Here is a 72089-nt window from a genome sequence, read left to right as displayed (position 1 = left end):
CATATTATATATTAAATTAGAAAAAAAGATAAGAAAAAACGAACAGGAGCTCTAGGTCAACCGATGTCCTTAACTCGCAGCATTCACCAAAGGTGATACGATAGGTTAGTAAACGACGGTAAGTTTAAGTTTTGGGAAAATGGACAGGACGAATACGCCGATGATCAGTTCCATCTCCCCAGTTTAAATTTGAAAGGAAATGGAAAAATTTAAATTGAAAGTCCGTGAGGTAGGGACTATAAAATTTAATTCAGTGTTCTGTTGTTTATGATTCATCTTATTTATTCCATGTATTTTGGCGTACTTTTTTTACCACTGGCTGGGGTTTTTTTTTTTTTTAAACTTATTGCGTTATTTATTGGATCTTCTCTTTTTGTGAGACTAACAATAATTATTCAAATCTTATTATATAACTTATATTAATTACAGTATGAAGTAATTGTATTAGTTGGAGACGGCCCTAGGATTTCTTTGCTGGGCTGGAGAATCTTTGCGCTTCAGTCGGCTCTGACTGTAGACTCGCGTAAGCGACTTCGCGAGAGGATTTTCGTGTGCGGCGAGCTTTGCTTGATGTTTACTTTTTTTCAACTGAATTTCCTCATTGACAAGGTTTATGTGGAGGTCTCTATGGATGCTTTCGCTGCGTAGGTACCATGGTGCCCCAGTGATAGTTCGCAGAATCGTGGACTGAGCTCGCTGTATGATTTCAATGTTGGTTTTTGAAGCGTTTCCCCATAGTTCACAGCCGTATGTCCAGATGGGTTTCAGCACGGTATTGTAGAGGAGTACTTTGTATTCCAGACTAAGGGGAGAGTTGTAGTTAATAAGCCAGTGAAGATTGGCTGCTTTAAGCTTCATATGAGTCCTCTTAGATTCTATATGTCGCCGCCAGGTGAGGCGTCTATCTAGGTGAACGCCGAGATATGTTACAACGTCTGCTTGTGGGATAAGTGTATTGTTCAGGGTACAGGGTGGGCAGGTTTGTCTGTTCAGTGTGAAGGTTACATGTCTGCTTTTGGTCTCGTTTATCTTAATGCGCCAGTCCGCAAACCATCTTTCCACTATTTTAAGATGGCAGGCAAGTTGCTCTGTTGCCTTTGCTGGGCATCTAGATCGGCTAAGTATTGCGGTATCGTCAGCAAACGTAGAGGTTGTGAGCTGATAGCTTGTAGGCATGTCTGCTGTGAATAGGGTGTAAAGAACGGGGCCCAGTACACTACCTTGGGGGACTCCAGCATTGATAACGCGGTCGTGTGAAGTCGAACTGTTACACCTGGTTGAGAACACTCTTTTGAAGAGATAAGATTCGAACACTTTGTGCGTGTTCTGGGGAAGCAGTTTTATTATCTTGTACATTAGTCCTTCCAGCCAGACTGGGGGCTGGGGGTTTACAAAGAACTATTGCTAGACTTGTTGGTCGGTTTATATTCCATGCAGCAGCTCGACTCACGCCTGAAAAAAGCAATGCCGGATCGGCAATTGGGTTATTAAAAAGGCTTGAGAGACGGAATAGTACGATACGTATACGCAATGGAGGTGTTCACCGTTGATGAGCTTTGTAGGGAATGCGTTGAGGTAAAACGGAGTTTCAGAATGCGGGTGAATGAGGTGGTCCACTTCCAGGTGGAAGAGATCCGCACCAGACCCCGAGCCGCAAGGTGAGCAGGTTGCTGGAACTGATTTTTCTATTGCTGTTTTGCTATTGCTGTTGACCACCGAACACGGTGTCACCGAAGTCTCTGAGTGCGCGGAAAACGGCCGGCTGTGCAATCCGAGAGCTGGAGGGATTCGCCCAGGCACGAGTAATGCAAAGTAATCGTAGAGAAAGAATTAAGTAATTCTAAGTCAAGGCTAAGATTCTAACCAGCGAAGGAAGGGTTGCGACTGAGAGGTCAGCAATCGGATCTTCACGGAACACCAAGTGATAGGCATGTGGCTAGATTCGAGGAAAGTGTAAAAGGCGAGGGATCGCTTCAAGATCAGGAAATCTAAGCGTCGCAAGTTGCGTCCGTAAAGCGCATCGAATCTGGAGATCCTAGACCCTTTGCAAACGCGACCTCAAAGGATTGTTGGACACGGGGGCCAGTGCCAGCGTGCTCGGCAAGGACTGCAGGGAGCTCGTGGAGCTCCGGTTCTCGTAGGTGAGAACGGCGTCTGGCAAAGATCGGCCCATTATTGGACGCTTGAATTTGCCGGTGGATTATGGAAGGATATGTAGGACAATATAATTCTACCTTTGCAATTACTTGGTGCAAGCTGCCTTATTTTGGTATCGATTTCTGGCGAGCGTTCTGGCTAGCGTGGGTCGTGGGTGGAATGCCGAAGCCGGTGAAGGAAACAGCGGAAATCCATGTCAGGTAAATGGAGCACTAAGCCGACCAAGAGGAGATGGGCGAAGCGAAGGAGGAGACGGAATCCTGCTGCCTGTCGGCGGAGGAAAGGGAAGCATTAGAAAAGGTCAAGAATGAGTTTCTAACCTTGGAAGGGGATGGCCTAGGAGTGTCTAGCGTGGAAAGGCATTACCCTCCACACAGTGTTGATGGTATCCTATCCAGAATCGACCAGACGCACTATATCTCCAGTAGGGATCTCAAGTTTGCGTTCTGGCAGATCGCATTGAATGACAAGAGCAAGGAGTACACGGCGTTCACAATTCCTGGGAGACCGTTGTATCAGTTCCGGATGATGCCATTCGGACTGTGCAACGCAGCGCAACGCTTGGTAAGTCTAATGGACCGGGTGATACCAGCGGACCTGAGATCGAACGTTTTTGTGTATCTGGTTGACCTTCCAATCTTGGCTTCCAATTACCAGACCCACTTAAAGTACCTGCTTGGAGTGGCCCAGGGCCTGAAATCAGCTTGTTTAACAATCGGCCTACAAAAATCATAATTTTGCCTTAAAGCATTGACTTACCTCGTGTATATAGTTGGAGGGGGGCTGTGCGCATGAACCCAGGGCTAGTTTCGGCGATTCAGAGGATACTATACCCGATATCCATGAAGTTTCCTTCACCAGCCTTCCAAGTCACAGTGGGATAGTATCGCCGCTTCGTCAAGAACTTGGCTACACTGGCAGCACAATTTTCCGAAGCTTCGAAGAAAAGCAAGCACAGGCAGTGGACCATCTGAAGTTGGCCCTGACGAGCGCACCGGTCCTGGTTCATGCGGATTTTAAGAAACATTTCTTTATCCAGTGCGACGCAACTTACGTTGGCGTTAAGGCGGTACTGTTTCAGCGGAGCCAGGACGACGAAGAGCTGCCGATCACGTTCTTCTCGGCCAAGATGAATAAACACTAGGTCAATTGATTGACTCTGCAAACGGAGCAATTCACGTGGGAGTTCCGCGTTATAAGCATTTTATTCCCTAAGACATAAGCTAGCTGTTAAGAACGAACTGCAATAAAAAAAGCGAATGGGAAACAAAATTTGAAACGAAAACATACAACTAAACATATACCACGCCAAGTGATAAGTGCACACAGATGGGTATCAATCGCCGTTCACCATCATCACCATTACCATGGGTTCAGTTGGTGCAACCATCACACCTTACATTTCAAAACCGTGCATTACCTAAGATGTCGGCGCAGAATCAAACGTGATAACTGCAGCAGACTATACACTAAATTGTATCATACGTTATACATTTATACAAAACCACTCGCACACACAAAAGCATTATGTCAGTATAAACAAGCTGCCGCCGCGACCGAGTCTGGCCAGGCGTCATATCTCATGAAATGCGTAACAGATCCCAGATACACAGCGTCTTACGCAAAAAATAATGACATGCACAACGTAAAGACAACAACATTGTTGCAGAAATCTGAACACACAGAAAGGCTTTTGTTCCACCGTTTTCAACTCAGGGAAAATATACACCACAGAAACCTCCGCGAAACAAACAAACATGGACTCAGGTAACATTTCTGGCCCATCTAGGTCTATAACCCCCACGGTTAGCAACACCAATAGCAACTTATCAACACCTTCAAACCGAAAGACATTATGACCTTTGTCAGCCACCTACCCCCATTTGACGGTTCACCCAGATATCTTGATAGGTTTATAACATGCATATTAGGGGTGCTGATCAGACACCATACGGACTACTTACGCTAAGTGAGGGTGGTGGCTCGCTCCTCAGCCTTGGCATTGATGACAACTCATGCGCCAAGATTATCTCTAGTGACCACAAGCTGAGCTTCAGGTTTGCAGACATCTCAGTTTGTGGTTTAAAGAAGGCCAAAGCGATCAAATCCGGCACGAGACAAGTCGAGACTCCTCGAAATCTACCAGTCTCCGCGGAGAAGGAGAAGCCCAATAAGCTATCCGAATCCAGCGAGAATCTGGCGGATGATGAGGATCTTGATGCGACTATCATCGAGATGGGGGATCAGACCCCGATATCCTCTCAGGAGCTAGGCATGGAACTAGACCTGCTGAGTAAGGAAGAAGCGGTACCGGCGGATGGTGATCTGGGCATCTCCAGATCAGTAACGCCGACGATGGAGCCGATCATTTAATGGTCGGGAGTAAAAGGATAGCTCAGGTGAACATCCATCGCGGCAAGGCAGCCTCGGCCGTGCTGGCAAGGATGTTCACCAAGCAACATCTTGGGCTAGCCCTGGTACAGGAACCCTGGTATAACCAGGGAATAAAAGGACTGTACGTAAATAACGCCAAGGTAATTTGCAAAGCAAAATCAATAGTAACAACGGAGAGATTACGATGGGCAATGGGGTCATTCCAGACCTACAAATCTCCTGGTCCAGATGGCATTCAGCCAATCCTGCTTCAGATCGCAGTACCGATCAGGAAAATACTGGTCAGCAGCCTAGATTTAGGACACATACCTACTGTCTAGAGTATAGCAAATGTGGTCTTCATTCCAAAAGCTGGAAAGAAAGACATCACTGATCCGAAGTCGTTCAGACCCATCAGCTTGACATCGTTTTTGCTAAAAAAGTTGGAAAAGCTAGTGGATGTCAGCATTAGAAGCACTCTGCTTGTAGAGCATCCGCTCCGCTCCATCCGCTCCTATAGGAGGACAGTCGTCCACAGTATCTACCACAAGGGGATGCTCCCAAGGGGGTGTCCTCTCGCCTCTCTTGTGGAGCTTGCTGGTAGACGAGTTGCTGGACAGATTGACCCGCAGAGGTATACTTTGCCAGGGCTATGCTGACGATATTGTCATTATAGCCAGAGGTAAATATGAGGAAACACTCTGCGATATCATTAAACTGGGCCTCAATATGACCAGCGAATGGCGCAAGGAAGTAGGCCTGAGCCTAAATCCTAGCAAAACTGTTATTGTTCCTTTCACAAATAGGTACAAGCTACAGAGAATGACAATAACCCTGTCAGAATGTCGCATAGAGGCCAGCAAAGAAGTTAAGTATCTTGGGATAACCCTCGACTCCAAACTTAGCTTCAAAACTCATATCGATAACACAATTGATAAGTGCACCAGAGCACTTTTCACGTGTAGGAAAATTGCTGGAAAATCGTGGGGAACCTCACCATAAGATGCCTGTACCTCATGGTAGTCAGACCCATACTAACCTATGGAGTAATAGCCTGGGGTGATAGAGCACGCCTTAGCACCACTTAGGTGAAACTTCATAAGCTGCTAAGAATGGCCTGCATATGCATGACAGGAGCAATGTGTACCTGTCCCACTGCAGCCCTAGAAGTACTAAAGCCACCCTTATAAGAATTGAGGGAGCAGGAAATGACTGCAACCTTACAAGAAAGGATGCTGAAAGCCTAAAAAGGGATATCCCTTTGCTGATGCAACCAAGGGATGAGATGCCATCTGAGCACAGGTTCGCTCAGAACTTCAGCACTCATCTCAGTAATAAAAACAGTTGGACAACCCTGGGGAAAGTACACGCTATGAAACCACAAACAATAAAGTGGTATACAGACGGACGAGGGAAGTGGGCTGGGGGTTGTAGGCCCCAGGTTAAAATACCGCGAATCAATGGGCAGATACACCAGCATTTTTCAAGCTGATGTCTGCGCTATTGGACGCTGTGCGGAGTTTAATCTGCAAAGGAACTATCATGGCAAGGACATTGCTATACTGTCTGATAGTCAAGCAGCCATAAAGGCGCTCAGCAAAGCTAAGATAACATCTAAGCTAGTAAATGAAGTTAGGACAGCCCTAGACAAACTAGGAGCTGTCAACAAACTCACAATAAGGCGGGTCCCGGGACACAACAACATCCCGGGAAATGAGCTAGCGGACTTCCTAGTCAGGAAAGGGGCAGAGAACACTCTAATTGGGCCGAACCATTCTGTGGTGTTGGTCACCACAGAGTTCTGGGCTTACTTAAGTCAATAGAGGAAGAAAAACTTCTGTCCGTCTGGGCTAGCGGACTACCTAGTCAGGAAAGGGGCAGAGAACACTCTAATTGGGCCCGAACCATTCTGTGGTGTTGGTCACCACAGAGTTCTGGGCTTACTTAAGTCAATAGAGGAAGAAAAACTTCTGTCCGTCTGGGAACACCTACCAGGACTTAGGCAGTCTAAGATTCTCCTTCGTGAATACAACCATAAAAGTTTCAAGACACACGGGAAAAACACCGTGCGCATTTTGACTGGCCTTCTTACGGGGCTCTGCCGACTTCGCAGTCATTTGCATAATATTGGCATTGCAGACAGTGAACTCTGTATCTTCTGCTGCATGGAGGAGGAGAGCTCTGCACATATTATATGTATCTGTATGGCGCTTTCCATGAGGAGGAACAGACTCCTGGGCATGTATGTAGTCCCACGGGAAACAATTGCAGCCCTGAACCCCAATAAAATTCTGGCATTTATCTTTGAGTCATGAAGGGGTAGTACAATAGATCAGAATGGGTCGCAGTAAACATAGAAACCCACTTAATAATAATAATAATATTAACTAGATCAGAAAGGGGAATAAATGAGTTAGGCACTGTTTAGAAATGGTTAGCTGTAGTTCACGATACAGAATAACAATACAGAATAAAATTAACGACTTAATTGAAAACAATAACCAACACTTTATTATCAATTCCAAATTGTTTAATGAGATACAATAACGTTCCGATCAATTTAAAAACATTTTTATTGATCAATAATTGCCGTTAAGAAAACATCAGTTACGATTTTTAACATTCGACCTGCACAACATTATTACACTGGCAAAAATAGATGTATTTAAGACAAATACAAATACACAAATATAATACAAATGTTAAAAAAAGAAGACATTAAAGAAATATTAAATCACCAACAAAAGCCTTTAATTATTGCAGATCTAATGAATATCTGCGTATTCAAAATTTTACTACATAACAAACTCTTAATAATTTATATCAAGCACCCTGCAATAACTAATAGATGCGAAATTTATTTTGACAGATCCATTTCACATATTTAGAGAAAATTAATAATAAGCAATCAGGTCGCAAAATTCGAAAATACTTTCTATGAAATATCTAATTTTAAGAAAGAACTTTTTAATAACTATGGTATTTTGAGTAAAGACAAAACTTGTTTTAAAATCTAAATACTGAAAAAGATTTTTTAACAGAATTAAGAGAACGTTTAAGCGAAATTTATAATGAAGCGTGTCATTTTAGAATATACAAATCTGCCCCAGTTAATAACCAAATTTCAAACTCCAATATCAGCAGCATTGACTTTGCACTTGTATTTGTTGCCAACACTTAGCCACCCGATAAATAACCAAACTTAAAGTAAACACAACCTCCGCTTGGAGGCAAAGCCATGATCAACTTATTGCGCTTCAATCAAACTGCATCAGTCGCCATATTTCGATTACACAATTCTGTGAAATAACTTCTGCATAAAGCGTTTATCCTAAACATAACTGAAAGTTCAAAAAGCTCGAATAAAAAGCTTCTTGCCGAGGTTGATTGGATCAGGATTAAGAATTAGAAGATCAATCTGAATCGGGACGAGATCGTTAACAGATTCAATCCAAAGACAAGCTAGTAATAAATTGTCTTGTAAAAGTATAAGTGAAAAAGTCGATCAGATAATAATGGTTAAATAATAAAAAATAAAATCTATTTTAAATAAATAAATAGTAACAATTTTAATTTGCACACATACTACCTGCTATCACTGTATGCGCAGAAAAGAGCTGTTCACTGTAGCGCTCTCCGCTCTCTCGCTCTTGAACAAAAATTCGAGAGAGCCTGGAGCCACGCCTCTAGAGCCACGCCGTGTGCCAAAAAATCGTATGGCGATACGCATCTTGTTATTCTAGTGTCTTTGGTTCAACTTTCTAAAGTCGATAAGCAACCGTTTCTTTTTTACCCCGTTTTGGTCAAATCCCGTTTTGTCTACAACCCAAGTCGGGTTTTTGTAGGGCGATCGGGATACGACATTCGCTAGAAGTTGTTGCTTAACCTCCGCGTTTACAAATTCCGTTACGCCCATGGGGTGCGGGTATGATTTAGAGTATACCGGTTCTCCGTCTGTTTTTATGGTTGCCATTGTATTTATGTTGTATGGTAGGGCTTCATCTGTGTCGGCGAAGGCCCTAAAATTTTTTGCTATCATATTGTCAAAAGCGGCTTTTATTGCCGGTGGGACGTCTTTGTCTTCTATTTGGATTTTTTAATATTTTGAAGTTAACGTTTTCGGTTTTGGGGAATTGGATTTTTTCACCCCATTACTAGTCTCTAGTATATTTTTGGTCTTGCATTCACTTGTTTAAGTAAGTCAAGCCCAACTATTCCATCAAAGTCCTTAAGAACTTTAAGTATAAACAAAATGTGACTGTACATGAAACAGAGAAATTAGGCACTTTTTTCTATTTTTGTATGGCTATGAATTGACCTAACGCTAAATGGTTTTTCTACTTCCGCAATGGTTTAAGCCCTGGGCATGGTGCTATGTAATTTTTTGAAGTGCCAGTATCGATAAACAATTTGATTTCCCTCCCTACTAACGTACGAGTGATAGACGGGAGCAGGGACTTACCCTAAAAAATTTCAGACGTCGTCTGTGTCTAAGTCGTCTTTTATTTGTTCAACCATCTTATGTGCCACCTGGTTATATTCTTTCTCTTCTGACCTCTGTTCTGGCATATAGTTAATGTTTTTGTAGTAGGCTGCCCGGACAGAGATGAGCTATCAACCTCCATTGATTCGGGTGGGGGCGGCTGCCTAAGCGAGCCGGCTTAATGGTTTCCTTCCCTTTGGGTTGTTCTATGTCGGCTGCTGCCATTAAAAGGCTCAAATACCTTATAGGCCACCTTTGCAGCCTGCCTCCAAGAAACGTAATTTTCCTTTTTCTCTTCGAATTCCGGGACAGATTTTATTATATCTAGGGGCTCACGACAGTCCACTCCTGGTAGGATGGTAATTTCTTTGAATGCTTCCCCCCTGATTGTTTCCAATTTTTCGTCAAACTTTTTGTGCATTTTTTGTCGATCTAAGGCGGCGCTGATGGCTGCCTCCATTCTAACGATTTGGTCGTGTTCCATTTTTTGTTTTTGTTGAGTACTCTTGTTGCTAGTAGATTTTTATACTCCCGAATTATGTCTTGTCATTCTCTTCCCTGTGTAGCAAGGTAAAAATGGCCTGTTGTAAAAATGGTAATTGTAAGAAAATTCGACTGGTTACTAGAAAAATGAGAGCGGAAAAAAACTTCCAGTGTACTACTAACAGAACAGTGTAAGCAAATAATTCCGAATTATTATTATTTTTTTTTATTAACTTGTTTAGGCAATGAGTTTTTTATTGACTTTGAGAAATTGTGAGGCAATTTATAAACACGGTAGAGTTAATGTTTAAGTTTATATTTCAGTTTTATTTAAATATATTTTGCCACACACGGCTGTAGGGTATAACGAACCGGGTACCGAACCGATTAAAAGTTAATTTGTATCACAACAGTACCAGTGCGATCAACACTTAATTTGTAACTGAACTTGCTATGCAGAAGTCAAATCAGTAAGTTTTACAGAAAAAAAATTAAAACAGCTGTGCTCGCTCTCTATTGAGAGAGAGAGGAACATAGCATAAAGGGGAATGCAAAATCTATTGCTGCACAGAGCAATGTATAAGAGCGATAAATAAATAACTCAAATTTATGATGAGCTGCTGCTGGCTGCGGGCTGAATAACCAAACATCCTCCCCCCGTTGGAGGACACAGGCTGACAAAATCATCCTGTTTGGGTAGAACGCAAAGTTTTGCAACGGCTGTATTGAAGATTCCAGTGGCAATTTTTGGGAACAGCAACTCGTGCGACGCTATCGGGTAAAGGGATCAGATTGATTACTCGAGCTTGTGTCTATTTGAAAGGTGGCAGGTTTTCGTCTTTTACTAAAACGAAATCATCGAACGTTGCTGAAGAAGCGTTAGATATTCACGTCTCCACCGGAGAGGGGGACCGTGCCTAAGAAGTTCGCTGGCGTTAGTACTTCAAGGTGGTCAGGGTGTTCTGAAAGAGGAACTAAAGGTCTTGAATTAATTATTTCCGCAATGTATCAAATGAGCGTACGCAGGTCATCAGCAGGCAAAACGGCAGGGCCAACAGCTAGGTAAAAATGATGAGAATTCGTGTACTGCAGTTTGATGTGATGTGTTTAGGAACAAACGCTTAAGATCCTCCAGCTCATTCCGAGCGCCGACAAAATTGGCGGCGCTGTCCGACCATATTTATGCAGGCTTTCCACGAGTCAGTATAAATCGACGCAATGCATTAAGAAATGCAGAAGTGGAGAGATCCTGAACCAGCTCAAGGTGAACAGCCTTTGTAGAAAAGCAGATAAAGATGCAGGTATAGCACTTGATGGGTTCTTTATTCCGAACAGGATTTTTGTAATAAAATGGGCCGCAAAAGTCCAGACCAGTGACCTTGAAGGAATGTGAAGCTGTTACGCGGTCCTCAGGAAGATCACCCATAATGTACGAGCTATGTGTGGCTTGGCTCGAAAACATATGATGCATTTGCTGACTGCACTTGCAGTGGTCTTGCGACCGCCAATGGGCCAGAACTGCAGTCGAATGGAAGCGAGTAGTGCGCGAGGTCCAGAATGCAGATTGAGACCATGATAGTCGAGTATAATGGCACGAGTGACTGGGTGCTGACGTGGCAATATTAATGGATGCTGTGCGTCATAGTCCAAGGATGAGTGCTTCAGTCTACCACCAACTCTCATAAGTCCAGAGTTGTCAATGATGGGTACTTAAATTTTTGCCAGGAGTTGGCAAATTTACAACTGGTTGGGATGTCGATGTCGGCAGGGGTCTTGAGAGTGATGAGGGCCTTCTTCCATAGCTCAGGGATAACCTTTGGAGCGAGAGAGACCTTTGGAAACTGCAACTTCTGCGTGAGACAGATATCAGCAGATATCAACTTTAGCCAAGCAGAATGAAGCGTCGAAGGTAATCTTTCGTCACAGTCAAGTTTTTCTCTCCAGATTCGCTGCAGCAGGATTTTGGCCTTCGTTATGGCGGGGCAGATAAGACCAAGAGGGTCGTAAAAGCGAGCAATTGCAGACAGGACCGAGCGCTTGCTGGATTTTAGAACTGCTTTCATGGGCGATGTGGAGGAGAGCAGAATATCCGAAATTGAATCCCAGGCGATACCAAGAGTTTTGGTAATGTCGCTGCCATCATCAAATTTGAGAATGGAATCCTTTTCTGAATCGGGAATCTGCTTCAAAGTACCAGGATCATTTGATCACCATTTTCTTAATTTAAATCTCCAAGACTTCTTCGGTTGAGTTACCTCCTGCGATGAGGTCATCGAAATAAAAACTCGCAAAAGAAATTTAGCGCCAATTGGAAACGACGTTCTTTCTTCTTCTGCTAGCTGCTGCATGGCTCTGACAGACAGAAATGAAGATGAGTTTGTTCCGTAGGTGACGGTATCAAGCTTAAATACTTGTAATTTTTCCTGGGGTGTGTCACGCCACAAAATGCATTGTAAGTAGCTGTCAGATTCCTTGACCCGTACACATCGGTACATCTTGCAGATGTCACCAGTTAAAGCAACAGGGGAGGTTCGAAACTGTAACAAAGTGTGGAACAGTTTGGGCTGCAAAGTGGGGCCTGCTATTAGTATTTCGTTTAAAGAGTATCCAGAAGAAGTTTTTGCAGAGCCATCAAAGACAAAACGCAGCTTAGTTGTTATGCTGTCTTCCTTTAAAACGCAGTGATGCGGCAAATAAAATTTGCATAGTTTCTGGGAGTCAAATGGTACCAGAGACATATGATTTAAAGAAAGGTTCTCGTGAATACTTCTCTTTGAGATGGCGATGGCGTCCAAGTTTGTTTTCCAGATTTAAAACGAGTTTTTTGGAGAATGGGAAATCCATCGGCCAATTTTATGTGGCCTACATACAGCAGATCAAAGAAAAGACCAGCACCTATCAGGAAGTCAATTTTTTGGGCCTGAAGAATTGGGGATCGGCCAAGCGAAGATTAGCTGGTATTTTCCAGTCTTCAGAATTAGCAGTTAGGTTGGGCTGGTTGTCCATGATTGTAGGAGCTACCAAAGCTGCGATATTGGCAACGAACTCTGAAGTTTGAGATTTGATATACATTTATCTGAGCTAAATCTGGCTTCACCAATTCCAGAAACTGTAGCTGCAGACTTGTACTTGGGCAATTGCAAAGTGTGTGCCAGACGAGAGGTGACTATGTGTACTTGCGAGCCGGAGTCAAGCAAGGCGCGTCAAGGAACCCAAGATCCTGATTTATTTGGAATATTGATGAAGGCAGTGTCCAACAACACAAAATCCGCTCCGAGATTTTTAGCCACTAAGTAAGAAGATTGACCAAGGCATGATTCCTGCGCAACTTGCAATCCGTTGTAATGAGCATCAGAAGCTAGCTGAGGTGGAGCAGGCTGGGAGCGAGATGACGAAGGCCTTGAGACGGCGATAGGCATTCCAATATCGTCGGTGATGTCCACCTTTAAGGCAGTTTTGGCATAAAGTCAACCTGTTTGCCTCCTGTAAGCGATCTTGAGGCGACAGTTTTCTGAATTGTGGGCAATCAAAAATTATGTGATCTACAGCATTGCAGACAGGGCAGCAAGCGACAGGGGTAGTGGCGACAAATTAATTTCTAGAGTTGTGGATTTTAGGTTTTACAATCTGTGGCATGATTCCAAGTGCAAAATTGGTACGTTCGATGTTTTCTGGCACCTTGTCTCCAAAAACTTAACAAATTCAATTTATTTTGGAAGCCTTTCAGTGGGAGCAGCATCCTCCCATAATTGCTGGGTTTCACGGTCGATTATTTTGGGAAGACAATAAATGAGAATACACTCGAATATTTCACAGGGGTGCCCGTTGTGAAGTGCCCGTAAACGCAGATTAATTTGGTCGGACAGTTCATGCTGCTTTACAGAAGATTAACCCTCTACCTTTGGTAGGTTCATGATCGCCGAAATGTGAGACTCGAAAATAAACCGCTTATTGTTGTATGGCTTATCCAACAACTCTAGGGCAGTAGGGTAATTTGCATCAGTAACCTCTAAAGCACCAACGGCATCCAAAGCGGGACCTCTTTGGCAAGAATGGAGCTGTTGAAGCTTCTCCATGTCAGCCAGCATTGGGTTTTTGTCGATGACAGTGGAAAACATCGACATTAAATCTGTGTATTCTGTATAAATTTCACTAAAGGTTGGTAGCCTCAGGCACATTCGGTCTTCGAAATAGAGAACCAGAAGAAAACTCAGTTGCTGGATCTTGACGCATAGTTGAACAAGCAATCTCTCGCATTTGCGCATTTCAAAGACATGTCTTTGAACTGGTCACGCAATTCGCTTCCTATTTGACAGAGGTCGTTTCTTCAGGGAATCTTGAACCAAGTTAAACGAAGCCTCTGTCTGGTTTATTGAATCCAGATTCTTATTATTCTTCTTGCACAGCCAAAACGACACGAATTTGGCGGTAGGCAAATACTATAATAAATAATAAATACTCGAATTTATGATGAGCTGCAGCTGGCTGCGGACTGCATAACCAAACAATTGTTTTTCACTCATATTTACCAGTGTAACGCACGAACCAGAAATTAGATGGAATTTTTTTCTCACTGATTTGGGAAGAGTCGGCACTTTACACTTACTGTTAACAGTTTTTATTTTATTTTACCAATTACATAAGTGATTTTTTTAAATTTATTAATTTTTTTTACAAAAAGCCCACTACATATTTTTTTCCTTCGAATTATTTATTACTAAAATGGTCTGCTGCTGGCTGTATTCCCCCAGCGATCAACTTTCCTTTTCCTCGGTGGAGGGCGAGGGGAACTCCCTACAGCTCTCTTGCACCTTGCTCAGTTTCCTTCGAAGGGAGGCGGGGGCATTTATTGGTTCAAATTATTCTAAGTTCACAATTAATGCATCGATATTAATCGATAAAGTTATTCTCTAAAACTGAACCTAAATGTTTCGCTGTTCTTCGGCGGAGTTTCGGACTCTCGACTGCGCGGTCGATTAGGTGTCGTGTCAACTTTGTGTCCGCTTGACGACGGCCACTTGTTGTCGGCGTGATCCGACAGTATCGAGCACTGCACCACGGACTGCGTATTCAGCAGTTTCTGTCTTTCGCGTGCGAGCCTTTCCGTCCGGTCTGCAACTTGGCAGTTTCGCAATACCTTCGTTGCGCGTGTTAACTTAGATATTCTAGAGCAAAGACGCAGCGCATGTTTGTTGACCCATGTTGCCACCCACACACTCACAAACCGGACTAAGCTGCCACGCACACACTTTTGTCACATTTTTATTAGTCTTGTAAAATTCTATCGACTTGCAAAAAAAAAAATTTTTTAACGCCCCAAAACCGCACAAAAATACCACTCCCATATATTTGAAAAACTTTTCGATATTTATTCATATTCATCCGCCCACTGTAACGCCCCAAACTGTCCAAAAATGCCACGCCCAAGTTTTTAAACCATTTTTCGATTTTTTAATTTTTTTTAAATTTTACTAGTCTTGTAAATTTCTATCGAAGTCCGAACCAGTCACGCCTACACTTAAGATCAATTTTTAAATTTTTTCTCATTTTATTCCTCGATATCTATCAAAACCCCGAAAACTTACCAAATTTCACGATCGCATTTTCACTAGCTGAGTAAGGGGTATCTGATAGTTGGGGAACTCGACTACAGCATTCTCAAACAAACACACGTTATATTGTTTTGTTTTGTTCCATTCTGTGCTTGTTGTTAATTATGTTATTAATTATAATATATTTATAATAATTATATATATATTTTATAATAAATTATATTATTCGCTTCAAATATTTATTGTGACTGATCTTGAGTACAATATTACTGCACGCAGGCAGCCGAATTACATGCTAAAGGGAATCTCACAAGAAGAGAAAAAAGCTTTTGGTTACCGCGACCAAAAGAGGGAGACACAGTGCATTGACCTTATTATGTACATATTTTCAACACTCCCTCTCAATGCAATATGTCAATCCTTACAGATAATGTTTTTTATCTTAATTCCAAATTCAAAATACATTTTTCTGTTAGTTTAAACCCATCCCTTGGATACACTTTTCATGTTTAAATCTATTCAAATTTTTGGTTAGAACATCTGCTATAAGGTTTTCTGTGGGTACATAATTAACTTCTATTATATTGTTCTTATCCAGTTCCCTTATATAATGATATTTTATGTCTATATGCTTACTACGTGCATGGAAAGTGTCATTTTTCACCAAGCACTGGGCGCTCTGGTTGTCGCTATAAACCTTAGTTGCCTGGGTTTCACCAAATCCAATTTCGTTGACCAATTTCTGAACATACGCCACTTCCTTCGCTGCCATGGAAAGTGCCACATACTCTGACTCTGTGCTGCTTAGAGAAACCACTGATTGTTTCTTTGAGTCCCACGTAAAGGCAGCTCCTGCAGCAATACATGCCCATCCAGTAAAGGATTTTCGGTCCGTGGTGTCACCAGCCCAATCCGCGTCAACATAGCAATGAATAGGCACACCAGTACGCTCGTAATGTAACTGCAAATCAGTTGTGCCCCTCAAGCACAGTCAGAAAAAGACAAATGCCTAAAAAGGGATGAGTGACAAAAACACTTATGGGTTTACCATTAAACACATGGGTGTTTCCAAAAATACTCGGGTGTTTCTAAAAATACTCGGGTGGTCTTGTAGATAGTCGAGTCACAGACAAGATGCGTAACTCCATACGTTTTACACTCCATACGTTTACACACTATTCTTTCGGCGTGGCTCTAGACTTTGTCAAATACTTTGTAAAATATGCCTTTCATCTTATTATTATATATTATTATAATTATATATATTATATTATATTTTATTATATTATATATTATTAATATATATATATATATAATTTAATTATTATATTATATCTATGTATACATATATATATATATATTATATTATATATTATTATATATATTATATTATATATTATTATATATTATTAACGTTATTATTATTTAAATATAGATTATAGTAAAAATAATAGTAATAGTAATAATGCTAATAACCGAATCTATGTACATAATGTCACAAAATTCATTTCAAAAATGACATTATGTAAGAATATTTATTATTAGAGTATTCAGCTAGCGACGTGTGAAAAATTAATAAGGCAATGATTCGAAACGGGTGGCACCCATTGAGTCCATCAAAGAGCAAAGGCATGAGCACGAAATTTTTCTTGGGTATTGCCTTTTACTCTTCATTTCTTATACCCGTCACGCTTCCACCCATACAAATTTTAGGCGTACAAAAAATGACCTGCGGCCGATCGTTGACTGTGCGTCCACTCACCCAAACGGTTATTGCGCAGCAGGCCTCGGGTGTTTTTTTTTACTCGTAACAATAACACCACGTTGGTAAGACACTCGAATATTTTCTGTTGCCGCCAGTAGGGTGTCAAAAAACACATGGGTGCCTAGAGACCGAGTGTTTATAGGGTGGACGTAGAGTGCCAGTGGCGGGCTGCAGTTCTCTGCTTTATGTGGGTCAGCGTTCCGTTGTGATAGCTTAATGACCGAATGCATAATATCAGGTCGAGTTGTGATTGCCATTAATGAGCCAATCAGCTTCTAGTGGGATGAGATTCGGCTTACAATCCTGCATTGAGTAATCATTGAGAAGGCTCTCAATATATTGCTTGTGACAAATCCTAATGCCACCAGTTTCTCCGTCACGTTCAATTTCGATACCCAGGAAATGTCTTAGCTCGCCCCCGTCTACGACATCGAATTCTTTTGAAATTGATGCTTTAATATCGCACAGTTCCTCCTTGCTTGAACTGGCTATGATAAGGTCATCTACGTACACTACAACAAGGTTCTTACTTTTTCCAGAATTACGGGTGTAAACACAGGGCTCGCTAGGGCATGGAGAAAACCCAATCCTTTGCAGTACTTCATTCAGTAGTTTATTCCATTCTCGGCACCTTCTTTGGATATCGTTCATCGATGAATCCCTCTGGCTGCCTCATATATACCGTTTCGTGAAGATCACCATTCAAATATGCAGACGAGACGTCCATTTGGTGCATGTAGAGTCCGTTTTCCACCGCCAAAGCAATTAATAGTTTGATTGATGAGTAGCGTGCCACTGGTGAGAATGTATCCGTGAAGTTAACGCCGTATCGCTGAGCGCACCCTTTTGCGACAAGTCGAGACTTAAAGCGCTCGACCTTGCCCATCTTGTTACGCTTCACTGCAAAGACCCATTTCGACCCAATGGCCTTCTCACCTGCCGGCAAATCCACCAATGACCAGGTTTTATTCGCACGTAGGCTCTCCAACTCCTTCTGCATTGAGGTTCTCCATTCCTCAGAGTTTCGTATGGTTAAAGCCTCCTTGACGCTTGTTGGAATCGGAACCTCATCCGTACTCATGCCGTTGACCATGTTGTATTGTTTTCGCGGTCTTCCAGGTTTACCAGTGTAAATCTTCTTCGGCCGTCCAGGTCCTCTGACTTCGGTGGCTTTATTGTCTTCAGTGGATGACGCTTCTCCCTCTGAATCGTGTTGCTCGACAGACGCAACGTTGTCATCGTGTTTCTCTGACACCTGGAAAACATCATCTTGTTTCTTACCCTCAGCAACACAGATTGGAAGGTGCTGCATCTCCACAAGTTGAATATCGGGAGAAGGTACTGTTTGCCCTGCCGTCATACCATCATCCTGGTCGTTTTCAAATTACGTCACGAGCAACACAGACATTCTTCCTGGTAGGATTGAACAGGCGATATCCCTTAGAAGCATCAGAGTATCCAACCAAAATATTTTCTTCGCCCTTCGCAGTAAATTTCTTCTTAGTGGATTTGTACAGCACGATAGCCTTCGACCCAAATATCTTCAAATATCTTTCTTCCAATCCAAGACTCGAACGGTGTTACATCAGATAATGCTGACGTCTCAGCGCGATTCCGTAGATAAGCAACAGTGTTGATAGCTTCAGCCCATAGTGAGTCGCCGACGCCTGCATGAATCATCATAGTCCTTGCCATCTCGACTAGGGTTCGGTTAGCGCGCTCCGCTACACCGTTTTTTTGTGGGGTGGGCGGTACCGTCAATTGTCTCTTTATGCCGTTTTCTGTCAAGATAGATTGAAACGCTTTACTCAAATACTCACGCCCGTTGTCGCTTCTTAATGCTTTCAACTTCTTGCCGCTTTGGTTTTCGGCAAATGCTTTAAACTTCTTGAATTTGGCCAGTATTTCATCTCTCGTCTTTATGAAATACACAAACATGTATCTCGATTTGTCATCTATAAAGGTGACAAAATAGCGTGCACCTTTGAACATTTTGTTCAAGCTTGCAAAGTTTAAATGACCGAATCTCTGGTGCCACTTTCTCATCAAATTTGTCTGTGCAACGAAACATGCACTTTTAACTTTTCTTTCATTTTGGAACAAAAACAAATCACTTTGCTGTTCAGCAATCAAAACAACTTTATTCTTATCATTCTTTAAAATTCAGCGCCCGTTTTCGAACGACACACGAAATCCGTTTTTAATTGCCTTCGAGACCGACATAAAGTTGCATTGTAAATTCTTTACAAAGAGTACGTCAATCAATTCAAATGATGAGTTGCGCCAGGTTATTTTCGCGGTACCACGACCGTCAGCCATAATATACTAATCGCCAGCCAAAAGAATGCGCTCTTTATGCTCTCTGAAGTATTTAAACATCGATCTCTCACTGCACAAATGAATCAAGGCACCACATATTTTTTGGCAATTCGCCAAGCTGTACAGTTGAACAGAGCACAGAGAATGATTTCTCGGTATTTAAGTTTTTGCTCTCTCTATGTTCTCCTTTCCTTTGCCTACAGTTTACAGCTCTGTGGCCGCTGCGACCACAATTCCAACAATAATTCAGAATTCAGAATTCCTGTTCTGCACACTCTTCTTCATGTCACTTTTCGGTTGTTGTTTCGCAGACCGAATTCCAAATGCACTTTGTTCGCTTTTTTCAGAATGTTCTTCATTTGCCATACGTCTTTGCTCTTCCTCTTGTAATTTTATCTTTAACATTTTTAATGTGGGCAACTGATCGCGCGTTTCTATTGCAACTACGAAACTTTCAAACGATTCCGGCAAACTGGACAACAGGAGAATACTAAGGACCTCCAATTGGATCACCAATTGGATTTCTTTTAATTTTTCGACAACCGCACAAAAATTGTTCATATGACTTGAAACAACTTCTGTTTCAGACATTTTTATGTGCAAGAACTGCTTTAGCAAACATATACGTCGTGCCGGTCCTGAGGGAGTGTGGATTTCACTAAGCCTTTTCCATGCCTCTACAGCCGTCTCACAGTTTTTTATATGGTTAATTTGGGATGTCTTAATGCATAGCATTATACTTGCTAATGCCTTTTCGTCCTTCGCGTCAAACAAAGCCTTTAGCTCAGCACTATCATTTTCGTTTTTAACCACACGTCCACACACTACCCCCGCATAACTCCGCATGAATTAAGACACTCTTCATTCGTACAGCCCACGCACTGTAGTTTTCATCAAGTTTTTCTATTTGGTTTATCGATGAACTCATTTTTATTTCGATAATTTTTTCGTATTAAATCTCCGAATCACAATATTTAAAGATGCCGAATATTCTAATCCGTTTAGAAATATTCACTTTTATGTCCGCGTGAGCTGGGCCCATAACCTATTCGCTTCAAATATTTATTGTGACTGATCTTGAGTACAATATTACTGCACGCAGGCAGCCGAATTACATGCTAAAGGGAAACTCACAATAAGAGCAAAAAGCTTTTGGTTACCGCGACCAAAAGAGGGAGACACAGTGCATTGACCTTATTATATACATATTTTCAACAGATATAACTAAAAATTTTATCAATTTTTGGCAAGTCAGTATAGGGTGTTTATTATTATTTAAAGTATAATCAAAAGTCGAAATAGACATCCGCGCATAAAAAAGAACCTTTCTGAGTGATTTCGTACGTCATTATATAAATTATTGAATTCGCCTTCTTCATTTCTATTGCAGTAAAGGGGGTGGAAGGCAGTTTTTTTTTTTAGCAAAAACTTAATAGTTGCGCTTGATTGAAAAAAGACATTTAGATCGCTTCTCGCAAAGCTCTTACTCTGACATCATCTCGCTTTGGTCTTAGCTTCTCTCCCGAACTCTGCCGTCAGCCTTATACTGATTTGCCTACAAAACTCATAGAAAAACGAATTCTTTAAGGTAGTGTGCCACATTTAACACATTTATTCAAGTGCATTAACATTAACCTTAACCACAGAGCAGAGGGCACAATAATCAATAATAATAGCAATAATCCCAAGACGAAGTTAAATGGTTTTCTCTACTACACACATAAAACAGCTCGCCCTCTAAAGAGATGAAATGACTTACCAGCCCTGTAGTCAACGAGGCCACACCAACTTAACGGCCAAACAATATAAACGCGCATACAAATATTTTATAGATTAAAGATGTTAAAATGTTTCCTGAAATGAGTTAAGCTGAATGGAAGCACAGGGTAATAATCGGAACGGGAAAAAACTACATGAGGACCGAATCAATGCGTGGTAGGATTGGCTTCATCAATAACTCAATATCAAACCATGAAGAGGAACTGCTTTCATGTCAAGGAAGCTATGGCATTTATGTTGTTGGGATAAAAAGTAGGTTGTATGATTTCCCTAAAACCGTTTTTTACCCGTTAATCGTAGAGTAAAAGTATGTATTAGGCCGATGGAAGCGTTTTGATATGTAGTTCCTGAGATCTTGACGTTTCTACGGACAGACTGACATGGTTAGATCGACTAGGCTATTAATCCTGATCAAGAATATATGTTTTTTATATAGTCGGAAACGCTTCCTTCTGCCTGCTTCATTCTTATTATTATTATATTATATCAAAATAATGTTGTAAGTTATGTCATAGAATCATATTTTCTTTATTTTTATTTATTTTTAAGAAACACAAATATATTATTCCGATCCTTCATTGTCGAGTCCAGAATATTTATTAGATGTCTGCAAAACCTAAAATAAAATTAAACAAACAATTAGGAAAACACGTATTATTAAAGTTTCAAAGTTGACTTTATATTATAGTCTCAATCTGTCAGGAAATGACAATTTCCAATAGAGTAATTACTAATTAAGATGTTTTCTGTGTCAAAAACTGTCTGCAACCAGGGATTTCCTTGTCTGTGCGATCACAACCTTTATATTCAACTTTCATACCGCAGATTACCTAAAAAAGGTAACCTTCTTAGTCACGCATCGTTCTTGAAACTACGCAGAAAGCGCAAGAAAAACATTTAAGCAGATGGTGTCATGCGTCTGCAGAAATTTTTGGCGTTTTCGAAAAGAAATGTTAATAAAAGGATTGAATATTTTTATTAGAAATTCAAGATACAATCGGCGTATCAACTGGACAAAACCGTTTGACCGATGTGCTTCGGGCTGTTTTATTTAGATCTAAAAATTGTTTCAAAGTGTGGGCGTGATCGGTTAGCGGCTTCAGGGCGTTAGAGTGGGCGTGGAAAAAGTTTTTTGGCAAATGTACAGAAGTTTTCAAGACTAATTAAATTCTGAAAAAATCTCCAATTGCTCAAAAATTTAGTGCTGCTTCATGGCGTTAGAGTGGGCGTGGCAAAAGGTTTTATTTTGCAATTCTGTAGAAATTACCAAGACTAATAAAATGTGAAAAAATATCCACACCTTTTCCAAACTGTGGGCGTGGTAGACATGCGCGGTTTGTGGGCGTGGCAACATGGGTCAACAAACTTGCGCTGCGTCTTTGTCTCCAGAATCTTTATGCTGAATCCCAACATTCTAGCTTTAATAGTTCCTGCGATCTCGACGTTCATACGGACATGGCTAGGTCGACTCAAGAATATATTTACTGTATGTGGTCGGAAACTCTTTCTTCAGCCTGATTATTCTTTTAAGCAAATATAGTATACCCTTTTATTCTACGAGTAACTGGTACAATTATCACTACCAATAAGGTCGGAGCCTCCAGATAGGGCATTCCACAAATAGAGTAAAGTCTGACCAAACTAGAATAACAAGATGCATAACGGCACACGATTTTTTTGGACACAATATATTTGGCCTGACTCTAGAGCTGGCTCCAGGCCCTCTCGAATTTTTGTTCACGAGGCCTTTTGTTCATATGCCCTTCACTTTAAAAGTTCGTAGACTTTAAATCTATTTTCTTTTTGATCACTTGGCACCATGTAAAAATTCTGGTTTAGCATTGCCTTAACGATATAATTATTTAAATATATCGTATAGAAATAGCTATGTACACATCACAAAACAAATTTCAAAAATGAATAAATATTGGAAAAATTGTCATTAGAGTATTCAGCGTGCGACGTGTGAAAAATTGTTTGACACTGTCTAGTAGACATCGATTCTTAGGAGCTAATGACTGCACGTCGTCCCTGAAGAAATCAAATTTGCATTAAACAGGTCGCATATTTTTATTTATTTTATAAATATTAACTTTTTACTATCCGTGTTTGTATTATTCTTATGAAATCTATTCTTTAAAATGTATATTCTTTTTAGAAAAATGTATGTTTCAACATAAAAAAGTAATAATAAAAATTCCAAATAGCTACTTTATTTTATTTATAATATGAAATATTTATGAACTTAATATTAATGCATTAAAAGGTAATGCTCTTAGTACCCTGTTGAATTTTGGCTGCGAAATATATGTAAATTCGTTTCTTAGATCAAATTTGATTTCGGTCCGAAAATAGTCTCCTAGCCCAAGTACGTACACATATACACGTTCTCGTCTTTTGTTTTTACTCACGCAAGCAAGCAAATTCTATTTTTAGATTTCCTACGCTCTCAGCGTAAGCGAGCGGACGGAGGGCAAAAAAAATCACCGAAAAAATTAACTGCATAGTGCTAAACCAATGTTGGCCGTTACGCATCTTGTTATACTAGTGTCTTTGGTCTGACCGTATGCCATATTTATTATCAAAAGGGGCTATTGTTAGGACACAACAAAATAAAATATTTTACTTACAAGTTCATTTTGAGAAGTTTTCTTCGACACAGAACGGTCATTGCGACCATCTCGTTTGAATTCGCTTTCCTCCAAATTTTTGCTCTCTCCGTTCGCGTTAGCTTTTTCCGACCTAGAAAAAATATAACAGCAATCTAATAACTTATTTAAAAACATAAAAACTTAATTAATTTTTGTTGATCCAAAATATGTCGTTGAGTTAATAAGATTTCTTATAAGCCGCTTATTTATTTTGCGATTTCAAACGATATGTTTTTATTGCTACAACCAATAAATGAGATTTTGCAACGATGCGATATGTATAGGTAACGATAAGTGAATGGCAATGAGCGACTTAAGTGCGGAGCGATCAGCAGAACGCAAAGCCAAAAGTGTAGATGCGTGAGTACAAGAAAAAGAGCGAGAGAGGGGAGAGCTTAGATGCTCGCGCAGCTGATTTGCATAGATAACGAAAATCTTGCTGCATAGCTGAGGTGCATTAAAGATGAACTGTGTCTCCAAAGTTAGCGTTTGGAAGCGTGGCTTTCAACAGAATTCCTAAAGGGCAGCAGACAAAGCTTTATTCACTGCTCGCTTCGTCGATCCTGCTGCTGTATGACCCTTCGGTACGCTGATGGTGTTTCGGTCACTGAATCCAACGACGACTTCTCTAAAGTCTTGACCATTTACTCGACGAATGCCAACAAAGGGTGAAAGCGAGGCGCGTGGGCCAGATGGCTGTCCTGATCCTTTAGTGTGCGGAGATTTTTCAAGAGAGGCTCTTCGACGATTCTAGCACTGGCCTCTTCGTTAATGTTGAGGTGGCCAATTAGTTATGGAGTTTGTGTAATCCGAGAGACTGCCACATCCGGAAACAACCCATCCCAACCGTTTCTCTTACATTAGCGGCAATCCTGGCAGAAGCTTGACTTGACCGATGCACAGTAGTTCGTAAAAGAGACTGGAGCCAAACAGTAAATCAATGCCTTGAGAACGATAAAACTCAGGGTCTGCGAGCTTTCGTTTTGCTATACGTTTTATGCTGCCCAAACAGTTTACTTAGACTTATTTTGTTTGTCAGCATCAAACAACGAGAAAAATGCCTTTTATATTTGAAATTCCTTGTTTTGATGTCAGGGGAAGAAGAAATGTTTGCATTGCTAAGCTACATATCCCGACTTGCAGAAGCTTCACACAAATCATAGATTTGGTGGGACGAACAAACAAAACTTTCTAAGCTAGCCATTGCAACTCGTAGCGAGTAGAAACAAGAAAAACAGCTCGTTTCATGGTTAACTTCGAAATTTCAAATTTATAGAAACCGTCCCAAAAATAAAATTTTTGTTATGCTTCTTGGTAGGACTTACAGGCAGGCACAGTTATAAAGTAATTACTAAAAGCATAGTTCTACTACTTCTCAACGCAGCAACCCTTATACAAATTGACTTTTTCTGAAAAATTACAATACAGACAATATTTTAATATTGGATTTCCGGGATATTGATAGATATTGGGAAATAAAACGAGAACAAATTTAAAAAGAGGTCGGGCACACCTGTTTTAATCTTTATTCTGTAAAACTTGCTCTTTTGCCTTCTGCATAGCAAGTTCAGTTACAAATTAAGTGTTGATCGCACTGGTACTGTTGTGATACACATTAACTTTTAATCGGTTCGGTACGGGCACTGCCGCCGTTCGTTATACCCTACAGCCGTGTGTGACAAAATATATTTAAATAAAACTGAAATATTAATTTAAACATTAATTCTACCGTGTTTATAAATTGCCACACCATTTCTCAGAGTCAACGAAAAAGCTCATTGCCTAAACTGCCCAACACTGCCATGTAAAAATTCTTATTTTCTATTGCCTTGACTTGAACAAGACAAGAGGAAATGCTAAAGTCGACTTCCCCGACAATCAGATAAGCATTACTCAGCTGGAAATGTAAACAAGAAATCTCATTATTTTTTGCAATATTAGTAGAAATTGGGGAAAAAAAAGAGCGAATGCTATTGTCGAGTTCCCCGACTATATGATACCCGTTACCCTTACTCAGCTAGTGTGAATGTGAACGCGAAATTTCATAATTTTTCTATGATATCGGAAATAAAATGGGAAAAAATGTAAAAATTGTTCCAAAGTGTGGGCGTGGCCAGTTCGCCGGGTCGTAGGACGTTAACGTGTGCATGGCGAAAATCGATAAAATTTACAAGACTAATTAAAATGTGCAAAAATATCAACACGTTTTTCAAAATAGTGGGCGTGGCAGTTTTGTGCGGTATGTGGGCGTTAGAGTGGGCGTGGCAATATGGGTCAACAAACTTGCGCTGCGTTCTTGGCTCTACAATCTGTATTTTAACCTTCTAGCTTTTATAGTTCCTGAAATCTCGACATGGCACAGACGGACATGGCTAGATTGACTCGGCTATAGATACTGATCAGGAATATATTATATAGTCGAAAACGCTTCGTTCTGGATGTTACATACTTTTCAACTTTTCATTTACTTTACGAGTAACGGGTATAATAATAGAGGTAAAACAAATTTAAAACTTGTACAAAAGTTATATTTTCTGTTTTTTGGATTAGTCTTGTAAATTTATATCGATTTGCCAAAAATCTTTTTGCCACGCCAAACGCCCACAAAAAAACGAAAGCTGCCACGCCCACACTTTCGAAAAATTTTTGGATATGTTTTGATTATTGTTTTAGCCTTGTAAATAATGCTAAAAAAAACTTTTTGCGAAGCACATTCTATCGCCCACAAACCTGACAAAACTGTCATGCCCAAACATTTGAAAAATGTTTTGATATTTTTTCGTATATTTATAAGTCTTGCATATATGTAACGCCCACACTTATAAATTTTTTTTTATATAATTTTTATTTTATTCCCTAATATATATCGATAAGCCAGAAAAATGATGAAATTTTGCGTTGGCATATCCAACAGCTGAGTAATGAGTATCTGATAATAGGGGAACTCGACTATAATATTCTCTCTTGCTTTTTTTTATAAATATGTATTTTTTTAACTTATTAAAAAATACGTTTTTTATTACTAGTTGTGACTACCAAAGACATTATAATAATAAGATGCGTAACGACTATACATTAGTTTTGCAATTTTAATCCAAGAAACGAATTTACATATTTGAACTTTTGGCCAATTTCGTTGTAAAAGATAATGTGAGCAGTAGCTTTTACAGCATTAATATTAAATTAATTAATATTTCAACTTATAATTAAAATAAAGTTGCGATCTGGAATCGTTCATATATATAGGGTGCGGCAGCATAATTTCTCTTTTTCAAAACTCAATGAAAACTTTTGCAGGCATCGGAAAATATTTATTTAATATGTTTAAAGCGAAACTGATTTCTAAAGACACGACGTGCGGTCATAAGCACCTAATAATAGATGTCTACTACTAGACAATGTAAACTCTAATTTTTCACACGTCGCAAGCCTAATACTTTAATGAAAATTATTCAAATATATAGTCATACTTGAATTTTATTTTGTTATATTATGTACACAGTTTCGGCTATTACTATTTCTAAGCTGCATCAAATAATAATATCGTTAAGGCAATGAAAAACAAGAATTTTTACACTATTTGTAATATGAATATTAATGACACACATACAGTTGTCGGCTGTCACTGTATGCGTATAAGAGAGCTGCTGGCTGTAGAGCTCTTCGCTCTCTGGCTCTTGAACATAAATTCGAGAAACCCTGGAGCCACCTCTAGAGCCAGCTCTAAAAAGTCGTGTGCAAAAAATCGTATGGTGTTGCGCATGTTTTAATAGTGTCTTTAGTTCTACGATGGCCAACAATTTCTCAAAATAATTTATGTGTTATATAGATTTTGGCTTAAAAATCTCCTTGCACAAGTATGCGACATACACACTTTTATGTTAATGTTCTTAGATATTTAGATATTTACGCTTTAAACTTTGCGTTTTTTTTTTTACCGCCGCCAGATGCGATTATGCATCTTGTTATACGTATGTATGTCTTTAGTTCGGCTCCCTTCAGGACGCTGATTTTCAGACTCCAAGGCATTTGGATCCAATAGCGTGTAGCCCGTTTTTTAGTCCAGGCCCGTCGGAGCGGGACGACGACCCGAACGACGCCGAACTTCTTAGCCTGAGCCATCTTCTAAATGGGCTTTCTCCCATTCCACAATGGTCGGCGGTATCGGAACAAGTTAACCAACTGTCAATCACTGGCTTTAGCGACAATGATGAATTTTAGAGTGTAGACTATTTATTATTACTGCTATTTTTCTTGGTTTTCATTATTGCAATATTTTGTACGGGGTGTTTGGAAACCTGTGCAAAAAAGTGTATTTTAATTTTATTTCAGAACTTTAATATGTTAAAGGTGCGATCGTCACTAGTATTTTAGTTCATCAATAGGTTAAATGTTTTCGGGAATTGAGGCATACAATTCAAGGCACCACCCGACTATTAGTAAAACAAACCGCTCGCACGTAAGAAACAAAAACATCTGCTTAAGGCTGACGGCAGAGTCCGCGCGAGAAGTGAAGCGAGGAGATGGCACAGTGAGAGCTTTGCGAGAAGCGACATACATATTTTAGTTATTAATGTGAACATGATGGATTCGGACGAGGAATTTTTCTGTTCAAAAAACCTGGCGCCCACCCCCTTAACTACAATATAAATGGAAAAGGCGAATTCGATAATTTATATCGCTTTATCGCTTGAGCTCGCAACTTGCTTCACTCTCACTCTGACATCTTTCGAGCGATTGCGCTTAAAAATGCATGCAGTTGTTTAGCGCTCGTTCTCGCCCAATATTATCGCTTCGCTTTGCTTCTCGCGCACACTCTGCCGTCAGCCTAAAATATAATTACAGCAGTAAGAGTAAACATTGAAAAGATTTAGATGCGTGTAGCGCTGGAGTCGATAGAATCCACTGGAAATGCGTGCAATTTTTAAATTTTTTCTAAACTAAAATGTTTTGATTCAAAGTAAATGTTCAAAATAAATTGTTTTGTGATTCTTTACTCATAATTTTTGTATGTAGTAAATAACAAAATTTATGTATAGTATATATATTTTAATACCTGTTAAACTGGCCTCGGGCATGGTTCAATTTATGGATTTCTTCGTCACGCTGTTTTTCACCTGAAATAAAAACGAACAAGGTGATTCCATGTTCTTATTTTTTTGGCAATTTGCAGAAAAACTATGCCGCTGAGTACAGTGACCATTAATCAATGTTACAAACTACAAACATTAATAACATTCCATAAATCTATTTGTATACACGTTACTTGTAGAGTAAAAGGGTACACTAGATTTATTGAAATGTAAGTTAGAACGAAGGGAAACGCTTCCTTATATATGTATAAACTATATTAATGTCTACATGTTTACATACATAAACGCTTCCCTACATATGTATAAGCTATATACATATATAAATATATATACAAGTTAACACGCAGCACTTTCTTTCCCCTTCCAACCACGATCGATGCCACCTCTGCAGCTGCGGTCATTGTTATGCAAGGTGGGCTGTTCCTACCCCACCTCCATCGCAGCGTCAGCACCGGAGGACAGGTCAAGGACTCTGGAGATCTGCAGCATAGCGCTGAAGAAGCAGCCAGGCAATCGAATTTCGGCAGCGGACCGGAGCTAACTTTCAAGTCTAAACTTTGTATTTAATTATAGGAAATAAAACTAGCTGATAATCTGAGCAAGTCCAAGCATAATTTTTGATACAATCGAATCTCAAAGAATGCAGAAAGAAATAAAAACATGTAGAGTGGCAAAATCCACACAATCCACATCCACTCATTGTATTAATCAATATCCCAAGCGGTCGTTTTGGCTCCCGAAATAATATAAAAAACGGGCAATAAGTGACATTATTCACATAATCACCACTTTCGGAAAAAAATAAGGATATGCAGAGTGGCGAATCCCACGCAATATTCACAATTCACATCCGCTAGCTGTTTAAAATCAATACCCCAAACGGCCGATCTCGCTCAAGAAATAATGTAAGAAAAGATCAAAAGAACAAATCATTTTTATTTCTTAGCGTTGTTCTTAGTCAACTGACGGGACTCAATAAAATACAAACATTTCACTAGCGCAGTCGGTAGGATATACAAAAAGTATCCGAAAATAAGAACAACGCGAAAACTTGGATTATAATTCCAATTCAGTTGTCAAACTCAAAAAGTGGAAGTGGAACTAGAAAACAAAAAACAAATACAAAATAAAAACATACATATACAATTCTACGAAAGTTAAGTTAAACAAACATACATTTATACTTAAATAAATATAAATAAGGGCAAATAAAAGTAAAACATTAAAAAAAAGATATTTTCCAAAACAGTGAAAATTAAAAATCTACAATAACAATGGAAAACCAATTGTAGCACCCCAAATCGAAGCGCTACCTTGCCAAAGCCGTCGGCAGCTAAGAGACATAATGCCATTTAAGGGTGATCCAGAAACACTCTAGACCTTCATAAGCAAAGTGGCCTTCGTGATTTTACTCTACCAAACTATCGATGTGCGACAACAGAGAATTCCACTTGACGCTACCAAAAGGAATTTGGCCGGACACGTAACACGATCCTTGGGACTTCCGATCCACATCTAAGAATACTAACTTCCCGATTACCAAACGACTTAGACCATCGGACAAATGACAAACCAAATCTCTATAGACGAATTGAGATTTCAAGACGGAAACGAATACGAAGAATTTCCACCCAGTTATTATGACAAACAGGTACAACCCGTCCAAATTAAAGGCGAGTTTTTCTAATAATTAAGATGTGCTGATTGGCAGCAAATTGTTGAAAAATTCCCAAGAATTTATTAATTACAAAAATTACACTAAATAACATTTAAGTTACTTATTTGAGAACCGGGAAGAAACCAAAACTAGTATATTCGAAAGAAACCAGACTGAGTTTTTAGTCCAGGATTTCACACAAAAAATAGATTTTTCACTGTTTCGATTAGATCGCCCAAATCAGGAGGACATTTAAAAGTTGAAAGGTTTATTTAATAAATTTTCTTCAATATAAAGAAGGAGATAAAGTATAGTAATTCGCTATACAACAGTGCTACCTGGGTGGTACCAAAAAAAATCTGATGCTTCTGGAATAATTAAGTAGAGAGTAGTAATTAATTACAAAAAACTCAATAAAATAACTATCCCTGACAGATATCCCATACCAAACATGGACGAAATCCTTGGTAAATTAGGAAATTGTCAATATTTTACAACTACATATTTGGCAAAAGGATTTCACCAAATAGAAAATTACCCAGAATCGATGTCTAGAAATACATCCTCCGCCAAAAGTGGAGATTATCGAATACATTCGAATGCCATTTGGCCTTGAGAATGAACCCGCTACCGTTCAAAGGTTCATGAATAATAAACTTCGGCATTTTTTATTTATTGAAATAAAAAACCTATAAACAACAAACTGCATCCTATATAAACTTTTTATTTATAAAATTGTTCAACTTTTTAGGGGGAAAAATGTTCAAAGCTCTCGCTCAAACCGATTTCCAAATATCTCACAACAAAAATGACATCGACTCGATTAGCTACGAAGACCTATTTGGGAAGTGTACTTGTATGTTTTGGATCATTGTTCTGTTGGATCGTCGTCTAAGGTATATGGGAGCATTACCTTCATAAACATTTTGACGTATAGATAATTCTCCGTGATGTTTTTGATCCTATATAATGGCTCCATAATATGGAAATCTCCCCAAATCATAGTTGATTAACTCCTGTTCTCTACTATTTCTTACGTATTTTTCGTGGAAAAATTACAAAGGGATAATACTACCTTGAGTCACTGTCCTCAAACCGACCCCAACATTTTCCTCCTCTGCTCCAATTCAAGCAATCGCATGCAAACCTAAATCATTTTTTTTTCTGAGTAACGAAGCTTTTTTTTGGGCATCTTGAAATGAGGATTGAGTCGTCTTCTAATTACTAATAAACTTGCATTTTTTGAAGCAACAGGCCCGAAAATCGGAATCATAGACTATCCTCTTAAGCAATGATCTCACCTTTTGGTCAATAACATGGCCAATAACTATTAAGTTACTAAGTTACTATATACCTACATATATAGCATATCAAAAAATTAATATGGAGAGCACACCAGTATATATACACATTATATACAGTTGCGGTAACAATAATAGCACCATAAGCACATTTCGTGTTTGCCCCAGCGTTTCTCTATTTTCTGACATTTTTTCATAATTTTTTTAACTAATCTTAAATACTACAATGATTTTCAATCGAAATAATAAAATTGGTAACAGATCTAATGGATATTTTAAAAATAATTGGTAAAACAAAAAAAAACCTCCAAATTTAGGCGGTAACAAAAATAGCACTGTTTCTCGTATTTTGCTAAAACTAACTAAAAAAATAAAATAAGAGTTCAACAAATGGATTATATCTTAAGAACTATGTTTAAAGAATCCTAATATTTGGTTGCGTGACCATTGTAGGCAATAACAGCTGCGCATCCTCTTGGCATGGAGTCCACCAAGTCCTGGTACCGTTTTTAAGGAATTTTGCTCCATGAATCCTTGATCCTCGATCCCCCATGAATCCAAAGTTCCTCGATATTGTTGGGTTTGGCTTCAGAAACCTTTTTTTCACGTCCGCACAAAGTTTTTCGATTGGATTCAAGTCGGGTGACTGAGCAGGCCATTTCATTACTCGGATCGATTTCTGCTCAAACCACTTTCGAGCTTTCTTTCTCGTGCGTTTTGGGTCGTTATCCTGTTGAAATGTCCAAAAAAACGGCATTTCATCCTCGGCATATGGCGTCATAACATTTTCCGGGATATCTGTGTAAATGTGCTGATCCATGATGCCTTGAATCATATGAATCGGATATACTCCATAGTATGAAAATCACGCCCATACCATGATGTGTGATCCCCCGTGCTTTACCGTCTGAAAGGTGAAGCGAGGATTTTTTTCAGTTCGTGGTGAACGCCGAACATAAGACCGAGAGCCTTTCTAACCAAAAAAAAACACAATTTTGCTCTCATCTGACCACAAAATGTGGCGCCACTACTCCACAGGCCAGTCCTTGCGTATCTTGGCATATAAGATTCGCTTTGCCACATGCTTCACAGTCAAAAGCGGGACTTTTCTGGGACTGCACACATTAAGGTTGTTTTGTCTTAAGTGTTTGCGAACTGTTTCCACGCTTGCAGCTATCTGGAGCTCCTTCTTCAGTTCCGTCGCCGGCTTAAAAGGCTCCTTCTTGCTTTGCCGAACCAAGCGCTTGATCTCCACGTTGGACATAGAGGGCTTTCTTCCACGTTTTTCGTTATTTTCGACAAACAGCAATGCATTGCGGATCATTTTGTTTATAAAACCAACAAACCGTCCCATTTTAGCGTAGGTTTTACCTTCAGAGATCATGTTTTTAATCAAATTCCTTTTTTCGACGGTTGAATGCTTTCCCAGACCCATAACTAGAGAATTTTTGGTCTTCTTTCGAAAAAAATTCTATTAAAACCTTTAATGCAACTCCTTTTTTCAAAATTTGTCGAAAAAAAATCCAAAACAATCACTCCTACTAATTTTATTCAGCAAAAACGTGGTCAGTGCTATTTTTGTTACCGCCTCATTTCGCGCGCTTTTGCAGAAAGTGCCCAAAAACAAAAAGAACCGTTACATTGAGAGACTAAAAATTTCTTGCTTAAAGAGACAACATATGGTACTTATTATTCATGCAATCAGACTTTAAAAAAAATAAACATTCAATACCTTTTTTTAGGAAATCAACTTTCAACCTGCAGTAGTGCTATTATTTTAACCGCAGCTGTACATATGTATCGAAAGTGCACATTACCAATTATTAGTATTTGATATGAAAATACCAACTATTTGAATAATTTTGTGCCACTTAAAATTTTATTAATAGAATAATACAATTTATATACGATTTTAACGTTTTTTTTTTTTTAATAAAATATTCTCGGCTCGAATCGTGTTTGGGTTTGGATTGGGTTTTAAACAATGGTATGGGATTCACAGACATCTCATTTTTTTCCGCCACCCAGAAAGTAGGTGCATGATGCAAACCAAATGTATAGGAGTTACGTTATTGATTATATTGGGAAAATACGGCTTTTCTCCCACATTTTCGAATAATGTTAATTTGTTGTATTTTATGTCTTTGTATATATCCTCCTCCTCTGACACAAAGTTTTATTTCCTTATGTTTGATTATAAATATGCTTTTTGATTAGATTAAAAACTCAAGTCAGATAAAATTCACTTCTACATTCGGACAAATATCTAGATTTTAGTTACCTGGGTACTTATTAATTTTGTCGCTTTCCTTGTAGTCCTGATTCGTGCGCCAACTAACTGTTGCACTTGGACTTTCATTATCATTTTTATCCACCTGGAGTTCGGCGAGTTTTTCATTTAAACCCTCTTCTCGGCGACCCGTATCCTGTTTTCGAGCGAGAGCCAATCTTTGCTCAATCTCCAACTCCCTTGCTGCTGTATCTACCGGTTTTGCAGACCCAAACACGTTTAATGATGAAGTTCCGCCTTGTTTATCCAAATTAAATTCATCAACGTCATTTTTTTCGATTTCAATTGTCTTTACATCTGGCAATGGCAAGGTTCTTGGTTTTAAATTCAATTTTGGTCTTTCTTCAACTTTGGATGTCTCTTCTCGAGAATATCTGTCTGCTATTTTGACCCGACCTTCGCGATATTTTTCAGATACTTGGTCAACTTCTCTCCGTGTAGGGGAAGTATCAATAGATTGCGGTCTTGCGCTCGTGCGCCAAGATCCAGGAGTGTTCACATCATCTCTATCTGGTAAAGATTTTCTCTCTCTATTAAAGCTTCTTTCAAAATTGGAAGAATAACCAAAGTTACCGCCGTTGTTTTGGCTATCTCGCCTCCAATTTCCGGAATCTCTATTTTCTCCATTATTACCAAAGCCATCAAACCGCCTATTATTTTTTTGGCGGCTTTGCTGGTCGTTTTCATTCGATAACTCAATGCGAATGCGGCGACCTTTAATAGAGGGGTCTGGTAAACTAAGTACGTGAATTAAATCCTCTCGATTTTCCAACTCCACATAGCCAAAGCCTCTGGAACGACCATTTTCGCCATCTTCTCTGGGTAGTCTCAGAGATATTAAATTAATACCTTCAAAAAACTCGTAGAGGTCATCTTCATTTGCGTCAAATGGTAAATTATTGATATAAGCAATAAATGGGGCTTTATGAGGAATAGAATTATCGTCAAATATCCGATTTGCCCTCGGAGCGGTTGGAAGCTGATAAACCAACGGCAATGTACCACTTCCATCATCGCTCTCATCGCCATCTAAATTTCGTATTTTTTTTGAGACTTGGGTTGTTCCGACTGGTGCATCAGAATTGCATAGAAATGATTGCAATGATATAACTGTTCCTTTATTCTTTTTGCCCTTCTTTCCTAAAATTAAAATAAATAATTTATTTGAAAAACATTAGTAGAAATGATGACCAATGTATATAATAAAATAATATTTTAAGCAAGATTACACATATACATGTGTATAAGCATGTACAGGTGGACATGTGTGACTTTTACATTACGTGTCAAGAAAAAAACCATGCGGAACCACACAACCACACACTTAAATATACTACCTCTTGGTAATTATTAAAAATACAATTTTTTAACTTTAAGCTCAAATATAAAAAGATTTCTAACCTGCGGAAGCCATTTCAACCAATGTTTCCAATCTTTAATTTTGATAATTTACCGAATTCACAAAAATATAGAAATCAATTTTCTTATATCGTTATCGATATTTATTTCGGGCTTAACTGCACCCGTTTGACAACTGGCTTATACTCAAAACCCAAAGACCACATCCTAATGAAACAGTTGGAAATTTTGACATGTGTGAATATCCATTACCAATAATGAAATTGAACACAATGTTAGATGACTTTTTGTTTTTATTTTAAGCTCAAATATTAAGACACAATTTCATGCGCATCATATGCTTTCGGTCTCTTTCCAAAGTCGTTCATGTCTGTATGATTATTATGCTTAATTGACTGTGGTTATGTTTTCTAAATATGAATAGTGTAAAAAAAATTTGGTTTATCTGAACCTTAGTGTTAATATTTTTGGCCTAAATAAAAACGAAATCCTAATACAAATAATATAATACAAAAATGGTATCAAGTATATTCTTAGCACGATAAATTAAATATATTTGTTTTCAAAAGTAATTAATAAAAACCTTAGGCTTACTCGCTGCACAAACAGCTTTATTTATAAGTAGGAATATAGAGCCAAGATGAATTTCCAAGATTATGTGGAGCATTTAGTTCGTTTCAACAATTTTACAGCTTACAATGTTTTTCTTTGAAAAGGGGGTGAGTGGTGTGGACTTATTTGACTTAAAATATAGGACACGCTCCTAATCTAACTTGCAATCTGAACTGGCGATGTTCCTAATTCCACTTTGCATTTTGACTGTCTTTACTTGCCTCCCAGTGAAAAGTTCTCTTTTGTGAAAAATAATTGTTTTGGAGTGATCTTTTATACACAGAACAAGGAAAAAGATTTTTTCCATAAAATAAAAGTTTGCATAGTATTGAATAATATTAAAATTTTACAATGCACTATATATACCCCTTACTCGTAGAGTGATGTATCGAAAAGTATGTAACAGGCAAAAGAAAGCGTTTGCAACCCTATCCGCAAGAATTTTACGATTTCGATTGACAAGGGGTCATACGTACTACGACAAAAATTATCGGGAAGAATTCCATACTGCTGGTGAAACGAAACAGGGAAGTAGATATAAATGGTTATAAAATAAAAAGAAGTCATTAATTAATTTAAAGTGTTGTTTGTAAATAATGCTATTTAATTTCATTACTTAAATGGTCACAGTGGAGTAAAAAAAAAATTGCGAGCATTGTCTGGAAAACAGCTATAATAGCTGTTTTCTGTTTACAAAACATACCGATAGCAAAAACCGGAGCACCTAAAACGAAATCAAAAGATTTAGCCGAAATCAAAATTCAAAAAATTTATTATTACCGGAGCACGCCTGTATATTCCTCATAAGGAAAAAGAGCCAAGTCGATCTGGCCATGTCCGTCTGCCTGTCTGTATCAACGTCGAGTTCTCACGAACTATAGAGAGTTGAGATTGAGTTCCAGAGACAGACGCAGCGCAAGTTTGTTGATTCATGTTGCCATGCCCACTCTAACGCCCACAAACGTCCCAAAACTGACACGCTCTCACTTTTTAACAATATATATACATATTTTATCATTTTATTTCCTAATATCTATCGAAATTCCAGGAAAATTATGAAATTTTGCGTTCGCTTTTTTTTTAAATATTGATATATTGAACACTGATTGGGTAGATAATAACCTCGATGGAAATAAACTTGGACAAGAGCATTTCTTATAAGATACAATGCCGGCTTTTATAGATAGTTAAAAATAATTATATGATGCAGTTAGACCTAAAAATCTGATTACAAGAACAGAAATAAAGCTATGCCCAGAGATTGCGAAATCTTTTAGTTGTTGTTTGCGTGTGTCACTTCCAGACGTTCCTAAACGGCGAGGGAATCTCCTCGCACCCTTAAGCAAAGATAGTTTTTTTCCGCTTATGTCCCGGGGGACATAGTCATTGGTCGCTTTAACTTCTACGATCTACCTTTGTGAGTGTACATGAATAATAGCTATAAGAAAGAATACCTTTCCCGAGGTGAACTGTAACCCTCTCGAAACCTCCGAAATTTCCTGACTGTTTTTACTAGGCATTGTATTCATTTTGGCGATAAATTCTTGTTTTGCTTTGCCTTAACGTTATTATTATTTAAATAAAGCTTGGAAATAGTAATAGCCAAATCATAATATCACGAAGAATGACTTTTCAATGACTTTATATAAGAATATTTGTCATTGGAGTATTCAGCTTGCGACGTGTGAAAAATTAATAAGGCAATGATTGTTCAGTGCTTGTGTCCGCACTTCGTGCCTCAAGATATGACTTTTTGCAATAAACAGATTTTATATTTCTATTTATTTTACAAATTTTTATTTTTTTCTACGTATTATTTTTATGAAATATTTATTTCTCAATGTAATGCCCTTTTTTAGAAAATTTATGTTGTTATGTTTAAACTTACAGTAGTTTTAATAATTTCCTTTGTATTTGCTTTAATTATTTAGTATATTTATGACTTAGTATCATATGCCGAATTCGTTATTCCTACAAAAGGGTCAAACTTGCTGACCAGACATAAACATCCGCAGCCGCATTCGCGACTCCCACCAAAACCGCTTACGCAGCTCAAATTCTCGGCTAATCCAGTATCCATGCGCCATCCACTCAAGAGAGCCCCCAATTCATATATGTATATAGTAAAATAGTTTTTGTTTTGAGTCGAATAAATGATCCGTATTTGAACTAAGATCAACGCTGAAATAAATAAAAACTCCGAATAAATCCGCTTTGCGTTTTTATTGATTGAATATCAGCTTAAGACTGAAACAATTGGTGTGAAAAAATCTTAGATGTACCGGGTTAGTGCGTTGTGTTGAAAATGTGTATGTAATAAGGTCAATGCACTGTGTCTCCCTCTTTTGGTCGCGGTAACCAAAAGCTTTTTTCTCTTATTGTGAGACTCCCTTTAGCTTGTAATTTGGCTGCCTGCGTGCAGTAATATTGTACTTAAGATCAGTCACAATAAATATTTAAAGGGAATATGTTATGGGCCCAGCTCACGCGGACATAAAAGTGAATATTTCTAAACGGATTAGAATATTCGGCATCTTTAAATATTGTGATTCAGAGATTTAATACGAAAAAATTATCGAAATAGAAATGAGTTCATCAATAAACCAAATAGAAAAACTTTTTTTTTTTTTTTTACTTTGCTTTTTATTTATTGAATCTTCTTGTATAAGAACTAACAATAAGTTTAAAAATCTTAACTATAACAAGTATTTTTTGAACAGTTGTATTATTTTTCCAACTGTTCTATGATTAAACGGCCCTAATAATTTATTCGCTGGGTTGGTAGGTCCTTTCGCCGGAGACGGGAACGGCTGCTGAGCTGGATTAGACCTCGCGCTAGGTGGTTGGGGTGCGTGTAAAGCTTGCTATGGTATTTTTCCTTAAGTTCCGTGATTGCGTTGGTAACTGATGGGATATTTAAGTCTCTTTGGATGTTTTCACTCCGAACGTACCACGGTGCCCCAGTGATGGTTCTCAGAATCTTTGATTGTGCTCGCTGTATGATGTCAATATTGCTGTTGCTGGCATTGCCCCATAACTGTGAGCCATAGGTTCAGATAGGTTTCAACATGGAATTGTAGAGCAAGACCTTGTGATCTAAGCTGAGCGGAGAACCAGAGTTGATGAGCCAGTGTAAGTTGTTGGCTTTGAGTTTGAGTTGGGTTTTTTTGGCTTCAATGTGCCTGCGCCATGTGAGTCTTCTGTCAAGGTGTACTCCTAGGTACGCTACCTCGTCTGCTTTCGGGAGTGGTATGTTGTTCAACAAGAGCGGAGGACAGTCTTGTCTGTTTAGCGTAAACGTCACGTGCTTGCATTTTTGCTCGTTTACTTTTATTCGCCAGTCAGAGAGCCACTTCTCAATGTCGATGAGGTACAGTGCCAACTGTGCTGTAGCTTGGATAGGGGACCTTGAACGGACCTTGGATACCGTTAAGGGACTATTTGTAGGGATGTCGGCTGTGTAGATGAGGTATAAGGTTGGCCCAAGAACGCTGCCTTGGGGGACTCCAGCCTCAATTGTATGATCAGTGGAAGTGGCAGTGTTGCACCGCACTGCAAACTTTCTGTCATAGAGGTAAGACTTTAGAAGTTTGTGTGTGCTTTCGGGTAGGGATGTTTTAATTTTAAACATTAGGCCGTCGAGCCAGACTCTGTCGAATGCTTGGGATACGTCTAAAAATACTGCTGTACAGTATTCGCGATATTCAAATGCAGTTCTTATTTCCGTTGTAATACGATTCACCTGTTCAATGGTTCCATGGCTTTCGCGAAATCCAAATTGGTGGGCTGGGATTATATTGTGGTATATCAGATGTTGATTAAGTCGGATCAGCAGGCATTTTTCGAATAGTTTCGAAATACATGAGAGTAGACTTATTGGTCTGTAAGATGAAGCGACTGTGTGGTTCTTACCAGGCTTTGGAATCATTATGATAATCGACCTCTTCCATCGTTGTGGAAAGTAATCAAGTTTGGTGATGGCATTAAAGAGCTTGGTTATGTAGCGAACTGCAGAATGTGGCAGCTGGATGATCATTTCCGGTGTTATAAGGTCGCAGCCGGGGGATTTTTTCGGGCTGAGATTGACTTTAATTATTTTAGTTACTTCTTTAGGACGAAACACAATTGGGGTGTGTTGCTGGTGGCGGTTTACGGGATAGGACGGACGGTAGCGCGAATGTGCTAGTAGCCTGGTTTGGCGTGAACACATTTTGTAGGTGAGCGGCAAATGTGGTGGCTCTGTCTTCATCACTACGGGCCCAGCCACCTGAGGAATTCCTTATCGGCAAAACGGTTTCAGTCGGTGGGCGAAGAGTTGAGTGGGCTCGCCACAGTGACTTTTGTTTTGTGCCTGTTGGTGTGAGTTGCTCTATGTATCGGCGCTCATCGTCGTCCTCTTCTTGTTTCAGAGCGTTGGCCAGTTTCCGTGTGGCTACTTTTAGCTTTTGTTTTGCAGTTGGGGATCTGGAAGATTGCCATTCTCTGCGTAAGCGTCGTTTTACGTGGACGAGTTGCTCGATTTGTACGTTGGTCTTTTTTGAATTAATTGTATTATTTGTTATTTTGGGTGTTGCAGTAAGAGCTGCTGCAGTAAGGATGGATTGCAATGCACACGTGCAGCTCTCTATATCAGATTCAGTATTGAGTTTTGGGCTTAGCTCAATATGTGAACTTATATATTTTTTATACCTGATCCAGTTTGTTTTGTGAGAAGTCAATCTGAATGGTGGTTTCACGTTTTCTGCGTACCGGCGGAGGTGAATTAGTACAGGCGAGTGATCAGATGACAGATCCGGCAGGCATTCAGCTTTAACCAAACTGCGGGAAATATTTTTCGTAACTGCGAAGTCGATCAGGTCAGGCAGGCTTATTGAGGTCTGATGGCCAGTATGTAGGACTCCCGGGGGAAACATGGTCAAGTTTATTATTGGCTTTTATTATAGTCTTATAACGCTGTTTTCCTTTTGGGTTCACAAGTCGCGATCCCCAGTGAGTATGTTTAGCGTTGTAGTCGCCTGCTGCAATGAAGTGTGGCCCTAGTGCTTGGAAGAAATCCAGGAATTGAGCTTCTAATACTGTGAAACGGGGGGGGGCTGTATACGTCCGCTAGTGTAAGGAGAGTGTTGTCATCCAGGTGAATATGATAGATGTGGCCTGAAGATGATTTTCCGCAAATTCTTTGTAAAAGTGGTGCTTCATACGGTTCCTTATGAGTATGGCGGTGGCACCATGTGCTTTTCCGTCGGGATGATTTGTACCGTAGAAATGGTAGTCTCTTATTTGAAAATTGTATTTGCTTGTGAGATGAGTTTCCGAAAGAAGCATTACGTCGATATGCTTCTCATGTAGGAATTGAGCTAGCTCAAGTTTGCGCTGTGAAACGCCATTGGCGTTCCACGTAGCTATGCGTAAGGTAGCCATTATTTATTTGATTGTTGGGCTACAAGCATTTGTATCAAAAGGTTTTGATTACGCATTATGTCTTGAATGGTGGTCTTCATAAATATCATAAATTCCATCATGCTCTGTTGTAAGGCTTGCATCATAGCTTCAGTTTTTGTTTCCTGCTGCGCAGCTGGGTTATAGTTTTGTTGTGTGTCTAATTTTGTGTGCACTTCATGTGGAGTTCGGGAATTTTGGGTTGGAGGCGTCATACCTGATTTTAAAACGTTTGCAAATGTTGTCTTGTTAGTGTTGAATGTAGGCCAGGGAGCGAAACTTGCTGCTTTCGAGAAAATTACTTCAGGATTTGTCTCTGATGGTATCGGCTTAGCTGTTCCTTGGTGTGCCCGCGCCGTGTTCATTCTTTTGTGAAGACGGATTTTCAGCTCTTTGTAGATTGGACAGCCTCTGTACTTTGCTGTGTGATTGCCCCCACAGTTAATGCATTTTTTCTCGCATGCATTTTTTTTTGTTAGTTTGACACTGTTTGGAGTCGTGGAGATCTCCACAGACTACGCACACCGGGCGAAGTGTACAATACGACCTCGTGTGGCCATACTATTGGCAGTTTGTACATTGTACAGGAGCGTTACGTTTGTGCGGCTCTTCTACCGTGATCCTACGGTGCAGAAGGAGCTGGAGTTTGTAAATTGGGTGAACCTCGTTTTTTCTAGGAGGCTTGTTTTCTGGTTCGAGCTCAATCTTGATGAGTGGTTGGGGCTGCCTGTTTCTGTTTTTGATATTGAACACGCTTCTGGCGTAAAATCCCTTTTCCTTTAGCGCCTCAGTTATCTCTTCGGGCGTAACATCAGACTCAATGCCCTTCAGGACTACTTGCAGGCCCTTGCTGCTTTTAAGCTGGTAGGTGTAGAAGCCTATTTTTTGTGCGGTAAAATAGTTTGTGACTTTTCTGTAGTTGTCCTCCGTTTTCGTCTGAAGTTTGATTTCATTGATAGATTACGAGGGGAATTATATGAAAGCTATCTTTTCCAATAAGGCGAATCAAAGTATTTACAAAACCGCTTGTGCTCTTCTCGCGGATGTATATTGGCGGAGGTTTTGTTTTCTTCGGTTCGATATCAACGGATCCCAGCGGCACGTCCTCAGCGGTATCTACCAGCAAGGCAAATCTGTTGGTATTTGCAGGGGCTGCATTTTTGATCAAGGTAAAGTTGTCGCGTGTATTTTTCGGCTTGTTTTCCAAATCTGAATTTTCCGGGCTGAGCTTTCGCTTTATTGTAATGTAGCGGTCCATTCCAGTCTGCCAGGTCGACCCAGCTTTTTTGTTTACGTTTTCGTTTTGTTTTGCTGGTAGTGCAGCAGTACCGTTTATTGCTTGTGGTTTTGCTTTCGCTGACTCAGTCAGAGCGTGAGCGGGTGCAGCCGATGACGAGGTAGAGCGGGCTGTCGGTCTATCTCCAGCTGTTGTTGTTGGAGGTAGCGGTGCTTCTGTCGGAGCTAAGAGAGCGGGAGAGCAGGAGCGCGCTCTTTCTTCATTTGTTGGTAGAAGAAGGTTTCTTGGGCTATGGGTTATTGACCGCTCGATGTCTGCGTTTGGGGTTGTCGGTGAGACGTAGGAGATGTACGCGTTGTTGCGTTGAATTGAGAGCCGGCGTTCGTCTTGCTCGCGCTGTCGCTGAGCGCGAGTGTCGTTCTGACTCATAGTTTTATAATTTAAGATAACAAATCACTATATATTTAAGCGATCTTGCATCGCATAGAGCGTCTCTTTCGCTTTCGGATTTTTTATTTAGTTTACTTTATTTGGCGTTCACTTCACTCAAAACAACCGATTTTGTGCGGAGCTCGATAAAAACGTCTTCACACGTCGGCGGTGGCTGCAGATGATATGAATGATAGAAAAACTTGATGATGAAAACTACAGTGCATGGGCTGTACAAATGAAGAGTTTTTTTTTTTTTTAATTCGTTTATTGAATCCTTATGATAAACTATATACAATATAACATAATAACATTTAGGAGGGCAAATGCAGGACTCCCCGCGGTATGGCCGTGAAGCATTGCTTCGCGAGGACGATCAGGATTTGCTCACTCGTGGACCCTCCTGGCTCTCTCGGCTCTTCTGAGCTCGGTGGTTATCGCTGCGGCGAAGCTGTTGACCGCTTGCCATTCCGCCTCCCCCTGCAGCATGAATGGGACTAGGTTGTCCGCATTCAGTCTGTCGCCAAGTACGGTTTCCAGAGAGCTCCGTTCCCTAGCGTATTTAACGCACGAGAAGAGAACGTGCTCAGCTGTTTCGCTCCGACCACCTCCGCACCATGGACAGTCATCCGCATCCTCGTGTCCAAAACGCTTCAGGTAGCTGCGAAAGCAACCGTGCCCGCTGATCAGCTTCGTTAGGTGGAACGTAATATCGCCATGCTTCCGCTCTAGCCACGGCTTGAGGTTGGGTATCAGCTGCTGCGTCCAGCGACCCTTAGGCTCGTTGGTCCACCTGTGCTGCCATGTCTCTAGGGTGTGCTGCCTTGCTTCAGCTCGTATTGCTTTCTTGGCGCCGGGGGAGAGTCTTCGACCGTGGGTTTGGTTGAAGACCACTTCGTTTTCCTGCGCTAACAGGTCCAGAGGCGGTATCCCTGTGATCACCAATGCCCGCCGCGTTGGACACTGTTCTGAAGGCGCAGCAGACAAGTTGGGCCGAAAGTCTGTGGGTAGCATTTAGGCCCTGGGCGTAGCTTTCGGTACCAAGCGCTTTTGCCCACACTGGGGCGGCATATAGCATGGTCGCTTGTGACGCTCGTCAGCAGCCTTCTGCTCGCCTGTTTTGGGCCTCGGGAGTTCAACATTATGTTTGATAGCGCCCGATTTACTCCTGCTGCTTTCGAGCTAGCGTAGGCAAGGTGTTCTCGGAACGAAAGCCTGGTGTTTATCATGACTCCCAGGTACTTGATTGCCCGAGAGGAGGACACCTTGGTACAGCCTACTTCGACAGTGGCCGTCTCCACCGCTTTCCTTGAGCTAATCAGGACAGCCTCAGTCTTCTCCGGCGCCAGCTTTAGCCCCATTGAACTGAGCCAATGTTCAATGGCCCTGATGTTTTGGTTACAGCTTTCTTCGGCCTTGCCGGGATACTTGTCAACAACGAGCAAGGCCACGTCGTCCGCGAAGCCTACGATCTCGCTCCTCCCGACCAGCGGTAGGCGAAGTATCCCGTCGTACATGGTGTTCCACAGAAGCGGGCCGAGGACCGAGCCTTGCGGGACTCCACCGGTGACCTGGTGCTGAAGACGCCTTCCGACGACTCGCACAGTAGGACCCGATCAGAAAAATAGCTGCGACGGTGGACCGCGCTTTCCTGAATCCAAACTGGGACCTTGAGAGGTCACCCGCGTCGGCGATAGCCCTCTCTAGCCGAATGCACACCAGTTTCTCCAGGAGCTTGCCAGTTCCATCGATGAGGCATTGGCCGGAACGATGAAAGCTCCTCGGGTGGTTTCCCTGGTTTTGGGAAGAGAAGCAGCTTTTGGATTTTTTAGCAACTAGGGAAAACTCCTTCCTCCAGGCACTTGGTGAATGCCTTCGCAAACGAGTCTGGCTGGAGGTAGAGAGCAAGCCGAAGCGCCCTGATCGGGATGCCGTCGGGTCCGGGGGCCTTGCCGTCCTTCATCAGTTTTGCCAGCTCCAGGATCTCATCACTGCTGACCGTGGCGTCGGATTCGACGTGGTCCCCTGTGGCTGGGTCGGCTGGGCGTAACCCATCCATCACGGGGAACAGATGTTCCGCTACACTGCGGAGCACCGCTGGGTCCAGTAGCTTAGGAGTCCTTGTGTACGCCTTCTTGACCACCACCTTGTAGGCACTTCCCCATGGGTCGCTGTCGGCAGAATCGCATAGGTCGAGGAAGCATTTGCACTTGCTCTCCCTTATGGCTATCTTAAGAGTTTTTCTGCGGGCTCTGTACTCGGATTGGCGTTCGGCAAAGGACTCCACACCTCTCGCGCGTTGGTAGCGACGTCTGGCGGAGAGGCACTCTCGACGAGCCGTCTCTATCTCCTGGTTCCACCAGTAGACAGGGGCTCTTTGTCGGCTATGCGTCCTGCTCGTTTGCATGCTGGCGTCGCACGCGGCCTTCAGCCGCCTCATCAGCTCCACTGCCGTCAGCTCGACTCCTTGTCTGCTCGCCGTGGGTAGGAACTGCTCTCGAAACACCTGCGTGTCCAGAGTGTCCGTCTTGTATTTAATCCTGGCCTGGGCTGGTGTCTGGGCTTGGGACGAGGGAGGGCATCCCAGGTCGCAGATGATGGCCAAGTGGTCACTGCCAGTGTAATCCTCGCTGAGTCTCCACCTCGTTAGCCTGTACGAAGAGCCGCTAGTGAAGGTGAGGTCCACCACAGAGCCCAGTCCGGCGCGCCTGAACGCGTGCCGGTTTCCATGGTTAAGAAGAGCCAGGTCCAACGTCGCGAATGCCTCCAGCACTATCCTGCCTCTCGCGTTGGTGGTTGAACTGCCCCAGCTCTCTGACCATTCGTTGAAGTCGCCCGCTATGAGAACCTGGGTGCGGCCTCTAGCATCCGCTGCCAGACTGTCCAGTGCCCGGCTGAATGCGATTAGGGTCAGGCTGGGAGCTAGGTATACGCTGTACACCCATCATCTGCTTACCCTAGCCCTAACAAATCCGATGTCCGAAAGAACATCGGTTATTTGCTGGGCTTCTCTGCTGCACCTCCAGATCGCTGCTTTTTTGGTGCGGTCGAAAGCCCAGTCAGGGCTAGCCGCCGTCCGGTAGAACTCGCTAAGTAGCGCAAGCTCCACTCTACGTTCACGCACTAGTCTGCACCTGCAGGTCTTGGGGTGCCGTGCAGTGATTCAGGTTTAGCTGAATCAGACGCATCATTCCAGTGCCTTTGGTGCTTCTTTACCCGCCAATGGGCACTTCCGGGTGCCTAATTGGTGGTTGGTCGCTTGGCTTCCTCTGCTTGCGCACAAGAAGCACTTAGCTTCGTTAGGGCACTCAGCGGCTTTGCGTCCCGCGGTCCCACATCTGAAGCAGCACTGGCTTCTGTCAACGGTGCTTCTGCAGTGGGCCGCTATGTGGCCTTCTTCCAGACATCTGAAGCATCTTTGGCGTGGCTCCAGCTCCTTGATCAGGCATTGGGACCATCCTACCCTCAGCTTGCCACGCTTGATCAGCGGGTCCGTCAGATTGGTTGGGACTGCTATCACCGCAGTCTTCCCTCCGTACTGCGTTTGCCGGAGGCTCTTGATAGCCACCACTGCTGCAGGGATCTCTGCCTGGGCCTCCAAGGCACTCTTCAACTCGTCCTAGCACCGCTCCCATGTCCATCTTGAGCTTCTGCGTCAGGTCTTGGGCTGAGGCACGTAGCTCGAGGAGCAGTTAGCCTTTGGCCGTCCTCTTCACCCTTGCTACGTTCTCCCCGATGGCCCTGAGCCTAGCGTCCTGCCCTCTTGTGACCAGGGACAGCACTTCGCTGTAAGGTAAGCCAGCTGAGGGGGTGATAACCAGCGCATCTGGTCTCTCCCTCGGTGGTCTCTTCTTGCGCGGTCCGGGCGGTTGCTGCAAGCTTGGTTGCGACTTCTTTCCCGCTACAGTGGCTTGGGGCGGAACCCTTGGTAGGCGCTTGGGTCCCGCAGCCTTCTGGTGGTCGGGTCGTTGGACTCTCTTCGCAGACAGCGCCGTGCGATCCTTTGGCTTAGGGCTGCCCTTAACGTTGCACGGTTCTTCGAGGCCGGATGGGAGCTTGGGGTGGTCTGTTGACTAGCATCTGCTTTTGCCGTACGTCCGACCTGCGTTTTCTCCGCCTCCGGCAGCCTAGTGCGCAGCTTTAATTGGAGCTCCTTCAATCTGGCGAATGAGTTTTCATTGCCAGATTAATGCTCCTCACCCCGTTATGGTTGACCTTCGTCAGAAGGTCGTCCAGGATTGCTCCCATCTCCTCGATTTCTAGCTGGGGGGTCTTGACCCGCTTTGCTAGTTGAGCTCTGGTAGGGGGTGATGTCGCTTCCAATGGTGTCTTGGGGGTGCCATCGCTCGGGTTTTGGGGTGGGGTCCTTAGTACCTTTGACCTTTTCCCAAACGCCAAGCTTTCTTCTTCTTTACTTGCACTTGTTGCATTGCTTGGTCCGACGGCCAAGTGTGCCGCCGTCGGGGCGGGGATGGGGGGAATGTTGGGTAGGGCCTCCAAAATCCGTGCCCAAGCCTCGGGATTAGCCGAGGGTGGATTTCCACATATGTGGCTGCCACCTGGAGTAATAAAGTTATTTCCAGACATTCTATTTTCTTGTTGCATTTTATTCCTACTGCCAGGTTTGCGGCTTTATACCTATCGCCAGGTTTTAGATTCACTGCCGGCCGATGCGGCGCAGACGCAGACCATTCTGCCGGCCAACTTGGCTCAGACACAGAATGGGTTTTAATTGTGCTGATGCCCGGCTGACAAGAATACAGGCACAGGCCACGTAGCCGCCCATTTTGGGTCAGACGCGCCGTGGGCTTTGGGTGGGGGTGGGGGGGTGTGGGGTTGTGAGCAGGGCAAAAAAAGTTGCTGCGGTGGGAGATATACCGCTCCAGCTCGGTCGCCAGAGCCCCGAGTTTATAGTGTGCCGCCTACGCGGGGGGGTTGGCTATTGGTATGCTCCTTGACTTTTTACACTCATCTTCTGCCTCTCCTGCTCGTTTCATGGGTCTGTATCCGGGATTCCATGGGATGTTGCCAAGGATAACCGTTGGCCGCCCATATATGTATGCTACGCCCGGAGGACAGATCGTTTGGTGACTTCCGTAGCTGCTAGCTTTTGTCAGTGAGTAGAAAGCGCCACCTATGCCAGGGGGCTCGTGCAGCCGACCAGCGCTGCCAGACCTGGGAGCTTTTGCCGTTTACCAGCACTGCTATCCCAGCTTACTGCGTGATCAGCTTGCGTGACTGGCAATTGGGAGCCACCACAACATCACACGGAATTAAGAGAAAATAGTGAAGAGAAAGTTGTTTGCTGCTCTTACCCTGCCCTGCCCCATGGCCCTGAAGATCGTCTACGGCGGGCGATCCCTGGACCCTTGGAGCTGTGCCTACTGCTGGTGAGTACAGCCCAACCTTTGTGCGTTGGGGACAGCCGCTGTCGTCACTGTCGGGCCGGCGCGACCCGGAAAATTTCGAGATTTTCCAGGAGCGCCAATTCAATGCACTTCGCGCGCGCGCAACTTTTTTTGACCCTCTCGTACAAATGAAGAGTGTCTTAATTCATGCGGAGTTATGGGGTAGTGTGTGGACGTGTGGTTAAAAACGAAAATGATAGTGCTGAGCTAAAGGCTTTGTTTGACGCGAAGGACGAAAAGGCATTAGCAAGTATAATGCTATGCATTAAGACATCCCAAATTAACCATATAAAAAACTGTGAGACGGCTCTAGAGGCATGGAAAAGGCTTAGTGAAATCCACACTCCCTCAGGACCGGCACGACGTATATGTTTGCTAAAGCAGTTGTTGCACATAAAAATGTCTGAAACAGAAGTTGTTTCAAGTCATGTGAACAATTTTTGTGCGGTTGTCGAAAAATTAAAAGAAATCCAATTGGTGATCCAATTGGAGGTCCTTAGTATTCTCCTGTTGTCCAGTTTGCCGGAATCGTTTGATTCCAGTTTCGTAGTTGCAATAGAAACGCGCGATCAGTTGCCCACATTAAAAATGTTAAAGATAAAATTACAAGAGGAAGGGCAAAGACGTATGGCAAATGAAGAACATTCTGAAAAAAGCGAACAAAGTGCATTTGGAATTCGGTCTGCGAAACAACAACCGAAAAGTGACATGAAGAAGAGTGTGCAAGTAAATAATCAGCAACTGCCTAACGGGAAAAGAACAGTTAATTGTTGGAATTGTGGTCGCAGCGGCCACAGAGCTGTAAACTGTAGGCAAAGGAAAGGAGAACTTAGAGAGAGCGAAAACTTAAATACCGAGAAATCATTCACTGTGCTCTGTTCAACTGTACAGCTTGGCGAATTGCCAAAAAATATGTGGCGCAAAATGTTCAAACAAGAAATGATACTCGGACGAAAGAAAAATTATTTAAGTGACGCAAAAGAAACCGACTGTTTGAGTTGCGCAAAAAGCAAAATATGTGTGAAAAGTTTCCCAAAAGCCTCTGGAAATCGCACAAATGAAGTACTGGAGCTAGTGCATAGTGATATCTGTGGTCCAATGCAAGCGACGTCTGTTGGAGGTGCACGCTATTTTGTCACCTTTATAGATGACAAATCGAGATACATGTTTGTGTATTTCATAAAGACGAGAGATGAAATACTGGCCAAATTCAAGGAGTTTGAAGCATTTGCCGAAAACCAAAGCGGCAAGAAGTTGAAAGCATTAAGAAGCGACAACGGGCGTTAGTATTTAAGTAAAGCGTTTCAATCTATCTTGACAGAAAACGGCATAAAGAGACAATTGACGGTACCGCACACCCCACAAAAAAACGGTGTAGCGGAGCGCGCTAACCGAACCCTAGTCGAGATGGCAAGGACTATGATGATTCTATTGTTTATTGAAAAGGTGCTCCGAGTGTAGAACACTGACAACCATAATGGGAAGATCCTAATCTTCACCCAAACTCAGCGAATTGAGAGCAAAGGCTGAAAGAGTAAACGCGAAATAAAAAGTCTTGAGGCGCGTGTCCGAACACGAAGAATTTTTATTTGAAACTGAAACTGATACACGTAAAAATGCCAGCTACATGCGGCTGCTTATTTACTAATAAATATACATACAAGTTAACAACTAAGAGCACAGACATTCATGTCAACAATACACAAACACTAAGTTACCACATATAAACAATGCTGACGCGCCCCAACGGAGTTCAGCGCTCTGCGCTACGAACGGTCAGCAACAGCAACTGGACACCCCTTATCCGGGGTACCAAGCTATGTTGCATAAATGCTGAGTCGGCTTGCCGACCATGGGTTTATGGCGTGATGCATTGGAGCCAGGGTAGATCCACACTTTTCATATTCTTTTGTATTCAGTTCTAAGCTTGCACTTTAACAATAAAGATCAGCTACTCCGGCACTTGGCCGTAAAATACCAATTGTTTTAATTGAACATTCTCGTTGAGCCAAAAGGCCATCGAAAGACCACGGGGGCAAAGTCACGCCCTCCATCCTAATCTTCCTAAGACGTCTTCACCTCTGGCATAATAGCCGGACTTACTGAGGACTCAGGAGAGTCGACGTTGCGCCTGGATAACACCCAGCCCAAGGAGACGACGCACATCAACCCTATACCACGGAGCCATCCGTAAAAGAGGACCACCGGACTATAGGACTTATTAAGTGGCGCCCAGCGTTTATTACGGACCTAGAGTATCTTAACAGGGTAGTTAAGAGAAGAAAATATGTAAGTTCAATGAGTGAATTTAATTCGGCAGTCTTCGATTATTAAATAAATAAAAAATAAAAAGCTAGCAATTTGTTGCGTGCTTTTAGGAAGTTGAATTTCCGTTGCATACTTTTACCAAAGTGTTATTTACCGTTGCATACCCCAAGTTACTGTGAGCTATTGCTGCCCAAAGGAATAAATAATAAATAATAAATAGTAAATAAATTATTCCTTTGCGCAAGCCTGTTCTTTTGAAAGAAATTTTGTCGATTTCCATTTCTCGCGCACTTAGATAGTGAAATATATGTGCGAGGTGTCAACCAATGGTAAATGAGTTGGGCGGCATATAGAGACATTAAAGTCGAGTGCGATACTGACGAGTTTGATTTAGAGTCAGTAGGTTTTTGTCCGAATACTACAGATAGCCCTGCAGCCATGGACGCCGCACAGATACAAGCTATTATAGCTGGAGCTGTTAACCAGGCTTTGACCGAACAGGAAAGCAGACTAAATCAAAGGTTCCAGGCACAGTTAGATGAAGTTAAAAAACAAATGCAGAGCTTGCGTGTGGAAGCACCACAAATAGAGGCATACCAGAAAATACAACCAGACCCTAGCATACCATGCGGAGTCAAGCTGGACATTGTGAAGACATTGCCAGATTTTTCGGGGGAGCAGGACGACTATGTGTCGTGGCGGCAGTCAGCCGTAGACGCATACGAAATCTTCAAACGGTATGAGGGTAGCGAGGCGCATTATCAGGCCGTCTCGATTATCAGAAACAAAATTAGGGGGTCAGCGAGAGGGCTACTAGTTGCCCATAACACAGTTTTAAATTTCGATGCTATTATTGCTCGACTAGATTGCACCTACGCGGACAAAACGTCGCTGCGTGTACTTCGGCAGGGACTTGAAACAGTTAGGCAAGGAGACCTTAGCCTAATGCAGTATTATGACGAGGTAGAAAAACGATTGACGTTAATAACAAACAAGATCGTTATGACTCACGAACCGGGTAGTGCTATTCTGTTTAACAATGAAGTTAGAGAGGATGCTCTCCACGCGTTCATTGCCGGTCTTAGGAAGCCCTTGAGGGCCATAGTCTTGCCGGCGCAGCCCAAGGATTTGCCCTCAGCTTTAGCCTTGGCTAGGGAATCCGAGGCTACCATAGAGCGCACTAATTTTGCCGCCACATATGCGAGGGCTTTAGAGGACAAGGCAGGCACTTATGAGCACCGAAAAGATCGGAACCGCTCAAGGGAGCCGCAGGGAAGATACAGCAGGGCCGAGGATAGCCAAGGCAGAAACCCCCATATTTACAAGAAGCAGGGTAAGCAAAATAATTCTGCCCAAAATAATAACTCCTCTCGGAATCAGTCACCTGAGCCTATGGAGTTAGGCTCCACTGTAACCCAACATAGGCAACCGATCTCGTTTGGAAGCGGTCAGCCTACAAACGCCAAGGCCGAGAGTGCTCGGGGCCAGAAAAGATTCGGCTCCGCACGCTTGACAGGTCAGAGGCGTCAGAGATTGCAGAACACCATGCAACAGGCTGACGATAAAAATGACAGCGAATATGATAGCGCGGCCGCAGCGGCCATTGCCGAGATAGATGACGAGTCTGACGAAAATGATCAGATCAATTTTTTAGGGAACGCTCCCGACTGCCGTTCATTGAACGACAGCTGCAAGGGAGGCAACTAAAAATTTTAATCGACACAGGGGCGGCAAAAAACTACATCAAGCCCGTAAAGGAGCTTAAACATGTGGTGCCCGTCGATTCCCCTTTCACGGTTAGTTCCATTCATGGCTCTAACAGGGTTCACCAAAAATGTTTAATGAATATTTTTGGAAAAACATCTGCGTTCTTCCTTTTGGACGCACTGTCACCATTCGATGGTATTGTAGGGTTTGACCTCCTAGCTCAGGTGGGAGCAAAACTCGACGCAAAGAAAGGTACGATAAATTATGGTTCTGTTTCTGAGAAGCTTCAGCATCATAATTGCGATAATGTTAATTTTACTAACGTAAATGACATCGCCGTACCAGAGCCTGTAAAGACGCAATTTCGAGGTATGATCGAAAGCAGATCTAAGGCGTTTTCAGCCTCTGACGAGGCACTTCCGTTTAACACCTCTGTTGTTGCCACAATTCGCACTACAGATGATAAGCCGGTATACTCCAAGCTATACCCGCATCCCATGGGTGTGTCTGAGTTTGTCAAGCGAGAAATCGCAGACTTACTGCAGAAAGGCATCATTAGAACTTCAAAGTCGCCGTACAACAACCCAACTTGGGTTGTGGACAAAAAAGGCCACGATGAATTGGGGAACAAAAATAAGCGTTTGGTTATAGACTTTAGGAAACTTAACGAAAAGACCATCGCTGATAAGTACCCAATGCCAAACATCCCCATGATACTGGCGAACTTAGGAAAAGCTAAGTACTTTACGACGTTAGATCTAAAGTCCGGCTACCACCAGATATACTTGGCCGAACATGACCGTGAAAAGACCTCTTTTTCGGTAAACGGCGGAAAGTATGAGTTTTGTCGGTTACCGTTCGGATTGAAGAATGCGGGAAGCATCTTCCAAAGAGCGATCGACGACGTCCTACGAGAGCAAATTGGCAAATCGTGCTATGTTTACGTAGATGACGTCATTATTTTTTCCGAAAACGAAAATGACCACGTCAAGCATATAGATTGGGTTTTAAAAAGCCTGTGCAATGCCAACATGAAGGTATCCAGCGAAAAGACACACTTCTTTAAGCAGAGTGTTGAATATCTGGGGTTCATTTTTACCAATGGAGGTGCAAAAACCGACCCAGAAAAGGTAAAGGCCATAAAGGAATACCCAGAGCATACAAATTTGTATGAGCTAAGGTCGTTTCTGGGTTTGGCCCGTTATTACCGTTGCTTCGTGAAGGACTTTGCGGCGATCGCGAGGCCCTTGACGGACTTGCTGAAAGGAGTAAACGGCTCTATCAGCAAACACATGTCCAAGAAAACTCCTATCGAGTTCGGTGATTTGCAGAGAGATGCATTTGAGAGGCTGAGAAACGTCTTGGCTTCTGAAGATGTAATTCTCAGATACCCCGATTTTAGGAAGCCATTCGATCTAACGACGGATGCTTCTGCTAACGGTATTGGTGCGGTTTTATCGCAAGATAAAAGACCCATCACTATGATCTCCAGGACCCTAAAAGAAAGCGAGTCACACTACGCCACAAATGAAAGAGAGTTGTTGGCCATAGTGTGGGCCTTAGGCAAGTTACAGCACTACCTCTACGGCACTCGCGATATAAATATTTATACGGACCATCAGCCGTTGACATTCGCGGTGTCCGATCGGAACCCAAACCCGAAGATAAAAAGATGGAAAGCGTACATTGATGACCATAACGCAAAAATCCACTACAAACCGGGAAAAGACAACCATGTGGCTGACGCTCTTTCTAGGCAGAACATCAATGCCCTACAAAATGAGCCTCAGTCAGACGCTGCGACTATTCACAGCGAACTGTCATTGACCTACACGGTCGAAACGACAGACCAACCGGTGAACTGCTTCAGAAATCAGATTGTTATAGAAGAAGCACGTTTCCGACTGAAGCGAAGCTTGGTATTGTTTCGTAGTAAAACTCGCCACTTAATCAATTTTACCGACAAAAGCACCATTTTAGAAATGCTGAAGGAGGTAGTAAACCCCGAAGTCGTGAATGCGATACACTGCGATCTGCCCACCCTGGCAAGTTTTCAACACGATTTAATTTCTCATTTCCCGGCTACGCAGTTTCGATACTGTAAGAATATGGTGATAGACGTTACCAATAGAAATGAGCAGTTGGAAATTATCACGACAGAACACAATCGTGCACACAGGGCGGCTCAGGAAAATACCAAGCAAGTACTGCGCGACTATTATTTCCCCAAAATGAGCAGCCTGGCAAAGGAAGTGGTCGCAAATTGCAGAATATGCACCAAGGCCAAATATGACAGGCACCCAAGAAAACAGGAGCTCGGGGAGACACCCATACCTAGCTATACCGGCGAAATGTTGCACATTGATATTTTCTCAACCGATAAGAAGCAATTCTTAACATGCGTTGACAAATTCTCAAAGTTTGCAATAGTGCAACCAGTGCTGTCCAGAACAATAGTGGACGTCACGGGGCCCCTGCTTCAACTCGTAAATGTGTTCCCAAAAATCCGAACAATATATTGCGACAATGAAGCCGCCTTTAACTCTGAAACCGTCACCTCGCTACTTAAGAATAGCTACCACATTGACATTGTGAACGCGCCCTCTCTGCATAGCTCGTCAAACGGTCAAGTGGAACGGTTCCACAGCACCTTGACAGAAATCGCCAGGTGTCTTAAACTAGACAAGAAAATCAGCGATACGACAGAGTTAATCTTAAGGGCAACGGTAGAGTACAATAAGACCCTACATTCTGTCACTCAGGAGAAACCGGTCGAGATCCTCCACTCGGGTTCCGATGATCGCTGCCTAGGCGTTAGAGACAAGCTGATAAAGGCCCAGAAGAACAACATCGAAAGATGCAACCCAGCTAGACAAAACCGTGTTTTTGAGGTAGGAGACGAGGTTTTTGTCAAAAACAATAAAAGGCTTGGAAACAAACTGACACCATTGTGCACAGAACAAACAGTGCAGGCAGACCTAGGAACGTCTGTTCTTATTAAGGGGAGGGTGGTCCATAAGGACAACCTAAAATAGGTCCCCCCACTTTTAGTTAGCTTTAAGATATTCCTTATGTTTTTGTATTTGTCTTTAAACAGCAGCAACTAAACTTAGAGGGCGAGGAGGCAAATTTATATAAATTTCCAGTAGTAAGCCTGATTTAAGCTAATATGCCGTGGTCTCATTCTACGTTTGGTTTGCAGGTTCGCCCTCATAACACTCATCACCCTGGCAGTGGCAAGTGCTCGGATTACCGACTTTTCCCACGCCAACTACATTCCCGTCGTAGACGGAGATGTACTGATGTTTGAGCATCGTAATTGCCTGAGGCATTCGAGCAACCTGTCTGATTATATTTACATGTGTGGTAGGATGAACAGTCATAAGGCCCACTGTACCATGTAGTAGCATAAGATCATATCACCGTTAGAAATAAGAATATTATTGTCATCTCGCTCTTACTTATAAGCTAGCATTAAGAGATAATAATGTATACCTAGCTCACTCACAAACGCATACAGATGTGAGAGAGCATAAGCAAAGTGGAATATGCGAGACGCGGCATTCGGTGGCGTGTAGTTGAAGGGAAAGGTTGATTAAAGAGATTGTGGAATTATTAAAAAGACTAAGTGCCTATATTCATTTTTCGGCGTCCACACATGGTAGATGAAACAAAGAAATTGTCCGCTTCCTTTCCACAGTCGCATATGCGAAAGTTGTTAGACGTCGATACAGATCACCTTGTAAACTTATTGTCCGTTCTAAAAATACATCACCGTATCGCTAGAAGCTTAGACTTCTTAGGTACAGCTCTTAAGGTAGTTGCGGGAACTCCCGACGCCTCAGATTTTCTAAAGATCAAAATGACCGAAGCTCAGCTAGTGGATTCCAACTCCAGACAAATTAATATAAATTCCGAAACCCAAATACAAATAAACAAACTGACCGACACCGTGAACAAAATTATTAAAGCCCGAAACAACGACTTGGTCGACACCCCGCATCTGTACGAGGCACTACTAGCGAGAAATAGAATGCTGACAACAGAGATCCAAAATTTAATTCTCACAATAACATTGGCTAAAGCTAACATAGTAAATCCCACAATCCTTAATCATGCCGATTTAAGCTCATTAATTGAACAAGACACTCCAATAGTTAGCTTATTAGAAGCCTCTAAGATTAGGGTTCTTCAGTCCGACAGCATTATTCACATACTAATAGCCTATCCTAGGGTGAAGGTCAGATGTAAGAAGGTTCTCGTATACCCAGTATCACATTACCAGACAATCCTGCGACTCGATGAAGACATCCTAGCAGAGTGCGAGGAAGACACCTTTTCGGTCACCGAGTGCATGGAGACCACGCACAGCACCTTCTGCGAGCGGTCTCGACGCGAAACCTGCGCCCGCTCACTCCATGCGGGAAATACAGCCCAATGCCACACGCAATCCAGCCACCTTAGGGCAGTAATGCCTATAGATGACGGCATAGTCATCATCAACGAGGCAACAGCCCGCATCAGCACGGACGGCGGCCCAGAGGTGCTCGTCAAAGGAACACATCTTGTTACATTCGAACGATCAGCTATCATCAACGGATCGGAGTTCGTAAACTTCCGGAAAACAATAGACAAGCAGCCTGGCGTAGCAAGATCGCCACTACTGAACATCGTCGGCCATGACCCGGCACTGAGCATGCCTCTGCTACACCGCATGAACAACGACAACCTGCGCTTTATCCAAGGGTTCAAAGACGAGGTTGACGCCGCGGGTTCCCCCAAACTTTGGTTCGTGGCTGGAGTAGTCCTTAACGTTAGTCATTCATGTCAACAATACACAAACACTAAGTTACCACATATAAACAATGCTGACGCGCCCCAACGGAGTTCAGCGCTCTGCGCTACGAACGGTCAGCAACAGCAACTGGACACCCCTTATCCGGGGTACCAAGCTATGTTGCATAAATGCTGAGTCGGCTTGCCGACCATGGGTTTATGGCGTGATGCATTGGAGCCAGGGTAGATCCACACTTTTCATATTCTTTTGTATTCAGTTCTAAGCTTGCACTTTAACAATAAAGATCAGCTACTCCGGCACTTGGCCGTAAAATACCAATTGTTTTAATTGAACATTCTCGTTGAGCCAAAAGGCCATCGAAAGACCACGGGGGCAAAGTCACGCCCTCCATCCTAATCTTCCTAAGACGTCTTACATACAGTTCATGTGTATGTATGTATGTTCTCATACAAAATTACATATGCACATGTGGGCATTGCTTATATTCAACAGCCTTCCTCAATGCCAACATGTTTACAAAAATTAAAACAAATTTAACATTTTCATAAACCCATTATGCTTTCCCTTTGAAAGATTCTTTGTCATAATGTCTGCTATCATCTCATTCGTAGAAGTGTACTCTAACACAACGTGACCCTCTTTCATGACTTCTCTAATGAAATGATATCGAATGTCGATGTGCTTCGTCCTAGAGTGATGAACCGGGTTCTTCGCTAAGTGCTGCGCACTCAGGTTGTCGCCATGCATAACCGTCGGGGTCTTCAGATCACCGCATCCGATCTCCACTATTAGCCTTCGTAAAGCTATAGCTTCCTTGCAAGCCGTGGTCAGAGCCATATACTCTGCTTCAGTACTGCTCAACGCCACGCTCTGCTGCTTCTCGGACCTCCATGATACTGGTCCGCCAGACAGGAAAAACACATACCCTGTGTATGACTTTCGGTCCAAACGGTCTCCTCCCCAATCTGCATCCATAAAGCCGGTAAATGCCTGACCGCACTTTTGATAATGCAGCTTGACGTCCACAGTTGACGCCCACAGTTGACGCCAAGTACCGGAGGATGTGCTTCACAGCCACCATGTGCTCAGAATGCGGGTCCTGGTTCCTCTGAGCCAACTTCGCCACCGAATGTAGTACGTCTGGTCTGGTAGTAAGCCCAAGCCACATTAGCTCACCAATTGTAGACTGATACTGCCCTGCGTCGACCTTCTGGCACTGCTCACCCGAGCACACCACTTGATGCCCTGCACCCAAAGCTGTCGTCGCTGGTCTACAGTTCTCGCTGCCATATGCCCGCAATAGTTCCTTGATATATTGCGAATGGCCCAAAGTGATTTCTCCAAGGTCGCCATCTCGTTGCACCTCCATGCCTAAGAACAAATGCAGTGGACCCTTGTCCGTGCACTCGAAAGACTCTGAAATCTTGGCTTTCAGATCCTCCATATCTTCTCTTGACTGGCACGCTAGAATTAAATCATCAACATATACTAAGATGAGCATCAGATTACCTTGACCACTTTGCTGATAAAGACATGGTTCATGATTACAGGCCTTAAATCCCAAGTCTTTTAGAACACCGTCGAGCTTGGAGTTCCACTCTCTGCCTGACTGCTTCAAGCCGTATATTGCCTTCCTCAGCAATAACACCTGGTCGGGATTAGCAGCATCTGTGTACCCTTGGGACTGCTTCATGTACACGGTATCCTTTAGCTCGCTATTTAAGTACATACGTCCATGTGATGCAAGTACAATTGCATCTCTGCTGCCAATGCCAAAATGAGCCTCACACTCTCGAGCCTGCACACGGGTGAAAAAGTCTCGAAGTAGTCCACTCCGAACTTCTGCGAACAACCCTTTGCTACTAGTCGTGCCTTGAAGCGCTTAATTCTACCAGAGACGTCTCGTTTCAGGGAATACACCCACTTGCAAGCCGCACACCGGCGACTTCTTGGTAAATCAGCCAGCTTCCATGTCTCATTTGCTAGTAGCGCCTTGTACTCCAGGCCCATTGCCTCTTCACACTTTGCTGAATACTGCGAATTGCGAACACGCCAAGTACATTGTATTGCTTCTTCGGGCGCCCTGGTCTGCCCGACCGAACAATCTTTGGCCGACCAGGCCCCACATGTACTTCAGCTTCTTCTGCCTCAGCTGCACTCTCATAGTCGTCGCTGCTGCCCACGGGTTCTGTATCGTCACCTTCCCGTGCATTCGAATCACTCTGCGGCTCCGGGTCATCAGTTGCGGGAAACTGGAACTCAATGGTATTTCCATGATTTACCAAACTACCAGACTCATCAAAAAGGACATCTCGCTTCTCGATCACACACCGCTTCTCTTTGTCAAACAGACGGTACCCCTTAGCCGCTATTGAATATCCAATCATACGATATTCCTTTCCTTTGGATTCGAATTTGCCTTTATGGACTCCTTTGTCCAATGCCACTGCTATGGCACCAAAAACCCTCAAGTGGCTCACTGCTGGTATTTTTCCGGTCCACTCTTCCATAGGGGTTTTGCTTTGTAATGCTCTGCTCGTTGATCGGTTCCTCAGATACACCGCAGTGTTTATCGCCTCAGCCCATAGAGCCTCACCCAACTCCGATTGCAGCAACATGCACCTAGCCATTTCTACTAGCGTGCGGTTGGCTCGTTCTGCAACTCCATTTTGTTGGGGAGTGTGTGGAACAGTCAGCTGTCTAGCGATCCCATGTGCCTTTAAATAGTCATCAAAAACATTATTGACGAACTCACCACCATTATCGCTCCGGGTACATTTTATCTTTCTACCTGTTTGTCGCTCGACCAGTTTCTTAAACTCGACAAACTTAGTGAAGACCTCGTCCTTCTTTCGCAAGAAATATACAAAAAGCCCCCTGGACTTGTCGTCTATGAAAGTGAGAAAGTACTTTGATCCTGTGCTAAGTGGCCCGCACAGGTCTGAATGGATCATATCCAACAGCTTCTCAGCTCTGCTCCTCGTTGTCTTCGGAAATGGTTGCACATGGATTTTTGCCAGCATGCACGTCTTGCATACTGCGTCTGGTTTGAAAACGACCTTTTCAACACCGTACACCATCTTCTTCCTCACCATCTCCTGTAGGCTGCTTGTATTCAAATGGCCATACCTTTTATGCCATAGTGAACCATCAGCATCAACGGCCGAAAAACAACTGTTATGTTTCCCTTGAAACATATACAAATTACCAGCTCTCATTACACGCAGTATTCGCTCGCCTTCCTGAATGACGTCAGCGTAATGTGGTCCAAAATTGACAAAACATTTATACTGAGCTGCACGGCTGACTGACATAAAGTTGCCGTTCAAATCTGGGACGAAGAGTACGTTATTCAATACCAGAGTACATAAATCAGTCTTCAGCTTCACTGTTGCTATGCCCTTTGCTAGTAGGAATCCATTTCCAGCAAGACTAATTTTTTCAGTGTGCTCTTCATACTCAGTAAAAACACTTCTGTCACAGCACATGTGACTGGTAGCCCCGCTATCGAGACACCACTGTGTTTTGCCAAAACCACCACCATCCAGCGCATTTAACAAGCAGTATTGTTTTTGTGTCGCGCTCTCTTTGTTAACTTTCTCGCGACGACAGTTCGCTTTAAAATGCCCACGCTCTCCACAGTTATAACAAACTACGTCTTTCCTCTTCTTTGCGCTCGACCGAGCTTCTCTCGCCGGCGCCTGTGGCTTATATACTGCAGTAAATGCCTTTGCGCTCTCCGTTTGTTTTTCTCTCTGCTGCTCCGCTCCTCCCCTTCTCGTGTCTTCCTCGATCAGCTTTATACATAGAGCATCGAAAGACGGCAGCTCGTCGCGCGTCTCAATGGCGACAACGAAATTCTCGAAACTCTCTGGAAGGCTCGACAGCAAAACAACACTGCGCAATTTCTCGGTGATGCCAATTTCCACCGCATCAAGGGCATCAAAGATTTCCTTAAATTCTTTAATATGTGACGATATACTCTGCCCTTCCAACAAACGTTTGCTCAGCAACTTCTTATACAGCATGACCGTTCGTAACGGCCCTTTCGGCTGGTGGACATCCTGTAAAACTTTCCATGCCTCAGCCGCAGTGAGACACCCTTTTACATAACCAAGTTGCGAAGACTTCACACTCAAGATGATCGTGGCCAATGCTTTTTCATCTTGGGATTGCCAAGCAACTCCAGTATCAACCTCAGGTTTCACGGACTCTCCTGAAACCACCTTCCACAAACATGCGTGCACCAATACTGAACGCATCTGGATGCTCCACGTTTCATAGGAGCCATCCTCCAGCTTATCGATCTGATACAGGTTACTCATTCCGGCAATCTTGAGTAGACTCCAAAATTTAACTCCTGAGTTTCACTACACGTTTCTCTTTAAGCAGCTCCTAGGCCGCTGGGCCCATAACCTATTGATTATTGAAAAAGGTGCTCCAAGTGTGGAACACTGACAACCATAATGGGAAGATCCTAATCTTCATCCAAACTCAGCGAATTGAGAGCAAAGGCTGAAAGAGTAAACGCGAAATAAAAAGTCTTGAGCCGCGTGTCCGAACACGCAGAAGTTTTATTTGAAACTGAAACTTATACACATAAAAATGCCAGCTTCATGCGGCTGCCTATTTACTAATATATATATGTCGGCGCATACTTTTGTAAGCTGGTGGTTGTGCTAGAATATTTCACAGGAATAATAATTCTATCAGTTCGGGGAAATCATTGGTATGTCATCATATTGTATTGTGTGTTAGAATATTCCAGAAGTACAGTAATTTCATCATTTCGGGGAAATCATTCTTGCATACTGCGTTTCTATTGGTCGGCAGTATTTTTGCAGCTTTGGCATCTCCCGTTACAGCGCGCGGCGGCAGCGTGTGGTCGCTGTCGCCGAGTGTGGTTCGAAGGATAGCACGGAGAAGAAGTGAGTGACACAAATCAATTGTGTGTAGATCTTCGGTGCGTTCGAAACTCGCTGCGCGAAATGGATAATAATAATTGTGCTCCGACATCAGAAGTGGGATCTGGCTCGCTGCCTAACACCATAGATGGGCCGTGGCGCGTTTTAATGGAAATGCAAAATAAAAACTTGATCGAACTTGTTAAAGCAATACAATCAACGGCATCCGAATCAACAAACAAAAATACTGTGGTGTTACCTAAATTCAACGCGGACCTTGATGGCGCAGACGCAACGGCGTGGTGCTCTACGGCAAATATCATCTTGGCTGAATCAACTATAAAAGGCAGTGCGTTAGTTATGGCTTTAAGTGCAGCGATGGAAGGAAGCGCGTCTCAGTGGTTTGCTCAAATATGCTATCCGGAAATAACTTGGGCCGAGTTTAAGGAACTTTTCGTGCAACGTTTTGCTAGTGTGGAAACTCCAGCGGCTATGTTTTTAGCAATGCTAGCAGGTTGCCCAACTGACGGCGAATGTCTCTCCAATTATGCTAGTCGCATGATGACGTCGCTTATTACGAAGTGGCGTGAGATGGATGTGGAGGAAATAGCTGTTTCTGTGACGCTTGCTAAGTTGGCTCATGTAGATAGCAGGCTGCAACGTTTAACATTTACTTCAAATGTGCGCACAAGAAGTGAATTACAAACTGAGCTTAAAGCATTTACGTTTAATAAACGAAAGAAAACTCCGCAAGAAGAAATGCCTCCAGCTGACATAAAGCGCCAGCGACTTTCAACAGTGAAGTGCCATTTCTGTGGAAAACTCGGTCACAAGATGATCGAATGTAGAGCTAAACAGCAGCAGCAATTTTCGTCTAATGCCAAGGACAGCAACGACAGGAACCCTTTTGCTCACCGTCAAAAACCGGATGTGACTTGTTTTAATTGTGGCAAGAGCGGTCATATTTCAACACACTGCAGCAAGCCCAAAAAGGACAAAGGCACTCATCAAGTGAAAAGGTTGGAGCTATGCGAGGTTGTCGAACCCAAGGGAGAGATGATTCATCAAGGCGAGACATTTTCAACAACGTTTGACTCTGGAGCGGAATGTTCTTTAATTAAACAAAAGCTAAGTAGCAAATTAGTTGGTAAAAGAATTAACAATGTAGTGATGTTAAAAGGTATTGGCAATGGTAGTATTTGTAGCACATTGCAGATATTTAGTAACGTAATAATTAACAATCATTGTATTGAAATATTGTTTCATGTCTTGAATGACATATATTTGAAAAACGACATAATTATTGGTCGTGAAGTATTGTTTCCAGAATTTAATGTTATAATATCACCTGGTAAATTTGAAATTGTCAGATCAAAAACTGTAAACTATTGTTCTAATGATGAGAAATTTTCTGAGTTAAATACTGATCTTGTTGGTGAAGACAGAGATAAACTAAAAAGCTTAGTGGAAAAATACTCAAAATCTTTTATTACCGGAATTCCATTGACCAGAGTTAGCTCGGGGGAAATGAAAATTAAATTAGTTGACCCAAAAAGAACTGTTCAAAGACGACCATATAGACTTAGCCCAAATGAAAGGGAATTAGTGCGAGACAAAATTAATGAATTATTAGAGTGTAACATTATAAAACCAAGCTGTTCACCTTTTGCAAGTCCCATAATGTTAGTCAACAAAAATGACGGCTCTCATCGTTTGTGTGTTGATTATAGAGAATTAAATTCTAATACGGTATCAGACAGATACCCCTTGCCCCTTATATCAGACCAAATAGCGAGACTTCATGGAGCGAAATATTTTTCATGTCTGGACATGGCAAGTGGATATTATCAAATTCCATTACACCCAGATTCAGTAGAGTGTACAGCTTTTGTCACCCCAGATGGACAATATGAATTCTTGGCAATGCCGTTTGGGCTCAGAAATGCTCCATCTGTTTTCCAGCGTACAGTGATGCAAGCTCTCGGAGACCTTGCAAATAAATTTGTAGTCGTTTATATGGACGATGTAATGGTGGCTGCTTCAACGAAAAGTGAAGCTTTAGAAAGGTTGCAGATTACTCTTGATTGTCTCACAAAAGCTGGATTTTCATTCAATATAAACAAATGTTCTTTTTTAAAGTCAAAGGTTCAATATTTGGGATACGAAGTGAGTGCAGGTGAAATCCGGCCAAATTCGCTTAAAATTGCAGCGTTAACTGCTTTACCACCTCCTCAGTCGGTCCCTGCTTTGCGACAATTTATAGGATTAGCGTCTTACTTTCGACAATTTATGCAAGGATTTTCTTGTTTTATGAAGCCGTTATATCTTTTGGCTTCAGAAAGGAATGAATTTATTTGGAAGCCAGAGCATGAAGAAATAAGACAAAAGGTTATTTCTATTCTTACCCAGAAGCCAGTTTTAGTCATTTTTGATCCACAGCATCCCATCGAGTTGCATACAGATGCAAGTTCTCGTGGATACGGTGCCATCTTATTACACAAAATTAACAACAAGCCTCATGTCGTTGAATATTTTAGTAAGGCAGCTTCTCCGGCTGAGTCACGTTACCACTCATATGAACTGGAGACTCTTGCTGTTGTTTTAGCAATGAAACATTTTCGCCATTATTTACTGGGTAGAAACTTTGTTGTCTTTACTGACTGTAACTCTCTTAAGGCCTCAAGGACAAAACAAGACCTATCTCCTAGAGTACAGAGATGGTGGTCTTATTTACAATCATTTACATTTGATTTACAATATAGGGAAGGCAAACGAATGGCGCATGTTGACTTCTTTTCAAGAAATGTGCCTTCAGCTGATTTGAGTATTACAACTCCCAAAGTTCTTGAAAAACGAATTAATTTGGCTGAAATATCAAGTAATTGGCTTTTGGCTGAACAGCGTCAAGATATCGAAATAGTAAATATTGTAAATAAATTGAAAGACAATTCCCTGGCTGAGGACGTTGCAAAAACTTATGAGTTAAGAGGAGGAATATTATATCGAAAAATTCAGCGAAATGGTAGAACTCGATCGTTATCAATTGTTCCCAAGGTATTTAGATGGTCTGTTATAAACCAAATTCATGAGTCAATCATGCACTTGGGATGGGAGAAGACGTTAGACAAGGCCTATGACTATTACTGGTTCGATAACATGTCTAAATATATTCGAAAATTCGTTGAAAACTGCATTACGTGTAAAATGTCAAAGACCTCCTCGGGCAAAATTCAAGCTAGCCTTCATCCAATACCAAAAGTAAATATCCCTTGGCACACTGTTCACATCGACATAACTGGAAAGTTAAGCGGCAAGTCTGATCAGAAAGAGTATATCATCGTTCAAGTGGATGCCTTTACTAAATTTGTTTATTTAACTCACACGCATAAAATTGACGCAGAGAATTGCGTAAGTGCAGTGACGTCGGCTATATCTCTGTTTGGAGTACCAAATCGCATTATTGCAGATCAGGGTAGGTGTTTTGCCAGCAGTAGATTTAGTGATTTCTGTGAGCAACAGAAAATAAATTTGCACTTGATTGCGACTGGTGCAAGTAGAGCAAATGGTCAAGTAGAACGCATTATGAGCACCTTAAAAAACTTACTAACCGCAGTCGAGACTAGCAGTCGCTCTTGGCAAGACGCATTAGGTGAGGTTCAGTTAGCATTAAACTGTACTGTTAGTCGAGTGACAAAGGCAAGCCCTTTAGAATTGTTTATTGGCAAAGTTGCTCGGCCGTTGGGGTTGGTTCCACCTTGCGATGAGGTAGATGATGTTGATCTAGAAGAAGTAAGAGCACGTGCAGTTAAGAGTATTTCAGCTGCAGCAGCATATAACAAGGCGCAATTTGATAAAAACAAAGCTAAAGTTGATAGATGTCAAGTCGGAGATTTTGTATTGTTAAAGAATGAGGAGAGGCATCAAACAAAATTAAGCCCGAAGTTCAGAGGGCCTTATCAAATAACTGAATTGTTAGACGGAGACAGGTATATGCTCAGGTCACTGACAAATAATAGAAAATATAAATATGCTCACGATGACATAAGGAAAATGCCAAATTGGCAAGTACAAGCAGAATTTGAAAATTGTAACGAAGCTGTTGAAAGAGACAGTAGTGAAATTGTTGAAGCTGTTGAAAGAGACAGTAGCGAAATTGTTGAAGCTGTTGAAAGAGACAGTAGTGAAATTGTTGAAGCTGTTGAAGAGTATTTCAGCTGCAGCAGCATATAACAAGGCGCAATTTGATAAAAACAAAGCTAAAGTTGATAGATGTCAAGTCGGAGATTTTGTATTGTTAAAGAATGAGGAGAGGCATCAAACAAAATTAAGCCCGAAGTTCAGAGGGCCTTATCAAATAACTGAATTGTTAGACGGAGACAGGTATATGCTCAGGTCACTGACAAATAATAGAAAATATAAATATGCTCACGATGACATAAGGAAAATGCCAAATTGGCAAGTACAAGCAGAATTTGAAAATTGTAACGAAGCTGTTGAAAGAGACAGTAGGGAAATTATTGAAGCTGTTGAAAGAGACAGTATGGATGCCTGAAGGGCTAATAATGAAATTTTTAAGTATAATGTAAGCACAAGTGCAAGGCAAATGTCTTGATCATGGCGTGTTGCGCATTACATATGAATAAGAAGAAAATGAATTATGTTAAAGAAAAGACATTTTTATTGGAAATTTAAATTTGGATATTTGATAAGTCAATTGGCTAATATTTTTTTTAATGATGTAAAAATAGTTTTACAATAAAATTATAGAGAAGGAATCATTTTGGTAATATTTCACGAGGACGTGTAAAGGTCAGGATGGCCGTGTCGGCGCATACTTTTGTAAGCTGGTGGTTGTGCTAGAATATTTCACAGGAATAATAATTCTATCAGTTCGGGGAAATCATTGGTATGTCATCATATTGTATTGTGTGTTAGAATATTCCAGAAGTACAGTAATTTCATCATTTCGGGGAAATCATTCTTGCATACTGCGTTTCTATTGGTCGGCAGTATTTTTGCAGCTTTGGCATCTCCCGTTACAGCGCGCGGCGGCAGCGTGTGGTCGCTGTCGCTGAGTGTGGTTCGAAGGATAGCACGGAGAAGAAGTGAGTGACACAAATCAATTGTGTGTAGATCTTCGGTGCGTTCGAAACTCGCTGCGCGAAATGGATAATAATAATTGTGCTCCGACATATACATACATACAGTTCATGTATATATGTTCTCATACAAAATTACATATGCACATGTGGGCATTGCTTATATTCAACAGATTCATGCAGGCGTCGGCGACTCACTATGGGCTGAAGCTATCAACACTGCTGCTTATCTACGGAATCGCGCTGAGACGTCAGCATTATCTGATGTAACACCGTTCGAGTCTTGGACTGGAAGAAAGGCATATGTGCCTGAAGATATTTGGGTCGAAGGCTATCGTGCTGTACAAATCCACTAAGAAGAAATTTACTGCGAAGGGCGAAGAAAATATTTTGGTTGGATACTCTGATGCTTCTAAGGGATATCCTGTTCAATCCTACCAGGAAGAATGTCTGTGTTGCTCGTGACGTAATTTGAAAACGACCAGGATGATGGTATGACGGCAGGGCAAACAGTACCTTCTCCCGATATTCAACTTGTGGAGATGCAGCACCTTCCAATCTGTGTTGCTGAGGGTAAGAAACAAGATGATGTTTTCCAGGTGTCAGATAAACACGATGACGACGTTGCGTCTGTCGAGCAACACGATTCAGAGGTAGAAGCGTCATCCACTGAAGACAATAAAGCCAACGAAGTCAGAGGACCTGGACGGCCGAAGAAGATTTACACTGGTAAACCTGGAAGACCGCGAAAACAATACAACATGGTCAACGGCATGAGTACGGATGAGGTTCCGATTCCAACAAGCGTCAAGGAGGCTTTAACCATACAAAACTCTGAGGAATGGAGAACCTCAATGCAGAAGGAGTTGGAGAGCCTACGTGCGAATAAAACCTGGTCATTGGTGGATTTGCCGGCAGGTGGGAAGGCCATTGGGTCGAAATGGGTCTTTGCAGTGAAGCGTAACAAGATGGGCAAGGTCGAGCGTTTTAAGTCTCGACTTGTCGCAAAAGGGTGCGCTCAGCGATACGGCGTTAACTTCACGGATACATTCTCACCAGTGGCACGCTACTCATCAATCAAACTATTAATTGCTTTGGCGGTGGAAAACGGACTCTACATGCACCAAATGGACGTCTCGTCTGCATATTTGAATGGTGATCTTCACGAAACGGTATATATGAGGCAGCCATAGGGATTCATCGATGAACGATATCCAAAGAAAGTGCTGAGGCTACACAAATCTATATATGGACTGAAGCAGAGCGGCCGAGAATGGAATAAACTCCTGAATGAAGTACTGCAAAGGATTGGGTTTTCTCCATGCCCTAGCGAGCCCTGTGTTTACACCCGTAATTCTGGAAAAAGTAAGAACCTTGTTGTAGTGTACGTGGATGACCTTATCATAGCCAGTTCAAGCAAGGAGGAACTGTGCGATATTAAAGCATCAATTTCAAAGGAATTCGATGTCGTAGACGGGAGCGAGCTAAGACATTTCCTGGGTATCGAAATCGAACTTGACGGAGAAACTGGTGGCATCAGGATGGATAGTCCACGCTTCTGTCTATTTTTTTGGTGAATAGTTGGAATTAATTTCTCATCTGATATTGGTATTTTTTGTTTTTGAATGTAAAAAGAATGATTTTTATTTGGGTCTGAATTAACTAATGGGTATACTTTATTATAAATTGAAACGGTGGAATTTTTATCACTAAGTCCATCACTAAGTAGTTTTCTGCCAATTAATAAATCATAATCTTCTGAGAAATCATGTATATAAAATTGTTCAAGCCTGTTAATAGTATTGTTAATGGGTAAGGTAATAGAATTGTTTAGTATTATTGCACCGTTAGATAGATTTAGTGTTTTGAATTGGGAGACTAACGAAATTTTCTCTCATCATGTTAATGGTCGATCCTGTGTCAATGAGGCATTTGTATTTATGACCTTTGTGTGTTATTTCTATGTATTGGTGTTGTCCGAGGCTGGTAACCAAAAATTCACGTTAGATTGCGAAATATTTTCATTTAATTCTGATGGCATCATAAGTTGGTTACTGTCAGCCTGGCTTTGGTATGGATTGTAGTCAAGAAGCTCTTGTTCATAAAAGTGTTGATTACAGTTTGGGTCAGTTGGTCCATATTCTTGTGCGTCTTGTAGTCTAACTTCGTCGATAGGCATTCTTGTTGATCGCTGTCAGCTGGTCTAGGACGTTTAATAATTTGTTTTATAGTTTGTTGCGTTTGTGGACTAATTTGCTATATATACCCTATATATATTTGGGTTGCCAATTTCGAATTCTTTATTTAAAGAGAGATCGACTCTATTGGTTACTACTGTTCTGGACTTGTATTTATTTTTATAACTTGCTTAATACAAAGCCTTAAATCAAAGGGCTACGCTGCTGCTGAAAACAGCAACATTTGGACAGTGAACTTTTTAACAAGCGATTATTTACTCTCTTAGCTAAAAATAAACACTTCCATACGAGAATTCTGAAGTAGTTGATTTACCCCAAGCAGTTGGAATTATGCGATTTCACATCTAAAACAGCAGATAACGACACTGACAAACATGATGGCACAGTTTGTCAACAATATCCCAACAGCTAATCAGCAGATTGATATAGATGAATTTATCAAACGTATGCCTTGAGATCAAGCGGCGATCAGCCATGGTAGACAAGCGTGGGTTAAGGTAATCGTAAATACCTTACCAGACTATGACCCCGGAGATGAGAATTCGATCTCCGTGAATCAGTTCATCGATCGTGTCAACACAGTGGTAGATGCGTATCAATGGGACGAAAATTTCGTACTTCTTGATATATACACAAGCCAGATTTTAGACACAACAAGCAGCATTCCGAGAGGAATTCGGATCAGAGTCGGACGCGGCAGAAATTCATTTTAAAATGACAAATACAACCAGAAGATCGATGAAAACCGTTGTTTAGGCAATGAGATTTTTCATTGACTTTGAAAAATTGTGTGGTAATTTATTAAAACAGTAATGTTAATGTTTCAGTTAATATTTCAGTTTTATTTCAGTTTTAATATTTTGCCACACAGGGCTATTGGGTATAAAACGAACGGCGGCAGTGCCCGTACCGAACCGATTAAGAGTTAAAGTGCATCACAGCAGTACCGGTGTGATGAACACTTAATTTGCAACTGAACTTGCTATGCAGAAGGCAAATGAGCAAGCTACACAAAATAAAGATTAAATGCGGAAAGTTGTGCTCGCTCTCTATTGAGAGAGAGGAACATAGCATAAAGGGGAATGCAAAATCTATTGCTGCACAGAGCAATGTATAGAACGGTGTATGCAAATAATTGCGAATTATTATTATTTTTTTTTTATTAACTTTAGCTTTAACTTATTAACTTTATAGGGTATAACGAACCGGGTACCCAACCGATTAAAAGTTAATTTGTATCACAACAGTACCAGTGCGATCAACACTTAATTTGTAACTGAACTTGCTATGCAGAAGTCAAATCAGTAAGTTTTACAGAAAAAAAATTAAAACAGCTGTGCTCGCTCTCTATTGAGAGAGAGAGGAACATAGCATAACGGGGAATGCAAAATCTATTGCTGCACAGAGCAATGTATAAGAGCGATAAATAAATAACTCAAATTTATGATGAGCTGCTGCTGGCTGCGGGCTGAATAACCAAACATCCTCCCCCCGTTGGAGGACACAGGCTGACAACATCATCCTGTTTGGGTAGAACGCAAAGTTTTGCAACGGCTGTATTGAAGATTCCAGTGGCAATTTTTGGGAACAGCAACTCGTGCGACGCTATCGGGTCCAGGGATCAGATTGATTACTCGAGCTAGTGGCTATTTGAAAGGTGGCAGGTTTTCGTCTTTTACTAAAACGAAATCATCGAACGTTGCTGAAGAAGCGTTAGATATTCACGTCTCCACCGGAGAGGGGGACCGTGCCTAAGAAGTTCGCTGGCGTTAGTACTTCAAGGTGGTCAGGGTGTTCTGAAAGAGGAACTAAAGGTCTTGAATTAATTATTTCCGCAATGTGTCAAATGAGCGTGCGCAGGTCATCAGCAGGCAAAACGGCAGGGCCAACAGCTCGGTAAAAATGATGCTTTGCTGTTTTGACAGCCGCCAAAATGCGGCGATCGAGAAGGGATGAATCGACATTCAATGCTATCAGTCAAGCAGAATTCATGTACTGCAGTTTGATGTGATGTGTTCAGGAACAAACGCTTAAGATCCTCCAGCTCATTCCGAGCGCCGACAAAATTGGCAGCGCTGTCCGACAAGATGCAGGTATAGCACTTGATGGGTTCTTTATTCCGAACAGGATTTTTGCAATAAAATGGGCCGTAAAGGTCCAGATATAATACAAACAAATAAATCGAAAGCGAAAGAGACGCTCTGTGCGATGCACCATCGCTCGAATACATATTCTGTGTTTGAAATAGTATAAGCAAGTAGTTTTACACTATGAGCCAGAACGACACTCGCGTTCAGCGACAACGCGAGCAAGACGATCGCCGGCTCTCATTGCAACGAAACAACGCGTACTTCTCTTACGTCTCCGCGACTCCTGCAGACAGCGAGCGGTCAATCACCAATAACCCGACAAGTTTACCATTGCCAACAACTCAAGAAAGAGCGCGTTCTTGCTCTCCCTCACTACTGTCACAAAACCCCCAATCTCCAAACACTTGCGGAATTTCTTTACGCTTACCTACGGTGACTAGTACTGTGACAACAACAACCACTGCAACTGCAATCACAACAACAACTGGAACGGTATCGTCAGCTCGCTCAATTTCGTCGACGCAAGCATTTGCTCCTACTGAGCCAGCGATCAAAACAAAAACACAATTTAACGGTTCTGCTGCGCTATCAGCAAGCCAAAACGTAAACAAGAGCGCCTGGTCCACCATACAGACTGG

The 72089-nt window shown here is 41.9% G+C and overlaps 1 protein-coding gene across 3 annotated transcripts; it reads right to left on the bottom strand.

Moving 5' to 3' along the window:
• Positions 1-21411: 21411 nt before the first annotated feature.
• Positions 21412-35464, bottom strand: LOC27209273 (eukaryotic translation initiation factor 4B). 3 transcript variants are annotated; one of them, XM_039298290.2, is made up of 5 exons: positions 35305-35464; positions 33895-35043; positions 28619-28679; positions 23542-23653; positions 21412-21527 (listed from the first exon to the last, which is right to left on the bottom strand). In XM_039298290.2, exons 1-5 carry the CDS (start codon positions 35315-35317, stop codon positions 21474-21476), a joined length of 1389 nt encoding a protein of 462 aa, XP_039154224.1. In that variant the 5' UTR covers positions 35318-35464; the 3' UTR covers positions 21412-21473. The 3 variants fall into 3 exon arrangements, with proteins under 3 accessions (XP_039154224.1, XP_039154225.1, XP_039154226.1); XM_039298291.2 differs by lacking the exon at positions 21412-21527 and having other exon boundaries at positions 23624-27860; XM_039298292.2 differs by lacking the exon at positions 21412-21527 and having other exon boundaries at positions 23624-23675.
• Positions 35465-72089: the final 36625 nt, after the last annotated feature.

The sequence above is a fragment of the Drosophila simulans genome, unplaced genomic scaffold (genome assembly GCF_016746395.2).
Source record: "Drosophila simulans strain w501 unplaced genomic scaffold, Prin_Dsim_3.1 Segkk87_quiver_pilon, whole genome shotgun sequence".
NCBI classification, from domain to species: domain Eukaryota; kingdom Metazoa; phylum Arthropoda; class Insecta; order Diptera; family Drosophilidae; genus Drosophila; species Drosophila simulans.
This window is presented reverse-complemented; position numbering and strand designations above follow the sequence as displayed.

Bases quoted from the DNA above. Each gene is read 5' to 3' on its own strand.
- LOC27209273 (XM_039298290.2), bottom strand. The intron at 28,680-33,894 runs GTAACTAAAATC...TTTTTATTTCAG, and splicing joins CAAAATTAATAAGTACCCAG to GTGAAAAACAGCGTGACGAA. The intron at 21,528-23,541 runs GTAAGTAAAATA...ATTTTATTTTAG, and splicing joins AAACTTCTCAAAATGAACTT to GTTTTGCAGACATCTAATAA.